General features: G+C 51.9%; 3 protein-coding genes and 1 long non-coding RNA gene across 6 annotated transcripts in view; 2 read left to right on the top strand and 2 right to left on the bottom strand.

The window, feature by feature from the left end:
• Positions 1 to 3,465: 3,465 nt before the first annotated feature.
• PPP1R13L (protein phosphatase 1 regulatory subunit 13 like) lies at positions 3,466 to 19,800 on the bottom strand. Of its 2 annotated transcripts, none has more exons than XM_033430691.2 (13): positions 19,752 to 19,800; positions 13,980 to 14,060; positions 13,719 to 13,864; positions 12,849 to 13,353; positions 12,642 to 12,740; positions 12,475 to 12,566; positions 11,730 to 12,162; positions 9,613 to 10,067; positions 7,178 to 7,309; positions 6,948 to 7,081; positions 6,693 to 6,859; positions 4,916 to 5,115; positions 3,466 to 4,066 (listed from the first exon to the last, which is right to left on the bottom strand). In XM_033430691.2, the coding sequence occupies exons 2-13, from the start codon at positions 14,032 to 14,034 to the stop codon at positions 4,028 to 4,030; spliced, it is 2,457 nt and encodes an 818-aa protein (XP_033286582.1). In that variant the 5' UTR covers positions 14,035 to 14,060; positions 19,752 to 19,800; the 3' UTR covers positions 3,466 to 4,027. The 2 variants fall into 2 exon arrangements, with proteins under 2 accessions (XP_033286582.1, XP_004271216.1); XM_004271168.4 differs by lacking the exon at positions 19,752 to 19,800 and adding an exon at positions 18,351 to 18,562.
• On the top strand, positions 19,746 to 22,576 carry POLR1G (RNA polymerase I subunit G). Of its 2 annotated transcripts, none has more exons than XM_033430700.2 (3): positions 19,746 to 19,885; positions 20,010 to 20,173; positions 20,872 to 22,576. In XM_033430700.2, exons 2-3 carry the CDS (start codon positions 20,067 to 20,069, stop codon positions 22,286 to 22,288), a joined length of 1,524 nt encoding a protein of 507 aa, XP_033286591.2. In that variant the 5' UTR covers positions 19,746 to 19,885; positions 20,010 to 20,066; the 3' UTR covers positions 22,289 to 22,576. The 2 variants fall into 2 exon arrangements, with proteins under 2 accessions (XP_033286591.2, XP_004271213.2); XM_004271165.3 differs by adding an exon at positions 20,560 to 20,701 and having other exon boundaries at positions 19,762 to 20,173.
• On the bottom strand, positions 22,407 to 37,918 carry ERCC1 (ERCC excision repair 1, endonuclease non-catalytic subunit). Its single transcript, XM_004271167.4, has 10 exons — positions 37,643 to 37,918; positions 37,054 to 37,166; positions 35,832 to 36,047; positions 32,311 to 32,414; positions 31,255 to 31,354; positions 30,189 to 30,265; positions 24,586 to 24,685; positions 23,135 to 23,206; positions 22,841 to 22,909; positions 22,407 to 22,519 (listed from the first exon to the last, which is right to left on the bottom strand). The coding sequence occupies exons 2-10, from the start codon at positions 37,144 to 37,146 to the stop codon at positions 22,466 to 22,468; spliced, it is 885 nt and encodes a 294-aa protein (XP_004271215.1). The 5' UTR covers positions 37,147 to 37,166; positions 37,643 to 37,918; the 3' UTR covers positions 22,407 to 22,465.
• Positions 37,919 to 52,507: 14,589 nt separating this feature from the next.
• Positions 52,508 to 56,246, top strand: part of LOC117201793 (uncharacterized) — a 5,024-nt gene continuing 1,285 nt past the window's right edge. Inside the window, exons 1-3 of the long non-coding RNA XR_004483911.2 lie at positions 52,508 to 55,120; positions 55,486 to 55,556; positions 56,119 to 56,246. The exon at positions 56,119 to 56,246 is cut by the window's right edge and continues 1,285 nt beyond it. This is a non-coding gene — a long non-coding RNA (uncharacterized LOC117201793). The remainder of the gene's footprint in view (positions 55,121 to 55,485; positions 55,557 to 56,118) is intronic.

Raw genomic sequence — 56,246 nt, forward strand, 5'->3', positions numbered from 1 at the left:
TGGATGGGTCCAGTGTAGCCATAGTGAAAGAGGGAGCCAGGAGGGTCAGAGTCAAGAGATAAAGCTGTGACAATGGAAGTATGAGATGGAAGTGATGCAAGAGCTGGCTTTGAAGACAGAAGGGGGCCATGAACCAGGGAATACAGCCAGCTTCTAGAAACTAGAAACAGCAAGGCAAGGGCTTCTTTCCCATTGTCTCCAGAAAGGAACTCAGCCCTGCTGACACCTGGATTTTAGTTCAGTGAGACCCATTTCAGATGTCTGACCTCCAGATGGTAAGATAATAAATTTGTATTGTTTAAGCCTCCAAGTTTGTGACAATTTGTTACAAGCAGCGAAAGGAAGCTAGTGCAGATTTTGGTACTGGAAGTGAGGTGCTGCTGTAACAAATACCTAAAAATGTGGAAGTGGATTTGGAATTGGACAATGGGCAGAGGCTGGAACAATGTTGAGAAGATGATGGGAAAAGCCTAGATAGCCTTTCAGACCATTTGTAGAAATATGGGTGTTAGCAATTCTGCTGGTGAGGACTCAGAAGGAACTCAGAGGAGTAAGGTAGAGTAAATCTCTATAATCTTAGGGAACACTAAATCATCATAAACAGACTGTTGGTAGAAATATAGGCAACCTCTAGAAATTGGAAATGGCAAGGAAACAGATTCCCCCCAGTAGAACATGGCCCTGACAACACCTTGAGTTTAGCCCACTGAGACCTGTTTCAGACTTCGGACCCCCAGAATTAAAAGACAATAAATTTGTGTTATTTAACCTACTAAGTTTGTGATAATTTGTTATAGCAGTAATGGGAAACGAACCTATCTCTGTTATGCAAAAGAGAGATCAGACTAGTGTAAACACAAAATAAAGAAGCCCAGAAGAAACAAAGATTACACAGGGAAAAAAAGAAAGCTACAAAACAAACACAAAAACACCTGTAACTAAAATACTATAAAAAATACCTAGCAAGATAATAGATGATATCACATTTATAAAATAGGAACTGGAGGCTATGAAAAATGAATAATTAAATAATAAGAAAGAGTCCTTTGGAATTCAAAATAATAGATGAAACATAAATTTTCTTTTTTTTTTTTTTTTTTTTTTTTTGTGGTACGCGGGCCTCTCACTGTTGTGGCCTCTCCCGTTGTGGAGCGCAGGCTCAGCGGCCATGGCTCACGAGCCCAGCTGCTCTGCGGCATGTGGGATCTTCCCGGACCGGGGCACGAACCCGCGTCCCCTGCATCGGCAGGCGGACTCTCAACCACTGCGCCACCAGGGAAGCCCCGATGAAACATAAATTTTAATAAAAGGATTAGAAGATAGAGTCAAGGAAATTTCCTAGAAAGTAAGGGGAAAATTAACAGAGATGGAAAATAGTGGTGAAAAGATAAGAACACTGAAAGCTCAAACCAGAAGATTCAACATCCAAATAATAAAAATTCCAGAAAAAGAGAGCAAGAAAACGAAGAAACCAACACACACACACACACAAAGAAACCAACACAAAAATATACAAGAAAATTTCCCAGAACCAAAGGCTATGAGTCTCCAGATTGAAAAGACAGACTTAGGGTCAGAATGGTTAATGAATAAAAGCTACAGTGAGGCACATCCTCATGAAATTTCAGAACCAGAGAAAGTGAGAAGATCCCAAAAGCTTCCAGAATAAAGCAAGTCAAATACAAGTTCAAAGCAGAGGGAGAATGAAAACAAATCTGAGGGGAAAAAAAAACCAAACAAACAGGTTTCCTTTGTTATCCAAACGTGCATTCCGACTTAGGAAGAAAATAGATTTGAGTGACAAGGGATACATAAATTTCCAACCTAGAATTTTATACCCAGCCAAACTATAATAAAGTTGGAGGATAAAATGAAGATCTATTAAGCCATGCAAGAACTCAAAAATCTTTACCTCTTCCTCTCCCTTTTAAGGGAACGACTGGAGCATGTGCTCCAGCAAAATGAAGAGTCAACAAAGAAAGATAGACATGGAATCGAGGAAACAATATCCAACACAGGGAAGTCCAGGATAGCTCAGTGTAGGCCTAGAAAGCATCAAGTCCACATTCAAGTAGGAGAGAGGACTTTAGGAGGGAGGAAAAAAAGGTTGAGTGAGCTGTTAGTAATACGGACGATTCCATGGAACATTTGAAAAAGATTAAGTATAGGTGCAAATAAAATTAAGCAAGTGACAAAGGTAAATTTAATTCTCAAAAATTTAGAAATTTGTGAAGAGAAAATTCTAATATACTGCATGGCTCTGCAGTGAAAACATATTTACATATCACAACATTTAAAAAACTATTGATTGATATAAAAATTATGATTTCATTGAGGAGAGGGAAAATAGAGTCAGATTAATAGACCTCAAACCTCATCTACTATACCAGGAAATCAGTAGAGAATGTCTAAAATTGAGAAATCAAGAAATAGCAATGCCAGCATATTTAGAAACATACAAGAAAATACCAGAGGAAACAGCTATAGCAGTTGAAAGTGGTGGCCTCTGGAAAGCAGATGGGAGTAGGGAGAGGTAGCAGGAGGACTGTTTTTCTTCATTACAAATATCTTAGTACCAGTACCATTTGATTTTTAAAGTGTATTCATGAAAATTAATCGGCAGTGATAGAAGCGGCTACCCCTTATGGGGAGGAGACATGCATATATTGACTGCAAAGAGGCACAATGGAACTTCTGGATGATGGAAATGTGTATCAGCTTTACTCAATAGAACTTTCTGGTATGATGAAAATGTTCTCTATCTGCACTGTCCAAAATGGTAGCCACTAGCCACATGTAGCTACTGAGCACTTGAAAAGTGGCTAGTGTGACTGAGGAATTGAATCCTTAATTTTTATTTAATTTAAATTAATTAAAAATAATTAAAATTCCCACGTGAGTTGTTTTGGACATTGCAGACAATGACAATGTTGAAGTTTTATGATTTGTAAAGAAATACAAATCAGAAGAGAGAAAGGCTTCTGATTTGTCAAAAATCTTCAAGGGGAAGTTTATGAAATAAAAAAGTGGAGAAGAAGCAAAGGAAAATCACTCTTCAGGGTCAGACCCTCAAAAAGTCCACATGGATTTCCAGTAGATAAAGCCCTGTTGAAGATGATCTCACAATGCATAATTTCAATACACATGAGGAAACAAGCCACCATGAGTGAGAGCCAGCGGACACACCAAACTACAGGAGGAGATGGTACCAAACTTCAGATGATAGAATTATCAGACATTTTATGTCTTTAAGCTTAAGGACGCTTAAAAAGAAGAATCCAAAACATGAAAAAAAGGTCAAGACACTACAAAAAAAAAAAAAAAAAGCAGGCATATTTGAAAGAGGAAGGATTGGATTCACATGAGGGAAATTCCTTCCAAAGGGGCTACTTTAAGACTGGTTTACCAAAAATGGTAACAATGAGGAGAATTATTAAGTCAGAATGGAGTTCGAAGAGACGGAAGTCAATTTCTGTGCAAACTACCTTTATTTATAATGAAAAACGTCCCCATTCTGTTATAAAACTGGCACTGTGTAAAGGCACTTGACTGGGGAGAGAGGGGGCAGGGATGCTGATAGAGACTAATATGCCTCACCTGGCCCCTGAAGGCTGTTGGTAGAGATAGTGGCGGAGGTGACTCCTGGGAAAATCCAGTGGCGGTGACCCACTCCAGGCTCCGCTGGGATGGTGGGTTGCCTTGCTTTTCGGCGGGGGTGGGGGGGGCAGTAGGAGCAGGAGGCACTTTGGACAGGATGTGACTTGGCAAATGGTGGGGGGGGTCTCTCTTGCCCCCAGTGATTCCCAGCCCCACCACAACCTCCCACAGCTAAGGCAGTTTTCTAAATTTAAGGCTGGGGTTCTCCTTCTCCCCAGGGCTTCCAGAGAAGCAGAGAGGTGTTGGCAAGGACCTCGTCCCTGCAAGGATTGGGGGCGCAGAGAGATGGCAGCAGTAAGGGAGGAGGAGTTCTGGAATGAAGGCAGCTGCTGCTTTCTCCTGTCTCCCTTCGAAAAGTCCTTCTCTCCAGCTAGACCTTATTCCTCTGCGGCTTCACCCTGGGGAAGAGCTGAGGGAAGACAGGCTCTTCAGACACCAGGAGCTCCCACCCCTTCATTCCACCCCAAACTTAATACAGTCACCTGATCCACCCCCAAACACGTGGACTGTCTCCATCCTCCCATCCCTTCCTAATGGACCCTCTCAGTATCTCCCAAACCACACCAGAGTCCCGTCACCTGCAAGCACCAGCTGGAGCCTTCCAATCGGCAGCTGGCTTGATGAAATGGCGTATTTCCGAGTCTCCCATACGGCCATAAAAAAGACGCCCGCCTCTCCCTACCACCATGGCTGCCTGGTTGGGACCCACCTCCACCTATTCCCCAATTAAAGGAATCATCTTCTCTCCCAGGAATATAATGGGATCTTCCTGGTCTCCTCCCCTAACCTAGTAGCATCTCCCTCAGTTCTACCGCGATTTTATTAATGGATTCTTCCTCACCCTGCCCAATGCAGTGTAACAAAAGCTTCCAGGCCTGTAATACACGATTCTTTAACTGCCCCCATCACCAAGATGGGATTCGTCATGACTCCCCTTGGCTAGAATACATTCTTCTTTACCTCCCCATGAATATTAGGAATAATAAAAATATTTGATTGAGCACGAACCAATCAAATCACTAGGAAGGCAGTACTGGTGAGTACCCCACGAAGTACCACCAGTAAGTGGCTCTTCCTCCCCTAACTAAAAGGGGATCTCCCTTACCTCCCCCGTTATTATGATGGGCTCATCCTCACCTCCCCACAACCGATAATGGACTCTTCTGACCTCCCCTCCTCCCCAATGTAATGCACTGTCTCGCTTGCCCTTTTTCCCGTGGGATCACCCCTTTCCTCACAATATCGCTTCTGGGCTCACCCCGAAGTAGTTACGGGGCACGTAGCCCTCCTGGCCGTGCAGCGCGGCCCACCACCAGTCCGTCTCCTCTGGCCCATCCCTCCGCAGCACGGTGACCGACTCGCCCTCGCGGAAGGACAGCTCGTCTCCAAACTCAGCGCTGTAATTCCAGAGAGCGTACACCACCCCGTTGTACATCAGCCCCATGCTCTGCTCCACGTCTGAAACATGAAACCGCAGGGATCGTCAGCGCCCGGTTCAGGGGGGCCGGGAACACTCAGGGATACGACGCGCTGGGGACAGGGACAGACCCTGAGATTCGGCGCCAGCCTCACCTCGGGGAATGAGCCGCTTGAAAAGTTGTGTACCCCTGTCTGGAGAGGGGGGCCTGAGCTGGAGTCAGCTGCCAGGACTGACAGTCTCTAAAACACTGGGGTGCATCAAGCCGGCCCACCAACCCCCGAGGCAGGGTCGGTGGTCCCCATTTCCACTTATATCTGGTTAAGTCCCTGTATCACTCCTAGAAGTACGGTCGTCTGCACCCCACCCCCCCGTAAGTGGTCCAGTCTCCATAGATGACTCAACTCCTCCTTCAGATGGTTCAGCCCTACTGCTCCCCACAAAGTGGTCCCAACTCCCCCTTTCCAGATGGTGCAGTGCACACTGCGCCCCCTCCCCAAAAGATAGTCTCAAAGAGGATGTAATAATTTTCCAGACAGTATATGCCACCCGAACCCCCCTTTAATCCCATCAAGGATTTAGCCCCCTTTCCAGATGGTACAGTCCACCATGCTCCCCCCCCTTTAATGGTTCAGTCCACCGTGTTCCAGTTTCTCCTCCTCTCCACCACCCCTCCCCCCCAACAAGTGTGCTGTTCAATCTCAACTTCATCCTCACAGAACTCTCCAAGTCCAGGCTGGTAGGAGGTACGATCTTCTTATCTCATAGGCTTCATCTACCTGTGACAAAGGTGGTCACAATCCCCCTTCCCAAAGCTTCAGTGGACGGTCTATTTCCCGCCCCAGCGGTCCTGGCCTGCCGCTGCTCACCACTAAGGCAGGTGTTACAGCCCCACGGCTCCCACCCACTTTCTGCCACAGCAAAGCAGGCTGTCGTGTAGTCCCTCCAGGCTCACCTCCCAAATACATTGGCCCACCCCCAGGTCCTACAGCCTGCCTTACCCCAACTCTCTGAGGTCCCCAACCCCGCCTTATGATAGAGTTGGCCCCTCCAGGTGAGCGCTACAGACCCTAGGCACTTCCCCAGTATACGGCCTACCTAGTTCCTCCCATCACCTATTTAAGTGATGTGCACCCCCCCCACCGGAGATATATGGTACAGCCTCCTGTCTCACTAGGAGTGGAAGAGTCCCCAAGCTCCTCCCCAGAAGCCATGGCCTGCTCACCTCTCACCTGTGTGGTGCTGTATTTCCCACAGGTAGCACAGCCCATGTGCCCAGCCCTAGGCCAGGTAGATGGTATAGTTGGAACGTCCAACTCCCCACCCCCGTGGATGAGAAAGCGGCGCAGTCTCCACACCTGCTCTTCTCCCTACAGGTGTCCAGCTTGCGTGGCACAGTTCCCCTGTCCCCCTCTCCCTCGAAGGTGGCCCATCCCGCCGGCCCCTCCTCGGTGATGCTGCCACAAGGTTGGTACACGCCCCGCGTCCTCTCTCAGGAGCCGCAGTCTGCCGCCTTCCCCCGCCCAACATCTACCAGCTGGGCGTCCCAGTCCCCGCGACGCCCTCCCCCAGAGGTGGCCCAGCCCGCCCACCGAGGCGCCCCAGCCCTGCCTCGCACCTGCCAGGTAAGTGGCGCAGTCGACGTAACCCTCGCGGTAGGGGTCGCACTTCTCGATGGCGGTGGCGCCGTCACTGAGCGTGGTGGCGAAGATTGCCGCGCCGTGCTGCACCAGCGCCATGCAGATGGCCGTGTCGTTGCAGGACGCCGCGCAGTGCAACGGTGTCCTAGGCGAGGGAGGCAGGCGTGAGAGGACGCGCTGGGGCCCGCAGCGCCTTCCCCGCCCCCCGCCGGCCGCGCGAGGTCAGGACTCACCAGCCGTGGCTGTCGGGGGAGTTGACGTTGGCACCCGCCGCGATTAGGAAGTCCACGATGGGGTAGTTGGCGCCGCAGATGGCGTTATGCAGGGCGGTGATGCCCTCCTCGTTGGGCTGGCTCGGGTCGTTCATCTGGACGAGCCGGGGGACGGAGAGGCTCAGTCCCGCGGCTGCTATCCAGCGTCTGCCACCCCCACCCCGCCCGCCCTTCTGTCCGGCAGCACTCACCTCCTTCACCGCCTGCTGCACCACGTCCAGCTCCCCGGTCAGCGCGGCGTCCAGCAGCAGCACGAGCGGGCTGAGGCGCGCGCGACGGACCTTGCGCGGGGAGCCGGCCTTCCGCAGCACCGAGCGCATCTCCTGGGGGACAGAACCGGGGCTTCAGTGGCTTGGCGGGGATTGCTAATATACCCATTCCTCAGAGCGGGGAAACAGAGGCTCAGGGACCAGGCGGCCACTCCAGGTCATCCAACTAGACAGGGCTGAGATTGGAACCCAGGAACGTACGTACACATAGCCTGAGTCCAGAGGGCCATGAGAAGGAGGGTCCCTCAGTTCTATAGCCTCAGGTTCCCTGCAACACTCAGGGAATCGGGTGATTTTGGAATCTTGGGCCCTGAGACCTGAGAGGAAGCTTGGAGACCACGAGGTTGATGACTGTGGAAGCCAGATATTCAATCCATAGTTTCATTTCTTTTATATATTAAAAAAAAAAAATGCTAGGAAGCACACCTGACAAGATGTTACCAAGTGTTAATTTCAGATGTTTGGAATTAGAATATATATTTTTAAATTATGTACTTTTATTTATAGAAATTTATTCTAAAGAGATAATTAGTAATTTAGGAAATTAGAATATTTATCATATTATTCCTTGTGCCTTCTTATTTTTGATTTTCAAGTGTCCTACAAAATTCACTTATTCTGAGCATACAGCATTTGTGATTCTGGTCTTCGATGTCAATGATTTCAAGATTCTGGAATTTGAAGATCCCACGAGCCACCCATTTAAAAATTCTCTGATGCTAAGTTTCCAATATGTGTGAGTCCAGAAATGCTAAGTTGTGCCATTTCAAATTGCTGAGGACCCAGGACGTTGCATTCCCAAGATTCTATGATTGAGAACTTGAATATTTCATGGTGAGAATTTCATTCCAAAAGATTGGAAGGAAATACTCAAAATGTTAATCGTGGTTCTCTCTGAATGCTGTTATTTGGGCCTCTTTATTCTACGTTTATCTATTTCTTCCTAGTTACTATGTTTGTGTGTTCCTTTCTAGTGGAAAATGTTCACTTAAAATAAAATTCTGTATTATAACATATTCGTGCACTCATCTATGATTTAAGATTCAAATGATGAGTCTTTAATTTTCAGTTCTGGGGACTTCAAGAATCAGTAATAACCAGGGTTTGTGTTACTAACTTCTTAATTCAAAGATCCTGTGCAAACCTTCGGTGTTCTGGAATTCTGAAATTTCACTCTTCTGAGTTTGTGATGTCAGAATTTAATTTTTGAATTCTGTGAGTGTTCAGGTTTCTCTGTGGCCAGAACTTTGTGATTCTGCAATGTGGCAACTTGACCATTTCAAGACACTGTCATTCTTCCATTCTTGATTTCAAGATCCTGAGCCTCAACATTTCTTGGCTCCACCCTCAGGAGGGCCTGGGAATACGCATGTGGGGGTCCACCTGGCCCCCACGTCTTCTCTGGGAATTGTTCTCCTCCATCTGTCTACCCACACTGAGCAATCAGGATTGTTCCATGTGACTACACCCCGCTCCCTCCAAGCCACGATGCAGAAGCCAGACCAAGATCAGCAGGAGACCAGGCCCTGGTCAAATGATAACAATAATGGTAAAGTGCCAGGCACTATTCTAAGCACATATTCATGTATTAAATCCTCACAGCAACCCTGTGCTTATTTTCATCCCCATTCTACAGATGAGGAAACTGAGGCACAGAGAGACTATGTGTCTGGCCCAAGGTTGCACAGCCGATAAGTGCTGTGGAGCTGGGATTTGAACCCAGGCAGCCTAGCTCTGCCACTGGTGCACTTAACCACGACACCCACAACCTCAGAGACCAGAGACTTGTTCTTGAAAATCTGAATGGAAGAAGCTCTGACCAGAGTCAGAGGACACCATGGACTTGAACTGAGAGGTCATGTTGAGTCAGGGCCGGGTGGGCCATTTCTAACCATGGCACAGGCCTGCTGAGGTGTAAGAGGAGAGAGCAGCTCCCCAGAGAAGGCGGACATGAGAGGCTGTGGCAACTAGGGAGAGAAATGGTGACTGCCTTGATTCAGGCAGGCTTTTCAGACCAGAATAAACCCTCTGTCATGCCAAGACAAAGTCATTTCCAGGTTGGAAGACGCTAAGATTCCTGAAGGGAAGCCCTGGGGGGACAGGTTACTGGAGAGGAGCAGAGAAAATCTCGATGTGGCCAAGACTTCTGAATGCCCCTCCATATATGTTCTCCCTTTCTTCTGAGCACAGATACACTTAGATGTAAAACTACATTTCTCAGCTTCCCTTGCAGCTGGGCTCCCGGCCAGTGGAATGCGCCAGATGCGATGCGTGCAATTTCCAGGTTCCGTCCTAAAAGGGAAGGGATGCTTCCACATGCTGAGTCACACACCCCAGTTTCCTCCTCTATTACTTACCATGCTCTGCGGCTGCTCTGGTGGGCTGCTCTGGAGAGGGGCTGGAGGTGGTATGGGAGCTGGGGGGGCTGGAGCAGGGGGCCCTGCCCTGGCCTCAGGTCCCTCAGTGATGGGACACAGCTCAGGCTCGGGCCCCCCAGGCCCACCGTGACGATGGAAGAGGCGGCTGATGATCTGCTGGTACTGCTTCTTGTGGGTGGGGGGCAGGGCTATAGTAGGGCTCTGCTCCATGGAGCCCCTGCGTTTGAGGGGCCGTGGAATTTCTGCCAGCACCCGTGCCACCTCCTCCAGCTCGGGCACTGACTGTGCCTCGGGCGGCAGTGCTGGCTGCAGCCGTGTGGGACTAAGGGGCCGAGTTACAGCGCCTTCATCTGCATCACCAGCCTCCAGCCCTGGTGTCAGCAGCCCCTCCAGCTCCGGCTCAGGCTCCAGCTCAGTGGGAGGTTTGGGGAAGCCTAGAAGGAGCAAGAGCCCCATCAAAGGAGGGGTCCCAAGAGACCCGAGAGACTCCCTCCCCACAACTTCCAGGACTTGCAGCAAATGCCTGATTTGCTGTGTGACCTCAGGGCAGTGCCTTGCTTTCTCTGGGCTACACTTTCCCTGGGTTGTGAATAATAGACAATTATGACATCCCCCATTTAACAAGCACTTAGCATGTGCCTCGTGCTTTACATGCCTATCACTGAACTCTCACCACTACCTTGTGACGTTGATATGGCTAACATCTCATTATTACAGAAAGGGAAACTGAGTCTCAGAGAAGGCAAGTCAGTTGCCTAAAGCCACACAGCTGGGATTTGAACTCAGTCCTATCTGACTCCAGAATCTCTGCTCCTACCATTATGATAAACTTGACTTTCTAAGATTGTATGAATTTCCTCTCCTAACATCTCAGGCAGAAAATTGCTGAGGACTTCCCTGGTGGCGCAGGGGTTAAGAATCTGCCTGCCAATGCAGGGGACACGGGTTCAATCCCTGGTCCGGGAAGATCTCACATGCCGTGGAGCAACTAAGCCCATGCGCCCCAACTACTGAGCCCACGCGCCACAACTACTGGAGCCCGGGCTCAGAATAAGAGAAGCCACCACAGTGAGAAGCCCGCACACCGCCCCTGCTCGCTGTCATTAGAGAAAGCCCGCGCGCTGCAAGGAAGACCCGAGGCAGCCAAAAATAAATACAGAAAGAAAGAAAATTGCTGGGACTAGAATCTTAGTACTTGTTGGTCTTTTCTCTCTGTTTCTTGCCTTTCTGTCAGAGCTTCTAAAGCACGTAGAAATATACAATTATATATATATATATATATATTTTTTTTTTTTTTTCTGTATGCGGGCCTCTCACTGCTGTGGCCTCTCCTGTTGCGGAGCACAGGCTCCGGACACGCAGACTCAGCGGCCATGGCTCACGGGCCCAGCCGCTCTGTGGCATGTGGGATCTTCCCGGACCGGGGCATGAACCCGTGTCCCCTGCATCGGCAGGCGGACTCTCAACCACTGCGCCACCAGGGAAGCTCTACAATGATCATTTTATACATGATTTCATTGACTGTCCATCGTAATCTATGAAGTAAATGTTATTAATCTCTCTTCACAGATGAGAAAATGTAAGCGCAGATGGGTTAATTAATTTATCCTCCGTCACACAGCATGTCAATGGTAGAGAGGGGATCAAAACCCACTCTGCTTAAATCCAGGCCCTGCGCTGGTCTCACACCAAAAACTATTAATAATGATTAATATGATAGCTATTGAGGGCTTTCTATACATCAGGCCCTATTTTAAGGACTTTATATGGATTAAATAATCTAGTACCATAACCCAGTAAGGTAGGTTCTATCATTATTCACCTTTTACACTTAAGGAAATTGAGGTCCAGAGAGGTTAACTGACTTGCCAAAGGTCACACAGTGTGGAGCCAGCCAGTCTGACTCCAGGGTCCATGCTTAAGCACTGTGCTATCCCTAGTTCCTGAGCAAATCCCCAAGTTCATCTGGCCTTGCTCTCTGCAGGGACAATGTCTGGAAACAGGTGTTTGGTTGTGATGGGACCCCAAGCTGGTTTGGTCCCCAGCCATCTGCCCTCCCTTCACGCATCCCTCCGGAACCCCCATTGCTGACTCACCTTCACTCACAGCGGACCAAGTCTCTTGAGGGGGTTGGGGGACGGGGGCAAGGGCTTGAAGCTGGGGCTGAGGCTGTAATTGTGGCTGGGACTGTGGAGGCAGCTGGGGCTGGGGAAGCAGCTTAGGCGGGGGAGCTCGAGAGAAGATGGGGGAGCCAGGGAGCATGGCCCTGCTGGCTCCGTGCTCCCAAAAGGCATTCTGCAGCTTGAATATCATGCTGAGGGGGATGGGGCGATGGCGGGGGGCACTTCGGGGCTGGGGGCTAGTAGGAGGCATGGGGATGCGGCTGACAGGCTGCCAGCTTCGGGGCAAAGTGCCTGATGAGCCCGTGGAGCCCAGCGATCGGCGGTAGCTGTCCATATCAGAACGCCTGTCGTTGGTCAGAAGGGAGACCTTGTAATTGCGGGGCAGAGTGGCACTGGTGAAGTTGTCCTGGGGGAGAGAGAGGGAAGGAAGGAAGATAGAAGGGGCTCAGGTGGGAGGAGATAGGCATAAGGGAATGAATGATAAGGGAGTGGAGGAAAGGAGGAGGGAGGTAAAGGCAAAAGGTGGGAAGGGAGAGAAGGAGGGGAGGGAAGACAGAGGGAGGGAAAGGAAAGACGGTCAGGGAGGGGGTGGAAATCCAGGATAAAGGAAGAGCCTGGGGAAGGGTACGGAAACTGTGGGCGCAGCCAGGAGGGGAAGACTAGCCCTGACTCCACCCTTGCCCACCAGCCCCCTCCCCAAGTTCCTCCGGCCCCTCACCTTCCCGGGGGCCCCCAGCCCATCCAGGCTGCTCTCTCTCCAGGGTAACAGCTGCAGGCCTGGTGAAGCAGGCCGCGCGAAGACATCGAGTCCTGTGAGGCGGGAATCATTAGGGTCTGGGGGAGGCCTCTCCGGGTCCCCCACTCCTTTGGCCTCGCACCACTCACGTTCATAGCTCGCTGTCTGCGAGGACTTCTTCTCGTATGCCACGTCCAGGTCAGACTCGTTCCAGGCTTTGGGGGGCCGCCGCCGAAGCGTTAGGTCGTCTGCAGGGAGGTTGCCCATGAGGATGTGGGGGGCGGGCGGGGGGGGGGCCGAAGCTGGTCCCGGACCTTGCGCCACTCCCACCCGCCAAGTTCGGCCCCCTGGTTCACCTTGCGCGCGCAGAGGTGGGGCGAAGGCGCTGACGCCAGGGCCCAGCAGGGGGCTCCCAAAGGCAGTCGGCGCATCGTAGGCTGCGGTCGGGATGCGAGGCGAGGGCCCGCGCTCAGGAAAGAAGGCCTGGGGCCCTTCGGCCAGGGGGCTGACACGGGGGGAGCGGGCACGGGCCAAGAAGTCAAAGGGCGTGGGGGAACCCTGCTGTCTGAGCGGGCCGGGGCGAGGGGAGGGCGAACGGCCGTGGGGGCTGCCTGCTCCATCGAAGGTGCGGGGCCGGGGTGAGGGCGCGCGGTCCAGGCTGCTGTAGGCATCCGGCTGCAGGTAGAACTGGGTGCGCGGTGACGACGGCCGGCCCTTAGGGGACAGCGAGCTGTAGGGGAGCAGAGCCGGGGCGCTCTCGGAGCGTCCGAACGAGATGTCTGCGCCGTCGGTGGTCGCCTTCCGGGGAGACCCGCGGCAGCCCAAGGGCTCGGGGACAGGGCTGAGGCTGTACCGGGACAGCTGTAGGGAGGTCGGGACATTGAGGGGTCAAAGGAGACAATAGTAGAGGGTTGGTAGGTCAATAGAGGTGATCGAAAATCAACCCTGGAGAGTTGGACGGAGCTAGAGATTCAGGCATAGGGAGCCCTGCAATCAGGGCTGGGGCTCGCATGTACAGTGCCTTTGTGCCGCTTAGAAAAAAACCCTTTTCTTCCGAGGGTCCTGACAGACGTCCACTTCCACTGATCCCCACTTCCACTAATCCCACAAGTAGCTTTAAATAGCCCACAGCCTGCACAGCCCCATGGTACAGGCTTGCCTGAACTCCTGGAGGAAAGAACCTGACTTTGGGGGGCTCGGGTGGGGACCAGGGCAAGCAGGCTCACCCTAGCCGGCGCTCTGGCCTGCGAGCCAAGAGACGCCGCCGGCAAGTCTGACCACAGCGACTCCAACTGCTTGGTCAGTTCGTCCACCTTGGCCGCCGCCGTGTCCAGCTCCGTATTCTTCAGGTCCATGTGCTTCGCGGCTAGAGCTGGGCGGCCGGTAGTAGCAGTGAGGCCCCGGATTTCTGGGCAGGGCCCAGGCTCCCCCCCAGCCCCGCCCCGAGGGCCCCGCCCCGCCAAGCCCCGCCCCCTACCCCAGCTCACACTGGAAGTTCAGGTCCAGAAGGTTCCGCGAGCTCTGGAACGCCTCGCTGTCCATGGTGCCGGCTGGCCGCAGCGGGGCGCCTGCGTTTGGGGAGGGGGAGCGGGGGAGAGCCTGCTCAGAGCCCGCCCACAGGGAACCTGGGGCCTTGAGGAGCGGGACGGGGCCTTTACTCTCCTACTTCCTTACACTGGAAGCGCTACGACCCACCACTTCCCCTGCTGGGAAACGCCAACTCCTGCGAAGCCCTCCAGGAAGGCTAAGGACGATTCACTCTCTTTACGTGGCTCCGACTCCATCTCTCTATCTCAGCCCTAATAAGACGTGATCATTCCTTCAACAATTATCCATTGACCACCTACTATGTGACATACATTATAGTGAACAGAGGCTGCAATAATAATAACTATCAATTACTGAATGCCTACCAGGGACCAAGAGACACTGTGCTAGATGCTGGGGATCTTTTCAAAAATAATGACGGTGCTGCCTACTATGTGCCAGGACCTTTGCTAGTTACCCGAGGGTATAATGAAATAAAACAACCATTTATTGAGAGAACACTGCCCCCTAGAATTGTGCCAAGTGCTTTACAGCTAATACCTTATCCCATGATCAAAATCTCCATGGCAGAAAAAGAAAGTGGGGCTCAGAAACATTTGTTCCAGGTCACCCTGCAAGAAGGTGGCATACTAGATTTCACACCTGTACCTAACTTGTTATTCTGGGGCATCTCCGTCAGTCTGGAGGGGCTCCAGAGGACGGGGACCACTCAGCTCTCTCTTCCCAGAGTCCCCACCCAGAGGAGACTCAGCGTGTTCACACAGACCCAGCGTCAACAGGAAGAACAGGGAGTTGGCCAGGGATGGCTGGGCCACTGTGGCCGCCAACGCAGTGGGAAGGAGCCAGGCCACCAGGAACTAGTCAGGCCAGCACCACGCCCATCTCCATGGTAGCCACCACACCCGCCAGCTCTGCCACCTCCCCACTACATCAAACGACCACTTAGCTTTGACTTGGGGTGCAGGCGTGGGCAGCAGGGCAGGCTGGGGCATGCTGATTCTGGCCTCAGTCTGGGAAGCCTCGGAACAGAACCTGTTGGGGCTGGTGGCTCATTTGGGTGTGTTAGGATTGTGTGACCTTGGGCTAAGAGTCCCCTCCACTCCTCGGGCCTCAGTTTCCCCAATTGTGAAAGGAGGAGGCAAATCAGCTATTCTGAGAGGCCTCCTCAATCTCTAAGAGGCCTAGATTCTGAAATTATAAGGGCCTTGAGGTTGTAATTAAATTTCGATAGAGGCTAAAACCCTCGACTTGAGAGTCTATTGTTTCAAAGTTCTCAGTCCCAGATTCTATCTTTGGAACATTCTAGAATTCTCCCCTTTGGCTAGCCTAGATTTCTCTGTCTTCCTGCACTGAGTTCTATCTATCCCAGGATTCCGAAGTCCTAAAAGTCTAGGTGAATGTCTGGTACAGTGGAGTTGCTGAAAGCACAATTAAGGAGGGTTCAAATCTGGTGGCACCATTGTCCCACCTGACCAGACTGCCTCAGTTTCCTGATCTGTAAAATGAGGATAAATAGCAGTCTACCTCAGAGGACAGTTGTGACGATCCAACTGGCCAGAAGGTGCAAGAGGAATCAAGGCTCTGAGAATTGAGGCCTCAACAAGTAGAGACTATAGGGGACTTCCCTGGCGGTGCAGTGGTTAAGACTCTGAGCTCTCACTGCAGGGGGCACAGAGTTCGATCCCTGGTCCAGGTAAGACCCCGCATTAGAATCTCAGAGATACACAGGAAACCGTCTGTGTTCGTTAAAATATAAAAATGAACAATCTATGCTACCTCCAGGGCCAGCATTCTGGTAGCGAATGGTTCTTTTGGGGATTTCATGATCCCCAAATTCTAAGACGCTGACATCCTCTGGGTCTAAGGAAATGCCAAGGCTAGGCGTGGGCCCGTCCCGGGTCTGAGGCAGGCGAAACGGGCGTCAGGGCCGCCAGGGGACGCTCCAGGTCACGGCCCGACCGCAGGGGGGCGGACGGACAGCTCCTGAGCTCAGAGCAGGGGAATGCGGGGCGGGCCCGGGCAGGTGCCACACCTCCCGCGGCAGGGGAGCGGGGGCCCGGCGGGGGGTCAAGGGTGGCGCAGGCCGCGCCTCTGCTCCAGGCCCCTGTCCTCCACCCCCACGTCCTCTCCGCCGGGCTCCCCTCTCCTCCGCCCTTAGGTCTCCCTCCCCGGCATCTTCTGCACCCCAGTCAGGTTCTTTGGGGTTAAAAATCAGGGGTGGGGGGTTCCTGGAGGAATCATCCTGAGTAGGAACAGGGTCAGAGCGCCAGGCTGGTTTGGGAATACCCAGATTGGAATCTCCCAGCTCTGTCCACATAGACAGACGTTGGGAGAGGCTCCACCCTGTCTGGGACTTGGTTTCCCCGCTCTGTGGACGTCTGTGCAGTGAGCTAGGGCCTTCCCCCTCTTTAAATCTCTACCTTCGGCTATTTAGCTTCTCTGTGCCTCAGTTTCCTTGTGTGTATAATGGGGGAATTAATACCTTCACCTCAAAGAAGTGTGAGGTTTGAATGACATAATTTATGTATAGAGTTTAGAACAGGGAAGGGTACAAAATAAAGTTCACACGTATAAGATTCCTAATTCCCAGGCCTGGAACAGACTGAGGGCTCAAAGCCAAAGTAATTTTTTTCCTCCAAAACAGCCCTTTCAAATCTTTCTGAGATTCTAAAAGCCCTGAGCTTTAACCCCTGGAATCTTGACTTCAGCCCTTGGATCTCAGAATGCTAAATTCTCCCCTGCTTTCCTGAGTTCTAGCCATCCCCAGTGCTGGCCCATTCCAGGGCATAGGAATCCCTGGAAGATTCCAGACAGAAGGTGGCAAAAGCCTAGGGTGTGCGTTGTGCCCGCACTCCAGCCTCAGTTTCCCCATTGGACTAGAAAGAAGTCATTCCCTGGGCTGGGCTCAGCAAACCTCAATGGAAGTGAGACCTTTGGGCAGTTGCCGGAGACTTCTGTAGACAATGGGAACCATCCATTACCTGCCAGCCCTGAGCCTGGCACGCTGTGAGCTCTGTCTTGGCAGCCACAGTTATTATTTTTTATTTCATCTCAGGCTACCACCAAATGCCCTTCAAGCCCAGACATTAGGAAGTTCTTCCCTCTCTCATCAGAACCCCCTGCCCCACCTCTTGTTTAATCCCTTCACATGACTCATGGGGTTGGAGAGAAGGGGGAGTCGGGCGGAGGGAGGTGCCAAGCCCTGCCCTCCCCCAGCTTCAAGGACAGACACACACCTCCAGAATTAGCCTCTATCCTCCCTTATCTCCCACACTACCTCAGGTCAGACAGATGGGAGTGGAGGTGACATTTTTTCACCTCAGGGTCAGGGCCAGGAGCCCTAGGAGAGAAGTGAGTCAGAAAATCCCGTGGGAGTGGATGGTATCCTGACGCCCAGAGAGTGGCTGAGGAAGGGGGAGGGCAAATCCTGACCCTCAACTCTGCTGCCAGTGTGACCCCTAAGCTTCAGTTTACCTCCGTCCTCTTTGTGTAATGGCTGTATTGTGCCATCCATGCAAGCCCCCCAGAATCCAACTCCACCTTCTGGAATTCTGCCCTGGATTCTAGAACGCCCTTTGCAAATCCCAGATATCTCCCCCCTTTATGGGACAATAGGAGGTTCCCCGCCCCCGCCAGGGGCGCCCTGGGACGGAGGTCACTCCTCTGCTTAGGCAGGTCTGACGCCCCGGTTAATGACATGTTGGGGATCGCGCAGCAGCACAAGGGAGGTTGGAGATCTGTCCCACTCCCCTCCTGCCACCTTGGCCCCGGCCCCAGAGCCAGAAAGTGGGGGGAATGGCGGGACACAGCCTCCAGAGGGACCCTGGGTGTTTGTTCTGCTTCATTTCAGGAACCCGGGTTCCACTATCCCCACCCCACCCCTTATTCTGCTCGGAGACCTAAAGGCTCGGTCGAGAAGGCAGCTGAAGGGTGGTAGGGATGGCCGCCCATTCCAGAGCCCCAGCAGTCCGAGTCTCCCATTTCTCCCCAAGAGATCTAATACCCCAGTTCTACGCAAGGACTCAGGCGTCCGAGAGCCCCCATTTCGAGGGACTGAAACGTCCCGAGGTCTCCGAACGTCTCCCCGGGACCAAAGTGTCTGAGCCCTCCATTCCAAGAACTCAGGCATCCGAGCCCCTTTTCCTTCTGCCCAGTAAATCTGGCATCCAAGTTCTAGCTTTTAACGTTCTTGGAGTCCCCCAGCTCCGCCCTGGGACCTGGCGTCCGAGTCTCCTCCCGACCCTCCCAGGGACGCCAGTGTCGGGCTCCACCGGGGCCGCTGAACCCCCTGGTGGGGGGGTGTAACTCACGGATCCGGGGCAGATCTTGGCACCAGGGGTCCTCCTCCGGCTCCGGCTCCGGCTGCGGGGAGCGGAGGACGGGGCGGGGCAGGCGCCGGGAACAGGTTAGACAACGTGACTCGGACCGGAGGGAGGCGGGTCCCGGAGGGGAGGGGGAGCCGGGGTCGCCTCGAGCACCTTGGGACTTGTAGTCCCGGAGGGGCAGGACGTAGATGGGTACGTTCCCATTTGTATTGACCCAAAGTCCATTTCACAGACAGGAAGGTCGAAAGGCCAAGGGTGACCTGGCTACGTAAATCGTAAATAGAATCCAGACTCTTACCTCGCTGTGGCTGCAGGAGATGAACTCCTGAGTCCCTGCCCCACTCCTCCAGGCTCAGTTTCCCCCTTCTTGAAAGAAGATTTGGACGCCACCAAAGAGGTAGAAGGTTATAGAGTCTGGGGAAGACTCACAAATCCCGCCCCCAAGACGAGAAGAGGGCCTCGCTAAAATCAGTATCCTCTCGGGTCTCTGAGCCTCAATCTCTCCGTCGGTAAAAAGGGTGGTTGGGATCTTTACAGAATTTCCCACCAACGGCTCCCAAAGTTGGAGGCTGGGACTACGATTCCCAGCAGCCTCCACGACCGACGTCGGGCGCCTCCCAACCTCGCGTCCTCTGGGAATTGTAGTCTCGGAGCCCGCAGGGGCAGGGCCCGGGTGTCTCGCCCACGCGCGGGAACTGTCTGGCGATCCCGGGAGGAGGCAACACGTCCTCTTCCCCTGACCCTCCTCCTCTCTGAGCAGCCGCTGGCTCGCTGAGAAGGTGGGCGCCCCAGTTCTAAAGTAGGATCCGAAATCTCGGCAGAGGGGGCGGAAATCAGCGCTGACACACCGGTCAGGAATGCAGTCGGATCACCCAGTCTAGCCACCGTCTCGCGGCTCCGCCCGTCCCCCTACGCTGTGCAGTCCCTGTGTGAAGGGGCGTGGGCGTGTCCCCCAAATCTGCGTTCACGTGCCGCTGCTTACACGCACCCCAGGACAGGGAAGGGGCGCTAGTCAGGACGTCTACTCTCTCTCCCTTCCTCAAGGCCTTTGGAAATGTCCCCCCACGCACGAGACTAAATCCTCGAGGGCATCTACCCGTCTTTTGGGCCACAGCCCCGCCCCTTAGTCGCACCGCCCCACGCGTGTCCAGCTCGGGAGTCCAGAGGCTCCGCCCTGGGATCCACAGGCTCCTCCCCCTATATTTCCCGCTCCCCTGGAGCCCAGAGCCCCGCCCCTGGCTGATAGTTAACGCCCTCGGGAGGAATTACCCCCATTCCTCCATTTTCCCACCTCTCTCACTCAAGTTCTGAATTTCTGAGGCATCTGGGCCTCCCTAGAAGGGACTGTAACACTGAAAGCACAGTCCTGCCGACCTAGACTCTTACCTGCCTCTCTAAGAATTTCAGTCCAATCGATCTTCCTGTCTCTTTAAGAGCAGGTCCTGTGAATGTGGCTGCCCCTTTAAGGCAACGTTGGAGCAAATCATGTCTGAGACTGTGGGGATACCCTCCGGGACCTGGTGAGGCTCTAACTCCCGCCAAACAGGCGAGTCGGCTGCTTTTGGGAGCAGACTTTGGGTAAAAGATGGCTTTCTCGGTAGTCTCCTGTGTACAAGTGGAAATTTCCCCCACTTGTGCTCACAGAGCGAGGGGGCTCCGAGCGACACCTCCCGCGCCCTGGTGCCACATGGACGCTCCCAGATGAGGCCCCACCCCTTTGGTTCCACGTGGTCGGCGGCGGGGCCTGAGTGGCTCTGGCTGCTAGGTCTGAGGCGTGGGTCCCGGGATGGCGGGGACCACGTCCGGCGGTGAGTTGCTTCATGGCGGGCCGACGGGGTGCAGAGAGTTGTCTGGCGGGAGGAGAAAAAGGGGTACCCTGGAGCGTTCGGACGGAAAAAGGGACATCCTCGGAGGCAGGATCAGCGGAGAGTGTATCCCCCGGGGGATGGCGGGCAGGGGGGGCGGGGAATTAGAATAGAGAGAAGATATTTTGGTGGGGGGCGGGAACAGCAGTGGAGAGAACAAGGGTTGGGTCGGCGGATATAGGTGCGCCTCTGGTGGACAGACGGGAGAGAGGAAAGTCGCGGTTAGAGGACTGGGACCCTCAGGAAGTTGGGACCAATGGACCAATACGCGCCCTGAAGGATTGGACCAGCAATTAAGTGTCAGCAGACTCCCGTTTACCCTTCTGCAGGTGCTGCTCGGTTTTCTTGTCCCCCCAACTTTACTGCGACACCCCCAGCCTCAGAGCACACTCATTTCTCTTTGGAGGCGTTGACCGGCCCAGATACAGAACTGTGGCTTATCCAGGCCCCTGTAGACTTCGCCCCAGACTGGTGAGTGGTCCCATGCCACTTAGCAGGAATACTCCTCACCCCAGTGGCTGAACCTGGGGGGAATTTAGAGGGGCTTTCCTGGGGAACCCACAAATGCTGCTTCTCAGCTGCTGCCCCGTCTCACCAAAAGAATCTGACCAAGTTTGTGCCCTCCCCCTTTCTCCCTTCAGCCTCAATGGGCGACTCGTGCCTCTCTCTGGCTCCCGTATCTTGAAGGGCAAGTTGGCAGGCAAGCGGCACCGCTACCGGGTCCTCAGCAGCAGTGGCCCTCAGGCTGGAGGAGGAGCAACCCTGCTGGCCCCGTCAGCAGAGGCGGGAGGGGGACTCACCTCTGCCCCGGCGCTACAGGGCAGCCTGAGGATTTTTGAGGGTCCCCAGGAATCCCTAACAGGGACCCTGCTGCAGCCCATTCCAGCAAATCCCCCACCACAGATCCCCCCTGGCCTGAAGCCTCGGTTCTGTGCCTTTGGAGGCAGCCCACCAGTCACAGGGCCTGGGTCAGTCTTGGCGTTGAAGTCACTGGCTTCTGGGAAGAGGAAAAAGAAGAGGCATGTGCCAGAGGCCTCAGTTCCTCAGGAGGCAGTGAATGAGCCTAGGGCCCTGGAGGTGGACACAGCGTTGGGGTCCTCAGAGGTGGACGTTGGGAAGAAGAAAAAAAAGCAGCAGCTGAAAGACCTGGAGGTGACAGAGCCACTGGCAACAGAGCCTGCCGCTGAGATGTTGGAGCCTCTGGGAGCACTGTCCCCAGCCACCACCAAGAAGAGGAAAAAGAAGCCCAAAGAGGTAGAAATGGTCAAGCCAGAAATGGGGGTGCTGGAGTCAGAAGAAAAGACAGTGGAGCTGGAACTCATGGTTAAAAGTGAGCCTCTGGAAGAGACAGTCCTATCCCCCAGCAAGAAGAGGAAGAAGCAGACGGGGACAGAAGGGATGGAGCCGGTGGAGGGGATGATAGTTGAGCCTCAGCTGCAGATGAAGATGGAGCCACAGGAGGAAGCCATCCCACTGCCGTCCTCGAAGAAGAAGAAAAAAGAAAAGGGGTACAAAGTGATGAGGGAGCCAGGGACTGAGGTTATAGAGCCAGAGATGAAACCTCTGGAGCTCCCAGGGGAGATGATAGAGCCTGAGCTGCCACATGAAGTGGAGCCACAGGCTGAGGCAGTTCTGGCATCCCCCAGAAAGAGAAGGAAGAAAGAAAAACGACAGAATGCAATGATGGAGCCAGGGACGGAGGTGGTGGAGCCACAGGAAGAGTTGATGGAGCCCGAGCCTCAGGCAGCTCTAGCATCCACCAAGAAAAAGAAGAAAGAAAGAGGGCACAAAGCGACAGAGCCAGGGACTGAGATGACTAACCCACAAGGTGAGATGATGGAGCCTGAGCTGCCACATGAGGGGCAGTCTGAGGCCGGGGCCGATCCGGCATCTACCAAGAAGAAGAAAAAGCGGGGCCGGGAAAGCTGGGTGCCAGAGACAGCATCCCAGGAGGAGATGCCAGAGCCGCTGCTGAATCCCGAGTCTGGGGAGGTGGCTCCCACGGGACAGGAGAGGGAGAGGAAGAGGAAGAAGAAGCCGCAGCAGGATCCCGTGTAAGTCTCCGCCAGCGAAACTGATGATTGCACTCAGACAAGCTGAAAGTGGCCACCTGGGCCATCAGAAGGCGAGAGCAGAGAAGACCCCCACTCCCACTGACCACACCAGCACACCAGCCTGAGCCTGGACCAGGAAAGTGCTTTATTGTTACACCAAGGGCCTCCTTGGCAGCAGAGGTCATCGGGGCACTTTCAAGAAGGGCTCGTGTAAGACATCAAACAACCTTCGAGCCTGGAGGGGAGGGAGAAAGAAAAGGAAGCGGTCATTAAATGAGCCATTTGTTTGATACATCAGAGTGGGCTTTTGGTTCTTTTCCTCCTAGCTTGGAGGGGACTCGGGGGGCTAGGAGAGAAGTAGCCTGATCTGGATTCTATCCCAGACTGGCTGTGTGAGATTGGGCTGGTCCACACCCTCTCTGGGCCTCGGTTTTCCCCATCTGTAGGAGAGGCACTGTGGGCCTTCTGAAACCTCAGAACTTTGGGGTTTGAGGTCCCTTTTATTTGGGGCTCCCTCCTGCCCCCAACCCCTCAAGCCCATTCCCAGGGCTCTTACCTTCTGGGGCCCCAGGCCTGGGCACAAGGCCAGATCTTCCCGCGATGCAGCTATGAGCTGTTCCAGAGACTGAGGAAGGTAGGAGCGAACGATCAGGGGAGGTGAACACAAAACTCTCCCCTGCCCCAGCTGATGAGGGGTGTAAAATATTCCTGGAAGGAACTGATATCCTGCAGGAGGGCAGGGGAGGCAGGAAGGATGGGGGAGAGGAGGGAGGTAGAAGGGACGCAGGGGGCTTCCTCAAAAAGCAAAGGGGGTAGAAATGCCAGTCGGCACAAGGGAATTGTTCGTTACCCCAAAAGTAGTCAGGAGGGTCTGACTGTCCGTTTTGTTGACTGACTTCACGGTGGTCAGACATTCAGTCACCTGGAAGGGAAGGAGGGGGCAGAGGTGGATTGGAAGAAAGGAGAACAAGACTGAGTCTGTGAGGGCGGCACTGGGTCGCTGCTGTATCCCCAGACTGCCCTGCATGCGGGAGGAGCTCAGTAAATGCTTTGGGGGCATGTTTTTTGATTATGTGTTCTGATGATTAAAAGGTCATCTCAGGGACTTCCCTGGTGGCACAGAGGTTAAGAATCCACCTGCCAAGGCAGGGGACATGGGTTCGAGCCCTGGTCCGGGAAGATCCCACATGCCACGGAGCAACTAAGCCCGTGCACCACAACTACTGAGCCTGTGCTCTAGAGCCTGCGAGCCACAACTACTGAAGCGTGCTCACCTAGAGCCCATGCTCTGCAATAAGAGAAGCCACTGCAATGAGAAGCCTGTGCACCACAACGAAGAGTAGCCCCCGCTCGCCACAACTAGAGAAAGCCCGTGCGTAGCAACAAAAACCCAACACAGCCAAAACTAAATAATAATTAATTAAAAAAAAAAAAGGTCATCTCAGAGTGATCCCCAACTAGCCGAGAGGGTGTTGGTCATGTGATTCGAAGATAAACGCCATTTATCTTGAGTTGGTTCTGCCCTGGGCACAGACCATAGGCTCTGAAGTTGGACCCGAGTTCAAAACCAGGCCCCGCTGCTTACTCCCTGTGACACCCTGGGCAAGGGAACTGACCTCTCTGGACCTCCGTTTGCAGGCAAATGGGGGTCCTCATAGTACCCACCTCAGGGGTGGCTGTGGACATCCTCCATTACTCTATCATTGGAGCCCAGATTCAACAGTTCGTTCAGCAAATATTCCCTGAGCACTCACTGAGTGTTCAGTGGTGCTGGGGACACAGCAGGGATCGAGATAGCCCCAGCCCTGCCCTCCTGGGGCTCCCAGTCCAGTTCGGGAGACAAATCAGTTCCAGACATGGTGACCCAGATAGGGCTGGGACTGAGGGAGCCCAGCGGGGGGCCCTTGACCTGGCCTGGGTATCCGGGAGGACTTCCTGGAGAAGGAAGCATTAGAGCTGAGATGGGGAAAGATGGGATTAGGCATCTAATCAAGGCAGAGGGAACAGGCACAGAGAAGCGACAGAATGCGGGGGCAGACAGGGCTGCCGGGGTCAAATAGGCAAGGCCTTGGAGAGCATGGTGAGGGCACTGGGGAGCCACGGGAGGGTTTTGAGCAGGAAAGGGCAGGATCAGGTTTGTGCCTAGGAAGACCCCTCTCGCTGCTGTTTGGGCAGGAGAAAGGACTGGAAGCTGAGGGTGGGGTCAGGGAGGGAGAGGTATGACTCGAGATCAGAACTGCAGCTCATACCCCCAAGGAGGAGCTAGGGGGAGGCCCAGCCAGGGAGGTGAGGTGGCCTCACCCGGGAGACGAAGTCCTGCTCCAGCTTTTCCATCAGGAGGTCCGCCGGCTTCTGCTCGTAAGCCTTGTATGTCTCCAGGTACCGCCCGGCCTCCTCAGGGCTGGGGTGAGAGACATTCGGGTCAGGGGAAGGAGGGGTCATGTTTTAGATTAATTTCATTTGCTGACTCCAAGAATTCCAGACTCTAATGTACAGAGGAATGAATGTTCTCAACCTCCCCCAAGATGCCCCCTGGCGGTAACCCTTGCTTGGTGCATCTTAACACATCTTTTCTGACTAAGGGCCAGAGGATGGGAGCCTGACCAGTTAGGTTCAGGCCCCACTTCCCACCTGAGTTACCCTGGGCCAATGGTTTTCATCTCTCTGGGCCTCGGTTTCCTCATCTGTAAAGTGGGGGACAATTGACAATTAAGCGAGTCCACGCTAAGTGCCACGCCTGGCGCTTAGAAGTCTATTTAAGAAATGTTAGCTCTTCTGGGAGGGAGGTCGGTGCAGAGTTTGGCCGGGTTCGAGAGAGAGAAAAACCAACAGTACCATTTCTTTTCCCAACCACAGGAAGACAACCTCAGGAAGCAGTCAGCTCCCACTACCAAGAAAAATGGAGCTTTGAAGGTCTCTCATGTAGCACACCTTCAAAAGGAAAGAGCTCCGGACCCTGACTGCTGAATCTTTTACCACAACTAACCCAACTTCACAATTGCCATTCATTTTCCCATTAGGCACTGGGGTTTTTTGGACACATAATTAACTGTTTCAAAGGTAGTTGAAACAACGAAATCATTAAAAGGGACTGTCTGTGTGTGGAATAAAGGAACAGGAAAAAGCTGGTCTTTTTTCTCTCTGGAACTCGAGGATAAATAAAGTATTTGTCTTGAGGCATTTTCTTAGCCTTCAGAGTCTAGCTAGTGAGCAATGTTTGTTGATTAAACGTTGATTTATATTTTTGAAAGAAACACTCAGTTTTCTAATTCTGTGTTTTTTCCATGGGCTTTGTTGCTTTCCTCTCACTGTAGCGGGGATTATTATTGTTATTGTTATTAATCATTTGTTCAGGACACACAAGTTAGCGCGCTGTATCCGCTTCCTTGCTTTCACTTTTGCTCCAAGTACAACCAGGACGTCCTTCCACATCCACAGACGGAGGTCAATCTCATTTACTTAATGGGTCCAAAACATTCCCTAGTTTGGACGTAAAGACATGGAAAATATACCCTGTGTGGGGTCCCAGCTGCATTCCAGGCACTGTCCAAAGCCCTTTATGTTCAGAAGCTCTCCTGAGAGATCCTATAAGGCATTTATTTTCAATCCATTACACGGAGGAGGAAACAGACCAGCATTGCCCAAGATCACATGGCGAGGAGGAGAGACAGCTCCTTCAGTGGGTCTGTCTCACCTGGCTGGGCTCTCTATACTCCACTGTGCTACTTCCCACAGCAAAAAGAGCAATTTTTATACTTGCTTTTGTTTTAATATACAATTAATACATAAATACATTTTTCCAAATAGTCAAACAGTGTAGAGGTAACACACCCCCAGGGAGGGCACAGAATTACAAATACGTTTACCCTTTGGCCTAAATACCCATTCCTGGGGTTCAGGGCAGTAGTGGGAGTGTTGCTGGTACCAGCAAAAGCTTGGAAATCCACCCAAGTGTCCAACATTAGGGGGCTACAGAGCTGGTCCACCTACACGGTAGAATATTATACAGCTGAAAATGAAAATACTATATAGCTGAAATAGCAAATGAATTACCAAGATATGAAAAGACATAGGAGGAACCTTAAAAGCCTATTGCTAGGACTTCCCTGCTGGCGCAGTGGTTAAGAAATCGCCTGCCAGGGCTTCCCTGGTGGCGCAGTGGTTGAGAGTCCGCCTGCCTACACAGGGGACGTGGGTTCATACCCCGGTCCTAGAAGATCCCACATGCCGTGGAGCGGCTGGGCCTGTGAGCCGTGGCCGCTGAGCCTGCACGTCCGGAGCCTGTGTTCTGCAACGGGAGAGGCCACAACAGTGAGAGGCCCGCGTACCGCATTAAAACAAACAAACAAAAAAAGAATCCGTCTGCCAATGCAGGGGACACGGGTTCGAGCCCTGGTCCGGGAAGATCCCACATGCCGCAGAGCAACTGAGCCCGTGTGCCAGACTACTGAGCCTGCGCTCTAGAGCCCGCGAGCCACAACTACTGAAGCCCGTGCTCCGCAACAAGAGAAGCCACCGCAATGAGAAGCCCACGCACCGCAACAAAGAGTAGCCCCCGCTCGCCGCAACTAGAGCAAGCCCGCGCGCAGCAACAAGGATCCAACGAAGCCAAAAAGGCACAGAGCTCCGAACCCTTGTAAATTCCTAAGTGATAAGAACGCCAGGAGCATCTTTTGTTCCTCTGAGGTGACTCTGGATGGCTCCTGGATGGGGGCTGGTAGCCAGAAAGTCCAAGCCAGGATTAGAAGCTTGGAATTTTCAGCCCCACCCCCGATCCTCCAGAGGGGAGAGGGGCTGGAAATGGAGTTAATAAGTGATCATGCCTACGTGAGAAGCCTCCATAAAATCCCAACACTAGTACCGGGGTTTGAGGAGCTTCCAGGCTGGCGAACACATCCACACCGGGAGAGTGACACACCCCAGCTCCACAGGGGCTCAGGCCCCTCCCAGACCTTGCCCTGTGTACCTCTTCATCCATGTCCTTTATCATATCCTTTAATGAACTGGTAAGCAGAAGTAAGTGTTTCCCTGAGTTCTGTGAGCTGCGCTAGCAAAATAATCAAACCTGAGGAAGGGGTCATTGGAGGTCCTGACCTATAGCCGGCTGGTCAGAGCACAGGGGATTACCTGGGCTTGCGACTGGCGCCTGCAGTGTGTGTGTGATGGGGCAGCGCTGCGAGCCCTTAACCTGTGGGATCTGACGGTATCTCCAGGTAGACAGTGTCAGAACTGAGCTAAACTGTAGGACACGCAGCTGGCAGAGAACTGCTTGGTGTGGGGAAAATCCTCCACATGTTTGGTGGCCAGCAGTGAAGGGCTTTGTGTGAGGAGTAAAGGAGACGCACAGGATGAAGTACTACTGGGCTTTCCAAACACACGAGGAGAACTGTGGATTTTTCTATTTCAGCTACATACTGTATGATTCCAACTATATGACATTGTAGAAAAGGCAAAGCTACAGAGACAGTAAAAAGGTCAGAGGTTGCCAGGGGTTGGGGGAAGAAATGGATGAAAAGGGCGAGCACAGAGGACCTTTCAGGGCAGTGAAATTATTCTGTAAAATAGTAACTACGGACACATCACACCCATAGCATGTAAACGCAAAGAGAGAACCCTAATGTAAACTGTGGACTTCAGTTAATAATAACGGTATCTCAATATTAGTTCATCAGTTGTAACAAATGTACCGCACTAATTAATACAAGATATAAATAACTGCACCAACTGTGTGCAGGGGGAGAGGGGGTATGTGGGAACTCTCTGTACTTTCCAATCAATTTTTCTACAAACTTAAAATTTCTCTAAAAAAAAGTCTATTAGTTTTTTTATGTGGACACTATATTAGAATACTACACAGCTATAAAAAATAAAAAATAATAAGGCTGCTCTCTACACTGATATAGATATAGACATAGGAATGACACGACCACACAAGGCACAGAACAGTATATATACTAGGCTTACTTCTGTCTAAGAAAGAAAATTAACATGTTTTCACACGTGTTTGCGTTTTACAGAAACGTTGGAAGGAAATAAAGAAACCAACAATAATGGTGACCTGTAAGGGTGAGGGGAGCAGAGTGGGAGGGAAGGGGCAGAAGAGAGAGACTTTTAAGGGCATATACTACCATCTATATATATACTGTATACACATATACAGTATCTGAAAGCAATATAAAAACAGTATATATATATATTATATATGTAGTTCAAAACTCAGAAGTGATTGTATATCTTAATATATATACTTATATGATATAGGTATATATTATATATACTTATAAAATATATTATATAACATATAAATGTATTATACTTATATATTACTTACGTGTATACTCATATATACTTATATACACTTATAATATTTATATACTTACATTTTATAATACTTATAGATACTTATATATACAGTATATATATAATCACCTCTGATTTTTTAACTACACGAATATGCTACCTATTCTTTAACAAAAGAAACTAACCATTTCATATTCAGAAGGAAAGAGAAGGGCAGAGGATAGAAGTCTCCCTCCCCTCGGGACCTCCCCTTGTGCCATTCCCAAGGTTCAACGCTGTTCACAGCTTGGAGCCCCTGCAGTTTGTTCACATCTGTATCTGTTCATAAACACGGCTCACTTTCCTTCCTTTTATACATAAATTAAACTATCACGCTCTTTGGTCCTGCAGCTTACTGCACGGATGGTGCCAGGAAGGCCCACGCCACTGCGGATCTGCACACCCAGGGAGGGATGATCGAAGGGGAGACATTCCGAGTGGGGGAATGTCTGCGTTGAAGAGTGTGTCTATTTCCTGTTTTAATAGCCAGTGAAGTCTCCTGCCAACCAGACATGCAGGTGCCCCTTTCATATTATCCATCTGACGTTTTCACCAAATTAATGGGTGAAAAATAACACCTCATTCTTTGAAAATTTACTTTTCCTGATAAGCTGTGTGGCTGATAGTTTTTTCATGTGTTCTTGGCAACCTGCGTTAGACTTTTAAAAATCGGGCTATTTTTTTCTTACTGAATTGTAAGAGGCTCTATATATATATATATATATATATATATATACACACACACACACACACACACACACACACATATATTTGCATATATATATACACATATATATGCAAATATATGTATATATACACGTAAATATGTAATAAATGTTTAAATACACTCCTATGAATATAAACATTTATATATATTTGAACTGTATAAATATAAAATTTATATATACATATATAAATTAGGGATCATAAGTCTTTGTTTTTTTTTTTTTTTTTTTTTAAGTCTTTGTTTTATATATATATAACAAGTATTTTCTCTTGGTTTGTCACTTGTCTTTTAACTTTGTTTACAGTATCTCTTACCATCTGGACGTTTTAAATTTTTAATTTACTCAAATTGGGTAACCTTTTCCTTTATGGTGTCTAGGTTTTGGGTCTTGTTTTGGAAGACTTTCCCTACCACAGGATCATAATAAATATATATATATATTTTATAAGATTTCTTTGAATACTTTTTCTGTAGTTTTGCTTTTTGTGTCTATAATTATCAAGATTTTGTTCCGATTATGGTGTGAGGAAGGGATGTCTTCTTTTCCCTATTGGAGAGCCAATCAAAATAGTCTTTAGAAACCTAGACTTGAAATTAATTATTCAGCCAGATTTTATGTCTAACTCATAAGTGCCTAGTATGGTCCTGGGATTTGATGTACGTCAAAGATATTAAGACCCTACTTTACAGATAAAGAAACTGAAGCCCAGAGAGGCAGTGCCTGGACCAGACTCACACAGGGAGTTCGTGGGAGGAAGAAGGGCTGGGAAGATTTGGGGGCAGAAGGGGCAGTAACTCTCAAGATAGAGCCTGACCTGGGAGGGGGCCTCCATCTCACCTCCAGGCGAGGATCAGGGTGCAGTCGGCCAGGATGCACATCTTAGCCAGTTCCTTGAGGGCCTGCTGAGGGTCTTTCTGAGCAGAGAAGAAAATTAGAATGAGGGATCTGGGAGAAAGCAAAGAATTACAGTCTTGGAAGCAGAGCGGCTTAGGGTGCCAAGAGCCTATCACTCAACTGACACTCCCTAATCTCCAACTGGGTGCCCAGCCTGTGCAGGACCCAGCAGTGACCGGGACAGCCCTGGCTGTGCCTTCCTGGGACTCACAGTGTGATGAGGGGGACAGACAGTCCCCAGTCAGTGATGATTCAAGAGTGGCCAGCGCTGGGGTGGGAGAGCCAGAGGAGCGTCTGTCCTACCTGGGGGATTAGGGAGAGCTTCCTAGAGGAGGGGATATCTGAGCTGGGACCTGAAGGAGGATGAGGAGTGAGGGCAACAGAGAGCAGAAAAGGGAATTCCAGGCATAGGGAACAGCGTGTGCAAAGGAAGGGAGGGGAAAGGCTTGAGGAAGTACAATTCACCACTATGGGATGGAGGCTGTGAAATGAAAGGGTGATCACGTGGAAGCTTAGAGATGAACCAGGAGAGCTGGGCAGGGATCGGGTGACACTGGGCCTCACGGGCCATGGAGAGCACTGGGGGATCACGGAGGGGTTGGGACATCAGATCTGTGTGCCAGAAGACCCCTCTGACTACTGCAGGGTCGAAGCTGGAGGCCACAAGACAAGAAAAGAGGCTGGGGCAGGGACCCAGGCAAGAGGGGAAAGGGCCTGGATCAGGGCCCGGCTGTGAGGATAGAATGAAACAGGTTCAAGAAGTATTGAAGTGGCAGAGGGCAGGGCCTGGTTGAAGGGGGAGTGGGGAAGCAGGAGACGGGTAATCTGACCCTCCACCTCCTGGCCAACACAGCTGTCCATCTCAGATGTGAGAAATTCCCCACTGGGGTTCCAACTTGCATTTCTCCTTAGAAGAGATTCAACAGTCTACCAGGCAACCAGGAGGCCCAAGGCTCCCCATTTCACAGATGGGGGCAGTGAGGCCAATGGAGGAGTGACCCCTGCTTACCACATCCACCTGGACGAGCAGGACCCGCAGGGCGAAGCTCTTCCCCAGGCTCTGCAGCCGCCCATGGATGTAGTCTGGGTGGAGGCTGTGGTAACGGAGGCTGGGGGGCGGGAGAGGGAGGGTTGGTAGGTCTCCAGCTAAGAGACCCCAGAAGCCCTTCTCCCCTCTTGCTGGAAGGCAGAGGGCTTGGGGAGCACAGGCAGATCTGAGGCTCAGAGAGGTTAAGTGACTTGCCCAAGGTCACCCTTCAAGAAAGGGGCATGAGGGGACTGGCAGTGAGGGATGCCTGGCTCTGACTCCCTGGAAGGGTGGACCCCCGGATTCTTCACCTAGGAAGAGAAGGACTTTAGGTTTCAGGTGGAGACCAGGAAACCCTAGAGAGTGTATACCGGGGTCAGGGGGTGGTGCTGCACAGCTGGTCTTGGGAAGCAGGGCCCATCCCCGGGACTGCCTGCTTTGACCACAGAGGGCGCTGGCACGGACGGGGTGGGGTGGCTTTGCCACCCAGGAACAAAGGGACATTTCTGCTATAGCAGCTCTCGTACACTGCAGGGAGGACAGGAACTTAGAAGTTTCACTTCCCCTGTCTGGAGAGGGGCCCCCAGGAGTGGAGGGAAACTTATTTAACTGTGGCGACGGTTACAGAAATCCTGGCTCCAGTCCTGGTGTCCAGGACATGAGTCCCCCTCCTCCCGCAGCCCCAGAGTCCAGGCGCCTGGCCCCTCCTCCCTCAGACCCAGGATCCAGACCCCCGGCCCCTCCCCCCTCAGACCCAGGATCCAGGCCCCCGGCCCCTCCCCCCTCAGCCCCAGGATCCAGAGCCCCGGCCCCTCCCCCCTCACACCCAGGATCCAGGCCCCCGGCCCCTCCTCCCTCAGACCCAGAGTCCGGGGCGCAGCTCTTGCTTCCGACACCTCTAAGCCAAGATCTCTGCCTCCCACACAGGGTCACACCTAGGCCCGGGCCGTGCCCAGAGGTCTCCCACACAATGGCCGAGAACACCCAGAGCACAGCCCTCGCAGGCCATCTTGAGGGTGGGTGGCCCCCAGAGCTCACCTGAGGAAGAGGGCACAGGTGCTCTGGCCCAGCACGTAATCGGGAAGCACATCGCCAAACTCCCAGGGCACGTTGCGCACAAACCTCAGCACGGGGTTGCCCCTCTGGGGGAGGGAGAACGGAAGCCATTAGCAGAGTGACCCTGGGCCCACCGCCACCCCAGGGCCCCTCCCCCCACCTCCTGCTTTGCACCCGGGGCTTCTCCAGCTCTGCCCTCCTCCTCTCCCCAGACTCCTCCTCCTCCGCAGCCTGGAATGTTCTTGGTACTGGGGCTCTGACCTCGGCCCCTCCTCCCTGGCCCTAGGCCTTAACTAAAGGGTCCCTGGGTCTCTCTCCGGCTCAGCCCTGTCCCCAGCCCCAGCTCGTGTGTCCTTGGTCCACTGGACACCTGTCCCCAGGGATCTACCTCACTGCACTCGGCACTGGCCTCCACACCTGCTCCCCCTCCCAGCCCCAACTCAGGGCCGGCCCCACCATCCAGAGACCCAGGCCTTGTCCTACACGCTTCCCTCTCCCCCTCATCCACCAGGTGGGACATCTACCTTCTAAGCATCCCCCATGAATTCCTCCCCTTCCACTGCCATGGCCTCCACCCCACCTCCTCCTGGTCTCCTGCCCCAGTGGTGTCCCCTCCTGGCCACCCTCCAAACAGGAGCTAGACGGCTCTTCCTGAAGCACAAAGCTGCCCCTCTCCAGCTCTAAGCCCTGCCATGGCTTCCCAGTGCCCTCAGGAGGAAGCTCCTCACCGTGGCCTGCGACCCTCCACAGGGTCAGAGCCCCGAAAGCCTGGTATCTGCCCAGCAGACTCCTCTCTCTAAACACCCCTCACAGACTTTCCTGGTGGCACGGTGGTTAAGAATCCGCCTACCAATACAGGGGACACGCGCTGGATCCCTGGTCCGGGAAGATCCCACAAGCCGCGGTGCAACTAAGCCCGCGAGCCACGACTACTGAGCCCATGTGCCACAACTACTGAAGCCCATGCGCCTAGAGCCCGTGCTCTGCAACAAGAGATGTCACTGCAATGAGAAGCCCGCGCACCGTGACGAAGAGTAGCCCCCGCTCGCCGCAACTAGAGAAAGCCCACGCGCAGCAATGAAGACCCAACGCAGCCAAAAGAAATAAATAAACCCCCGCCTCATGCTCTACCCTGTAGCCCAAGACCAAAATACTTTGAGCAGGTCAAGCTCTAATCTATTCAGGTATCTGAGTGCCTACTGTGTGTCTAAGTGCTGGGGATACAGCCGTGACCAAGAGGACATAGATCCCTGCCCTCGTGGGGGACACAGACATTAAACAAAAGCATCTCAGGGACGAACATGTAATTACCAAGTGAGGTGGAATTCAGCTCTAATAAGGGTGTGGTATCTGCTCTCGGGGTGGACTGTGGAGTGGTCAGAGCAGCTGGGGTGGGAAGGGTCTGCAGGGGTCCCAAGTCCCACAGGCTCTGGGCCATCTGAACCTGAGCCACTGGGAGCCATGGAAGGGCTTTGGGCAAAGGAGGGGCGGAATCCAATTTTTTTTTTTTTTTAAATTGAAGCACAGTTAATTTACAATGTCATGTTAATTTCTGCTGTACAGCAAAGTGATTCAGTTATACATATATATATATATTTTTTTAAATATTCTTTTCCATCACAGTTTATCATAGGATATTGTATATAATTTTCTGTGCTATACAGTAGGACCTTGTTGTTTATCCCAATTTTAATTTTTAAAGAAGTATTTTGTCCACTTCACACCCATTAGAATGACTGAAATCTAAAAGACAGACAATGACAAGTGGTGACGATATGGTGAGAATGGAACCTTCATCCACTGCTGGTGGGAATGTAAAATGACGCAGCCTTTTAGAAGACAGTTGGGGGTACCCGAGAAAGTTAAACATACAGTTACCATACGACCCAGCAAATCCACTCCTAGATAAATACCCAAGAGAACTGGAAACATATGTTAACAGCAGTACACAAATGTTCACAGCAGCATTTTCATAATAATTGAGAGATATGAACAACCCGAACGCCCGTCAATGGATGAATGGACAAACAAAGTGGCATGTCCATGCAATGGAATACTATTTAGCAACAAAAAGGAATGAAGTACTAATTCGTGCTACAACATGGGTGAACCTTGAGAGCATTATGCTAAGTGAAAACAACTAGTCATCATTTGCTAGACATTTGGGTTGTTTCCACTTTTTGGCTATTGTGAATAATGCTGTTGTGAACATGTGTGTACTAGATTTTGTGTGGACGTAAGACAGTGGTCCCTCAGTATCCACAGGGGATTGGTCCCAGGACCCCCTGGATATCAAAATCCACAGATGACGTAGTACAGTTGGCCCTCTGTGTCTGCGGGTTTTGTATCCATGGTTGCAGAAGGTTGACCGTATTTTCATTTCTCTTGCATATATACCTAGAGATGGAACTGCACGGTCATAGGATAACTCTATGTTTAAATGTCTGAGGAACTGCCAGGCGGTTTTCCAAAGTGACTGCACCATTTTACATCCCCACCAGCAGTGTATGAGGGCTCCAACTCCTCCAACACTCTCCCCACCCTTGTTATTGTCTATCCTTTTGATTCTAGGGTATGACGTGGTATCTCATTGTGGTTTTGGTTTGCGTTTCCCTGATGGCTAAAAATTTTGGGCATATTTCATGTTCTTGAGTCCCATTATTATCTCTGTACACTGCTGCTCTCTCCTTCCAGAATGCCAGCCCCGTCAATGGCAGAGACTTTATCTGCAATCTCCAGAGCTTAGAACTGCACCAGGTAACCTCTGAAGATATTTATGGATTGTAAGTGGGTGAACCCCCATTTTAAAGGCTCAGAGGGGTTAAGTCACCCAAGATGATGCCCAAGATGACACAGCTACTGTGTGGCAGAGTGGGATTCAAACTTGGGCCTGTGTTCAACTGTTTTTGAATAAATGGACAAACCTGGGAACAGGAAATGTAGCTTCATGAACACCATCACGCCCCCAACCGTAAGAGTTGGGGTGCTATGGACTGCGTCTCCCCAAAATTCATAGGTTGAAATACTACCCCCCCAATGTGATGATATTAGGAGGTGAAGGGAGGTGATTAGGTCATGAAGGTGCAGCCCTCATGAATGGGACTAGCACTCTTATAAAAGAGACCCCAGAGAGCTCCCTCACCCTCTCCTACGCTGTGAGGACACAGTGAGAAGATGGCTGTCTATGAACCAGGAAGTGGGTCCTCACTAGACACCGAATCTGCCAGCGCCTTGATCTTGGACTTCTCAGCCTCCAGAACTGTGAGAAATAAATGTTCGGTGTTCAGACCACCAGTCTATGGTATTTTTGTTACAGAAGCCTGAACAGACTAAGACATGGGGCATACTCAACCCACACACGCTAGTTGAATGGCTGAATGGTGCTGTTGAGAGCATAATGGCTAGAACTCAGAACTCCTTCCTTGTCCACTAGAAAGCCCTCCCCTATAACCACGTTTCCCACCAGAAACCCCAAAGCCCCACTTCTCCAGCCCCCTCCTCACCTGCCGGGGGCTCACAATGATGCTGTTGGATTTTGCTCCTGGTTTGGGGGCCTGGTTGGGGGTCTCTCCTGCCAGGGGTTCTGGCCCTATGGGGCGTGTGGCTCCAGGCCCTCCTGGAGGTCCTGAGATGGCGTACTCGGCGTAGGTCTGAGGAGCCGGCTGGGGGGAGGTCTCCACAGTGGGCAGGCTCCGTGTGGATTTGAATAAGGGCTTGGCCTGTGGGGAGAGGGGTGAGAGGGCATACAAAATCTGAATCTAGCCACTTCTCCCCACCTCCTCGGCCTCTACCCTGGTCCCAACCACCATCTTCTCTCCCTTGGGCCACTGCAGTCACCTCCGCACCAGTTACCTGCCTCTGCCCTTACCTCCCACAGTCTGCTCCCCACACTGAGTCATATCATGTTCCTCTTCTGCTCAGAGCCCTTAGGTGGTTCCTACTCAGAGTAAAAGCCAAAGCTGTCACTTCAGTCCTCAAGCCTCGTAAAGATCTGCCACTGCACCCTTGCCTCAAGGACCTCACCTTCTACGTCTTCCCCTGGCTTTCTCTACCCCAGCCCCGCTGGCCTTCCTGCCGCCCTAAAACTTATCAGATTCTCTCTGACCTCAGGGCCTTTGCACTGGCTGTTCCCTTCCCCCCTGATGTTGCATAGCTCGCTCACTCACTTCTCTCACATTTTGGCAAAGGCATCATCTCCTCCAAGAGGCCGTCCCTTGACTGTTCTATCTAAGGTAGCTCTTCTCCCCCATCACACCCTCTATCCTTAGCCTACTTTCTTTTTCTTCCTAGCACACAGGTGGCAGCCACTACTTATCACCAGGTAATTGTGTTCCTGTAGGATTGAGATCTCTGTGTTGCCAGATGCTTTATTTACCAAAAGATGTCAAAAGTGCAGATTCCTTTAAAATTGCCAAACCTTCCAAATTCTCAACTATCAGCAACAAATTCACTCCTTGCAGAACCAGGGTTCTGGCCACGTAAAACGTATCTCAGGACTACTTCCTGGCTGCCAGTTTGCAGCCGCTGCCTTAGCCCTCCTGACCATGACATTTTACTTTTTACAGGAAACTGATACTTGCAGAAGGCAAAAAGACTGTCTTCTCAACGTGACCCAGGCCCCAACATTTCCTAACCCACACTGTGGTCCCACAGGCCCCTTCCTGTCCCCCTTCCTCCCAACCACCCCCCAAGCCTCCCAGCAGTCCCCCCATCTCCTAGTCCTACCCCGGGAGGAGGGACCTCATCCTCGTCCACTGGAATGAGGAATTTCTTCCTTGTGGGTGGGCCAGCGGGCTTCTCCACTCTCTCTTCGTCCATCGCAAGGTCCTTCTAGGGGCCTGAAAATAAAGCCGTGGCGTCGGGAGCGAGCGAAGCATCGACATTCCCCAGAAGGAACCCCCAGACCCAGCCGTACCCCCCGAAAAATTCCAGGGGCTCCATCGCGTCCAGGTCCAGACACCCAGGGCCCCAGGTTCTATAAGGCCCCGCCCCATCGAGCCTCCACCTGCGGCTCGCCCCGCCCCTTACCGGGACACACTTTCTTTTCGCCACACCCTTCAGGGTCCCACCTTTCTATTCTCCCCGCCTTCACTGTTCCCCGCCTTCCGTTTGCCAGGCTAGACCACTGTCCCCAACCCTCTGTCCACCTCGCCCCCAAGGCTCGCACCAGGATACCTTTCCCTCGCTCCACCTTCTCAAACTCTCAGACATTGTAACGATTGATTGGCTTCTGCATCTGCCAATCGCCAGCGGCGGTCTCAACCCCACGCCCCTCTCAACCCAGCCCCGCGGTCTCAGCGTCCCGAGAACTCACCTCCTCGACCCCGGGCCGCGAAGGAAAGACAGGAGAGAGATCAAGGCGTCCCACCGCCGGCGCGGCCAGCGTAGCCCCAGGCTAGTCGCACTTCCGGCCTCTCTAGCCCTCCAGCCCGCTCCTGACGTTCCCCAAAGGCGTAGAGCATCGAGAGAGGCGGTTCCTCGCGCAGCTCTCTATGGTTCTGGAGGACTGCGGAGGTTTGGGTTTGGAGAGAGCTGTCCGCCTCTGGCCCTCAGCGTCTCCCGTTGCCGAGCAGTTTGATTTCAGTGCTCTTATTGAGCTCCTCTTGTGTGCCTGGGCTCTGGGCAGGGCTTAGTGGAGAAGGGATGGCGGGTAATCAAATTAGGTTCCTTCTCTCAGTACAGACTTGGGTTTGAATTCCAGCTCTGTCATTGACTTAACCTCAGTTTCCCCATTCACTCATTCTCTTATTCCACATACATTGCCCCAGATAACGATAGCCCCGCTCCGCCCTTCTGGAGCTCACAACGCATTGGGAGAGACAAACCCTTTCCCAAACAGTGACGATCCAGAGTGGACAGGGCTGGCTAGGAGACCCCAGAGGGCCCGGGAGGGGGGTGGGGCAGGGAACACCTAATCCAGCCCGAGGGCCAGGAAAGAGCTTCTTAGAGAAAGGGACATCTGAGCAGAGACCTGGTTGATGAGTAAATATTAGTCATTTCCTGAAAGGATAGTATCACACTGTTCTAACTTGCAACTCTCTGATTACTAAGGAGAGAACATCTTTCTGTGAGTTTATTGGTCTTTAATAGTTTGTTTTCTGTGGGTTGCTTGCGCATATCCTTTGACCATTTTTTCAATGGTTGTATGCCTTTTTTATTACTGTTAATGTGTCAGAGTACTTTATGGATTCCAATTCTAATTGTTAGTCAGTTACACATATTCCAAATATTTCCTGCTAGTTTGCACTTTATATTTTAACTTTATTTATTTATTTTTCTCACACAGAAGTTCTTAGTGTTTATTCACACCTATTTATCAATCTATCCTGACTTTTGGTGTGTTTAAGAGGCTTGCCATACCACAAGGTCATATAGTTTATCATTTCTTTTAATACTTTTCCTAGTTTTGATTTTGTTTCTTTCAACCATATGAGACTTATTTTTGAAAATGTACTAAGGTAGGAATTTATGGTAGATATAGCTAATTGTCCAGATACCATTTATTTTAAAAGCCAGTCCTGGGAATTCCCTGGATGTCCAGTGGTTAGAACTCAGTGTTTTCACTGCTGGGGCCGGGGTTCCATCCCTGATCAGGGAAATAAGACCCCTCAAGTCATGCAGCTGGGGAAAAAAAAAAAAAAAAGCCAGTCCTTTCCCTGGTTTTGATATTCCACCTTTATCATGTGCCAAATTCCCATGTATACACAGGTCTATCTCTGACATTTCTATTATGTTTCATTGATCTCTGTATCTGTCCCTTGCCTCCATGCCAGTTTAATTATTTCATTTAGATATGTTCTGATATCACATGAGGCAAGTCCCCCACCTCTGTTCAGTTTCAAATCTGTCTTTACCATTCTTGTCCATTTTCTCTTCTAGATGGATTTTAGCAGCTGCTTTTCTAGTTCCCTGAAAAATCCTATTGCGATTGAGATTGGAATTGCACTGAATTGATGGATTAATTACAAGAAGATTGACATCTTTTTCATACCCATGAACATATTGTCTCTGTCTCTCCATTGATTTTGCCTTTTGTTAGGGACCTACTGTAAAAGATTTTTTTCTAATTAATTTTTATTTATATAATTGGTTCATGGTATTAGTTTCCTAGGGCTGCTGTAAAGAAGTACCAAAAATTGAGTGGCTTAAACCACAGAAAGTTATTCTCACAGTTCTGGAGGCTAGAAGTCCAAAATCAAGGTATTGAGAGAGCAATGCGCCCTCTGAACGCACTAGGGAAGGATCTGTTCCAGCCCCCTCTCTTAGCTTCTGGTAGCCTCAGGCATTCCGTGGCTTGTGGATGGCCATCTTCTCCCTGTGTGTCTTCACACTGTCTTTCCTCTGTGCATGTCCGTCTCTGTGTCCAAATTTCCCCATTTTACAAGGACGCCAGTCATATGGGATTAGGGACCACCATAATGACCTCATTTTAACTTGTCTCTGTAAAGACCTTATTTCAAAATAAAGTCACATTCTGAAGTAATGGGGGTTAGGACTCAACATATCTTTTGGGGGGACACGAGTCAACCCTTAACAATTTTCTGTTACTTCTTATAAACTTCTTCCTTCTGAATTCATTTTTACTTCTTGCTAGAGTACATTCTCTTCTAACTTTTTCAGAGAACATTCTGGATAGAACATTTCTGAGTCTTGCTCATCTGAAAATGTCTTTATTTGACCCCCACAAGTGGAATCTCAAATTCTGGGTTCCTAGTTATCTTTCTTGCAAAGTTAGAAGACACTGGTGCTCCACCTGGGACACTAATGGGAAGTCTACCATCTCCCTGAGTCTCCTTCCTTCATCAGCAGTCTCATCGCTGCGTGTAATTTTTCCCCAGGATCACTTACTAGCAGTGTGACCTGGTACCAGCAACTCAGTTTCTCCGTGTGCGTCAGTTTGCTCATCTCTAAAATGGGGATAACAATAGCATCACTATTAGGAAGATGAAATGAGTTACGTGTCAAGTCCCTACATCTTTACTTGGCATGCAGTAGGTGAAATATTCAGGTTTGTCATAAAAATAAAATAGTCCTTGACTAAGTCCTGGGCAAGCAGAGGCTGAAGCTGTTGTGGCCACCGCTGTAGCACAGTGCCCAGAAACAAGAAGGGGCTACGGAACCATATGTTGTATGAATGAACAAAGAACAGAAGCAGAATCCGGCAGCAAGCGACTTCACCACTGGGAGCCTCAGTTTTCCCATCTGTAACTGCTTAGCTTGTGAGAATTCCATAAGACCATGGAGCCCCGTCTTGAAATCCATGGTTCACTCATTCCTTGAATAACTACATATTGAGCACCTACGGTGTGGCAGGCACTGGGGACACAGCTGGCAGCAAATTGGACCAGGTCCCTGCCCTGTGGTGCTGATAGTCTCATGGGAGGCAGACCATAAGAAAGAAACCCACAAATAAGAGTTCCAGACAGTCATACACGCTCTGGAGACGATAAAAAACAGTGACGTGAAGTAGATTATGGGGGAGGGGGCCACACGGTCACAGGAAGAGGGGCTCTATAAATAAAAAATACATATATTACCATCAACTATATACCCATCAAAGCAGATAGATAGCTTACTATGAGCTAAATCCTCACAGTAACCCTCCCCTTAGGTATCAATAGTTCATTTGACAGATGAAGGAACTGAGGCCCCAGTGACATAGAGAAGGACTATGAAACTGTGTCTCTGAATCCAAGGGCAGAGAGAGCTTCTAGAAGGAAGCCAGTCTGGGTGGGACTCAGTTTCTCCCGTTGGGGAATGGGAATTACCAAATAAACCTGCAAAGCGTGCCTTTTCCGCCAGGGGGCGATGGCGCCCCACAAGAGGATTTGGGGTGTAGAGGCGCCGGGGACCGCTGCGCCAGAACCCACCCCGGGGCAAGACCCGTGAGAAGGCGGCGGGCTGCCCTTTCGTTTCTCCCGACTCGTTTCACTATCGCAGAAATGCGGCAAAGGGCCCGCTGAGCGCGGTTCAGGTAACTCTGAGCCTATTTACGTTAGTTAAGGGGGAGAAAAGTTGTCCTCGGCTCTGTAATATATTATATTTCCAAGTTTGATTCCTACACTCTTCCCAAATTTAACTTTCAGATTCCGGATTCGCATCTTTCCGGCTCCCAGAGTTGCGAGTTCGAGTCTAACAGCTGTCCGTACTCTTATTTCCCCGTCCTTCTTCCAAACGCTCCAAGTTCAAATTCCAGTCCCAACCGAAGCTCCCGGGCGACTCCTCGAGTTCAGACCTTGCTCCACTCCCAAACCTTCCCCTAATCCCAACTTCGAGTTTCCTCTGCGCCTCCGAAGGATTGGGGTGGGGATGGAGAATATGGGCACACTTCGCCCCTAATTCCACCCGAGTGACTCTGGGCGGGGGGCATATTGCCGCCGGACCGAAGGCTCTGTTAGCGGGGGCGCGGCCGAGGGGCGCAGTGACCCGGCCGACGTCCGCACCCGCCTCTAAACTTAGCCGCGGTGACGCGCGGCCCGGAGATCGCGGCGGGTCCAGGGGACGCAGGGGCGCCCGAGCGGAGGGGGAACGGCTCTGCTCCGCGAGCCTCTATTTATAGCGCCTGGAGCCCGAAATAGCGCGAAGCCTAGCGGCCGGGATGACGCGGGAGCCGCAGGGGGCTGACTCACCCGGCCCCAAGCAGCGGCCCCCGGATGGGGGACAGTGGAGGCGCTGGACCCGACCCCGCCCCATCCCGGGCACCTCTTATGCTGGGACGTCCCAAGTTTCCACGGGGCACTGTGGATGGATATGCAGCAAAAGGAGAGACTGAGGTTAGATCAGAGGTGGGACGTCCCTAAAAAGAGCCCAGAATTGAGGAACTAACTTTACACAAGAAGAGGGCTTGGGGGACTTCCCTGGTGGTCCAGTGGCTAAGACTCTGCGCTCCCAATGCAGGGGTCCCGGGTTTGATCCCTGGTCAGGGAACTAGATCCCACATGCCGCAACTAAGAGTTCTCATGCTGCAAAGAAGATTCCAGCGTGTCGCAACTAAGACCCGGTGCAGCCAAATAAACAAATATTAAAAAGATGAACCAGATATACACACGTATTTCTCACCAGCAACAGGACTGAGGCATCTTGGGGGCAGAGAAATGGACACAACCGGCCAACCATCAGGCCACAGCTGTCCCCCTCTCCACTTGCCATGGCTCCTTGCATGCTGTTCCCACTCCCTAGAATGCCTTTCCCTGCCTCCCCAGTCTTAAGAACTCATGCTCCTCAGGGACCTGGTGCTAAAGGCAATGCCTCACAAATGAAAACTCTGTGACCCATTGGACTGGGTACCCCATGAGGGCAGGGCCAGGCCCTTCTCATTCATCACCATGTCCCCAGCACTGCCCAGCACAAGATAGGGCTCTGGAGAAGTTAACTGCATGAATAAGAAGTGTTGGTAATAAAATAAAATGACGTTTCCCAAACTATAATAGCAAATGTTTATTGTATGCTACATGCCAGGTGTGAGTCAGGGAGTTATTTCCTATGGGTCTCACTACAACCTTAGGAGGGAGGTACTTTTATTATTTTCATCATCACCAACCCCATGTTAGAGATGACGAAACTGAGACTCAGAGAATACCTTGCTTGTAGTCAGAGCTGTCTCTCGAACCAGGTCCCATGGCCCCAGAGGTGTTCAGTTCCCCAGATACTGTCTCTAGGCCCTATAGAACCCAAAGGTAAGGAGTGATTCTTAAAGTGCAGTCCACAGAACCTTGGGGGGTTCCCCAGCACTCTTTCAAGAGGTCCCCAAGGTCAAAAGGATTATCATAATAATACTAAGACACCTCCCTTTTTTCACTCTCACTCTCTCCTGAGTGTTCAATGCAACCTGCAACATATCACAACAGACTGAGCACCCAAGCAGAGGTGAAGACCCAGTTATCTTCTGTTGAACCAAACATGAAAGTGGGGGACTTCCCTGGTGGCACAGTGGTTAAGAATCCGCTTGCCAATGCAGGGGACATGGGTTCGTTCGAGCCCTGGTCCGGGAAGATCCCACATGCCAGGCAGCAACTAAGCCCATGTAGCACAACTACTGAGCCCACGTGCCACAACTACTGAAGCCCGCGCACCTAGAGCCTGTGCTCCGCCCAAGAGAAGCCACTGCAATGAGAAGCCCGCGCACCACAACAAAGAGTAGCCCCCACTCACTGCAACTAGAGAAAGCTTGCGCACAGCAACAAAGACCCAACGCAGGCAAAAAATAAATTAATTTTTAAAAAAACCTATAATGAGATACTACTTCACATCCATTAGGATGGCTAAAGTTTAAAAAAATGAATTAAATAAAATCTTTTCTAAAAGTAAATAATAAAAATAAAATAAAATATTCTGTTGAGGGACTTTCCTGGCAGTCCAGTGGTTAGGACTCTGCACTTCCACTGCAGGGGGCATGGGTTCGATCCCTGGTCAGGGAACTAAGATCCCACATGCCGGGCAGCGTGGCCAAAAACATACAAAAAGTTTGTCGATTCTCTTAGTTTTCCTTTGAAATGATCCAAATGTTAGTTTTATGTCTTGCCTTCCCATCTTTACATCTCATTTTTCTTGTCTTATAGCATTTGCAAAGACTTTCAGGACAACGTCAAATGGCAAAGTTGATCAATTCTCACATACTCCATATCACAGCCTTCTGAGATCTTATTTTGTTATCCCTATTTTATAGAAGGAGAAACTAAACAAGGTTAGTCTCTTGACCAAGGCCACAAAGCAAGGAAGCAAACAAACCAGGACTCCAACAAAAGCTTGTGTTTTCAACCACTGCCTTAAGAGAAAATTCAATAGTCACCCTGTATTTCTTTAACAGGCAAAATACCCTGTGAGTTTCCACAGTGACCCCTGGATCTGGAATGAGGTTCTGGAGACCTGAGTTCTGGTTCTGGCTCTGCCTTCTTTCTGAGCCTGTTTCCTGCTGTGAGACAGAAGCTGAAAGCCACAGAAACTCTGTCTTCAGGGTGGAAGGAGACGGGCCCCTAAACAGACTGTATTTGTTTCCTGTGGCTGCCTAACAAATGACCACAAACTCCGTGGTTTAAAACAAGAGAAATTTATTCCCTCACAGCTCTGGAGGCCAGAAATCCTAAAGCAAGGTATCAGCAGGGCCACACTCCCTCTGAATTTTCTCGGGGAAGATTCTTCCTTGCCTTTTCCAGCCTCTGGTGGCCCCAGGTGTTCCTGGGTAGCCCCATCACTCTCATCTCTCCCTCCAACTTCACATGGCCATCTCTTCTCCTATCTGTGTCCAATCTCCCTCTGCCTTTCTCTTGTAAGGACACTTGCCATTGGGTTTAGGGCCCACTTGGATAATCCAGGGTGATATCATCTCGAGATCCTAACCTTAATTATATCCGCAGAGACTCTGTTTCCAAATAAGTTCCCACTGACAGGTCTCAGGTGGACTTATCTTGGGTGGGGGGAAGGGCACACCATTCAACCCACTACACAAATCAAAACAGAAAAATGAGAACAGGACAATACGTGGCAGAGTTTAGACTGGGAGGTGTCCAAAGCTTTGTGATTGCACACACCCGTTCCAGTGGAGAATGTTGAAGCATTTGCCCTTGAGAGCCCAGAGTGGTCTGTGCGCCCTACCTGTGGCGGTTAGAAGTCCCGTGTGTCCCCCATGTTCTGGACATCTTCCACAAGGATGGGAAGGATTTTTTTTTTTTTTTTTTTCCGGTACGCGAGCCTCTCACCACTGTGGCCTCTCCCGTTGCGGAGCACAGGCTCCGGACGCGCAGGCTCAGCGGCCATGGCTCAGGGGCCCAGCCGCTCCGCAGCACGTGGGATCTTCCCGGACTGGGGCACGAACCCGTGTCCCCTGCATCGTCAGGCGGACTCTCAACCACTGCACCACCAGGGAAGCCCAGGATGGGAGGTCTTTAAGGGAGTTTTTCATTCTTCAACTGTTAATGTGGAGTCGAGAGATTTTCTCTTTCACAAAATGCCAAATAATAAGAAAAACCAACACCCATACAGCACTTAATATGTGCCCTGTTCTAAGTGTTTAAATATCTATTAACTCGGGCTTCCCTGGTGGCGCAGTGGTTGAGAGTCCGCTTGCCGATGCAGGGGACACGGGTTCGTGCCCTGGTCCGGGGAGATCCCACATGCCGCGGAGCAGCTGGGCCCCTGAGCCATGGCCACTGAGCCTGCGCGTCCGGAGCCTGTGCTCCGCAATGGGAGAGGCCACAACAGTGAGAGGCCCGCGTACCGCAAAAAAAAAAAAAAAATCTATTAACTCCTTTAATCCTCACAAAAAACCCTCTGATGTCTTGCTGGTGATTCTCCTTTCATAGCGGAATAAACTGAGGTGCAGAGAGGCTGGAGTGGCAGTTTGGAAGTTCCAGAGCTTGAACCCCACAGTCTGGCTTCACAGTCTAGGATCTTGACCTTAAGCCATGCTGTCACCTGGAGGTACACTGTCCCATGTTAAAGCTGGACTTTGAGGAAGCCATACTCCCAGATCCGTGGCCAGGCACCGTCTACTGCTGTGATGTCCAATATGGCAGCCACTTGGCTACACGTGGCTTTTAAGCACTTGAAACATGGCTGGTCCAAAATGAGATGTGTCATGAGTGTAAAATCCACACCAGATTTCATAGACTTAGCGTGATTAAAAAGAATGTAACTATCGCATTTAAAAAACTGCTGAGGGACTTCCCTGGTGGAGCAGTGGTTAAGAATCTGCCTGCCAACGCAGGGGACATGGGTTCGAGCCCTGGTCCGGGAAGATCCCACATGCCGCGGAGTAACTAAGCCCGTGCGCCACAACTACTGAGCCTGCACTCTACAGCCCACGAGCCACAACTACGGAAGCCCACGTGCCGAAAGCCCATGCTCCGCAACAAGAGAAGCCACCGCAATAAGAAGCCCGCGCACCACAACAAAGACCCAACGCAGCCATAAATAAATAAATTTATAAAGAAAAAAAACGGCTGACATTGAGTACGTATGAAATAATATCTTGCATCTATAAATAAATAAATTTATAAAGAAAAAAACTGCTGACATTGAGTACGTATGAAATAATATTTTGCATCTATCTGGTTAAATAAAATACAGGAACAAATTATTTTCACCTGTTTCTTTTGGCTTTTTTTTTAGTGTGGCTACTAGGGCATTTAAGCTTGAATATGTGGCTAGTGTCCTATTTCTTGTGGACAGTGCTGGCCCATGGAATTTGCTGTCTCTCCATCTGGGAGGACATCAGATGCTGGAGCGCCATGTGTTCCGGGGCCGCTGAGCCTCGGGATTTCTTGGGATGTTCTGGAACAATCCATGTCAGAAGCATATTCAAACAGAGCAACTGACGCTCATGTCAAAAATGTGGCCTTGGGCTTCCCTAGTGGTGCAGTGGTTGATAGTCCGTCTGCCAATGCAGGGGACACGGGTTCGTGTCCCGGTCCGGGAGGATCCCACATGCCACGGAGCGGCTGGGCCTGTGAGCCATGGCCGCTGTGCCTGCGCGTCCGGAGCCTGTGCTCCGCAACGGGAGAGGTCACAACAGTGAGAGGCCCGTGTACCGAAAAAAAAAAAAAAAAATGTGGCCTTAACACTCTAAAATCCCTGCCTCCACCAGACCCAGGTGAAGAAGCTACTTAACCAAGAGAGACCACGGTGCCAGGCAGTGCTTTGTGGCCACTTGGTATATGGAGTATATTTTTTATTCATAAATTATATACATGTGTGCCTCTACTGAGAGTGTTATAAAATAAAAACTTCCAAAACAGAGATAAAGTACTCATGGGTGAGCCAGGCTGCGTGAGATCACAAATTCAAATCCTGACTCTGTCCCCTCCCTAGCTGTGATTCCTTCCAGGAGTCCCAGTTTCTTCATCCAGAAACTGGAAGTGTTTGTCCCTGTGCCCTGAGGGCTGTTGGGGGAACTCAGTGAGACCCTGCGTGCAAAGGGCCCGACATGTGGTCAGGCAGAGAATGAGCTACAACAGTGACCAGGTTTCTTGAGAGGCGGGGGCCCTGCTTAGGTCGGAGGGAGTCACGCCAGGTTTCTCAGCGGAGGGGATAGCTATGTTGTACCTCAAAGCATGGAAAAACAGTCACTAGGTGGAGAAGGATGGGAAAGGTATTTGGGCAGAGGGAGCCGAATGTTCATGTCGGGAGGCATGAACAATGCATTTGGGGAAAGGCAAGCTGTTTGAGTATTGTTAGAGGGCAGAGTGAATGTGTGCTGGGGAAAGGGGTGGGGGGCAAGAGATGGGGTTGAAGAAAGCAACAGGCCACGGAAGGCCTCGTAGGTCACAGGACTAGAGCACTGGGGAATCGTAGCAGGCTCTGAGCAGGGGAGAGACCTGACAGGTGTAGGTTTGTGGTTTAGCAAAATCCTTCTAGATGGGAAGGGGCAGAACTGGGGCAGGAAACCAGGGATGAGTATAGACATGAAGGATGAAGTGGGGAAAAGGGACCAAATAGACAACTGGACCAGCGTAAGGAGGGGGAGGAAGGAGAATATATAAAATCTTTAAAAGATAGAATGGAGATGAGTGATGGGTTATGGGAGGTAAGGGGAGGAAGGTACCAGGAGGAGGCCTAGAACTCTGGCCCAGGAGACAGGGTCTATGTGGGACTACGCCTGAGCTGGGGACCTGGGAGAAGGAGGCACAGGTGTAGGAGGAAGCTGTTGAGGTCAGGGTGAAAGTCTGTGGGACAACCGGAGGAAGGCATTCAAGAGGCTTCTAGACACATGGGACTGGAGCACAGGAGAGATGGTGAAGCAGAGGCTGAGAGGCCGACAGAGCTCAGACAGGGCTGAAATCCTGACAGTGGGAGAAAGTGGAAGGTGCAGTAGGGTAACTTCACCATCAGCCAGTGATGACAGCAGAAAGTGGTCCTGCCCGGGACAGTAGCCTTGGTATCAGGTTCTCATCCTGGTCTGTCTGTACCTGGGGACAGGAAGATGAGCAGACCCAAAGTCCCCACAGGAGTGCCTGCCCAGTGGGGGGTAGAGGGCACAGATGTATACAAGCAGTACATGCCTCCCTGGGGGCAGTGTGTAATGAATGGGTACTTCAGGGGGTACAGTGATCCATTCCCAAGGACTAGGGGCAGTGGAAAGTGTCAGGACCAGTTCCTGGTGGGGGGGGGCATAGAGAGGGAAAGTGAATTAACTGGGAGTCTCTCAGTTTCAAATGCAAACTAGTTTAAGGAAATGTATTGGTTCACATGATCAGAAGGTTGAGTACCCCAGCTTCAGTTACAGCTTGATCCAGGAGCTCAAATGATGATACATAGTCACTGTCCCATCTCTGGGTTTCATATTTCTCTGAGTTTTTTCCTCAGAAAGACTTTCCTTGAGGTAGCAAAGATAGCCCTAGCAGCTTTAGGCTAACATCTCATCCTCTTAGCTACCCCAAAGGGAAGAAAGTGCTCCTAGCCAATGGTCCCATCATTCGTTGTCCTAAATGGGTCACATGCTCACCTCTGAACCAATCACTGTCGTCAACGGACAGCCCAACTGGAATACTGTGATTGGCTGGGCCTAGGACACGTGCCATTCCCTGGAAACGGAGGATGGGGTGAGCCCCAAGACAGCCAGGTGAACTGAAATTGAGAAAGCGGTGGTTTCCCAAAGAACAAGAAGAAGGCCGGCAAAACTGTAGATGCCCATGTGGCTGGGAGGAAAGGAAGGTTGGAAAACAGATTTTCTCATACGTTAATGGGGAGTGGGAATAGTACCTCACCTCTAAGGATTAGGGTGAGGATTCCATGAATTAACGCAGGTGAGACATTTAGTAGACTGCTAGGTAAACAGCAGGTGCTGGATAAAAGGTAGCTATTATTTAAAAACTAGTAATCAGTATTACTACTACTGATGATGAGTGTCTATGCTGGAAGAAATGAGCTCCCAGGCTCAGGAGGAGACCAAACTGGAACTGAACAATTTACGCAGTGAAAGCTCATGTAATCTACACTGTACAAGCTCAGTCCTCAACCGGTTCTTCTCCAGGTTCTTCTTCAACCTTCTGTCTCCAGGTCTATGAAATGGGATGAGTGAGGGGACTGCATGAAACCAGAAGGCCATTTTAGAATGTCACCTCCTCAGAAAAAGGCCTTCCCTGACTACTCTTACCAAAGTATGCCCTTTATTATAATCTATTCTCCCATTTAATTTCCCTTACAGTGCTTACCCACAATCTGAAATCACCTTATTTATTTACTGTTTGTCTCCCCCATTAGAACGTCAGCCTCACGAGGGCAAGGATCTCTCTTCTGCCTTGTTCACTGCTGTGTTCCCAGCACCCAGCAAGCCCTTGATAAATACTTGTTGAATGACTAGATAAATACTGCTTATAAAAACAGAGTGCCTAGTTTTCTGATAGGTACTGGGTTCTCCATTAAGGGAAGTGTCCAAGCTGAAACTGAAAGAGCGTACCTTGCAATTCATGATGCAATCCGGTTCCTCTCCAGGCCTCAGTTTCCTCATTTATAAAATGGGTGTGTGGCGGAGGTTGGGGGTCTGGGGGTGTGTGAAGTCTTGGCCCAGCCCCTGCCTGCTATCCCCGCAGGAGCCACCAGAGGGCGCAGCGCCTCTGCCCAAAAGTCGGCGCTCAGCCGCTTGAGCGCGGCTGGATGCAGCCCGGTTGGATGCGTCCCGATAGTCCTGGAATATTCTGAGCCGCGCTGGCTTCCCGGCGTCCAGGAACCCAAGAGTTCGTGCGGATGGGGGCGGGGGGCTGTCCGCGCTCCTCGAAGTGGGGCGGTTGGGCGGGAGGTGACTCAGGCGCGCGGCCCCGGCCCCCAGTTCTCGCGAGGGAGCGCGCACGGCCTCTGGAACTCGCGCGGCGCCGCGTCCATTTTTACCCGAGCGCCGCTAAAAATAGTCCTCGCGCTAGGAGCTGAGCCCGAAATAGCGGCCTCCAGATAAGGCAGTGCGACTCAGCGCTTCCGGGGAGCGGAAGGGGGAGGCAGCGTGGGGCGGGGGGGTGGGGGTGGGCCTGGGCTCGACTGGGCCTCGCCGCGCAGCCCCGGCCGGACGATCGGCCCCCGCCGTCGCCGCATTGACCCCCAACCTGTCACCAGCCTCGAATCAGCACCCCCAATCCTCCATCCCCCCGATCCCCTGTCTCCTGGTACCCCGCATCCTCTGCTTCCCCTCCATTCTTCATCCCTGACCATTATCTACCTCCCCCTTCCCTATCCTAATCTTCACTCCTAGCCCTGCCGCCCCCTCCCCGAGTCCTCAACCTACTCTTCCCGAAGTCCTGTCCCTATTCTCCCTCCCCAGCCACAGCACGAATCTTGCGCCTCTCTGAATCCGCCCCCCCTTCCAGTTCTCAGCTCCACTTCTATGGGGGGGGGGAGGATGGGGAGGTCACAGGAAGTCACACCAGACCAGCAAGCAGAGGGCTGGGGATGAGGCTCTGACTTCTTGCTTAGTTTCTACAGTGGATTGAGTGGGCTTAGTTCTGGGTCTTAGCCAGTTTCAGGGCTCATACTGTGCCCAGGATCAGGGATTCAGGCCTGGGCCAGGGTTGGGGCTCAGACTGGGGTCACGCAGGTCTATCACCAAGGTTGGGGTCACCAGAGTCAGGGCTCAGCCTGGCACCCACTGTTTAGTTCAACAAACCCAATTCTACTATGATTCTTCCCTCTCTTGCAAGTCAGTGATGGGACACGTCAGCTCCAGGCAGTGGGAACAGCCAGGAACCCTGCTCCCTCTGGGCCTGCTCCCTCTTGCACTTGGATCTTCTGGGCACCTTCCCACTCTGATATCCTGTGACTCTTTCAGTGTCCACTCCAAGTATCAGCCTCAAGGGTCTTATACCGCATTTACCTGAGATTCAAAGTCTGCATCCTTCTAGTCTCTGAAATATCACAGGACAGAAACTGCCCTGACCTGTGTGAACCCAGGGAGCACAGTGTAGTAGACAGATGTTGCTTCGGTGAAAATTCAGGCAGAACTCTTTGGCTGTGGATGGAAGGCAGCCTCAAGTGGTGTCCCTGTCCCTAGTGGACACCAAGCTTTAGCCAGGTGTCCAACTGTTATGTTGTCTGGATGGGACTCGACTGCCAGGCAAAGGGACTGAGCTGGAGGATCCTTTAAGGCAAGAAGAATCATGTAGTTGGATGAAGGAATTAGGAGGCTGGAAAAGTCAACAAGGACCAGACAGAAATGGGCCCCATGGGCCATGGTGAGGAGCCTGGGCCATGGTGAGGAGCCTGGACACACAGTGAGGAGCTCCCCCAAGGGCACTGGGGAGCCATGGCAGGTTCTGAGCAGGGGAGGGACAGAGGAAGGTTTAAAGACCTTTCTGACTGCTTCCTTGAGGTGGACTGAGGAAGGGAGGGGGAAAGGAGGGGCCTGGACCTAGGTAGGAGTGGGAGGAGGGGAAAGAGGAGGAGAGAACAGATTTGAAAGTCGGTGAAGGGCTCCCCTGGTGGTGCAGTGGTTAAGAATCCGCCTGCCAATGCAGGGGACAGGGGTTCGAGCCCTGATCTGGGAAGATCCCACGCTTTGCAGAGCAAGTAATCTCTTGTGCTACAACTACTGAAGCCTGTGCACCTAGAGCCTGTGCTCCCCAACAAGAGAAGCCAGTGCAATGAGAAGCCAGTGCAATGAGAAGCCCGTGCACTGGAACGGGGAGTAGCCCCTGCTCATCTCAAGTAGAGAGAGCTGGTGTGCAGCAATGAAGACCCAAGGCAGCCAAAAATTAATTAATTAAATGTTGTAAAAATTGGGGGAACATGTATTGGCAAATACAAGAGTATACCTTGACAAAGTAAATTCTCTTCCTTCCTCTGATCCCCACTTCTCACTGTTAACTATTTCTTGTGTACCTTGGCCAGTAGGATTCATTGAGCTCTCACGATGTCCCCAGCCTGTGCTAAGCCTGTCACAGAAATGACCTTGCTCAAATCACTCACCACCCAGTGTGTTGGCCAGGCACCATTGCTATACCCATTTTAGAGAAGTGAAGCCTGAGGCTTAGAGAAATGCAGGGATGTGTCCTATCAAGGGCCTGGCTTTGAAGGTTTTTTCAAAATTGAAGGCATGGGAGCAGGTGAGATCAGAGAGGAAAAGTCCAAAGGGCCAGAGCCCAGGGAACTGGAGGGGACTGGCAGGGAGTTCAAGGGGGCTGCCTGGAGGAGGAGTGAGGAAAGCTAGGAAGGTACCTTCCAGAGCCTTCTGATGAAGGGCTTAGGTGGAAGTAAGTCACTCCGTTTGGGAGGCTGAGGTACCCCTGGCAGCAGGGCAGAACCCTCTCCTCAGGCCCCAGAGGTGTTCATAGGAAGAGACTGAGGCTGCTTGATGACATCTCAGGGACACGGTGATAGCACAGCCGGCTGTTATGACGTCTGAGTGATTCGCCACCTGCCTGTTATGACCAGCATCTCTAGTCATGCCCCATGGGGGGGATGAGGATGGGAGGAAGTGACAGGCCACAGGGGGTGGGGGTGACAGGGATGCAGTCATTTAGAGACCAGGGACTCAGCAGCTGAGAGATGTGTTCTGCCCCCTGCACTAGGGAAAGTTGGGTGAGAGGATCCACGTTTTGGTGTTCTGTTTAGTGAAGAAGGTCTAGTTTCAACAACGTTTGGCTGGGATGGAGTAGGTCTGGGCTCAGAATCAGGGGTCAGCCCAGAGGCTGCTGAGATCAGGGACATCTGTTTTGTTTGCTGCTGGGTCCCCATCACCTAGGACATAACTGGCACACAGTAGGGGCTCAATAAATCTTTGTTGAATGACTGAATCAAATGAAAGGGGTCAGCACTCTCTGGGACTCAGTTTACCTTTTTGCCTAACAGCCCTGGCCATCAGGCCACCTCAGCCAATGGCGTTGCTAGGGATACCCCTCCCCACCTAGGGTCTCAGATCTCAGTCCTCGCTCCCGAGTGGGGTGGGGGTGAGCAAAAAAAGGAGTTAGTGCCTCTGATGGACTCCGCCCAAGTGTGATGTCACAAGCCGCTCTGGGATCCCGACCCGTGTCCCTCCCTTGGGATGGGGCGTGGAGAGGAACCCGGGAGTCCTAACTTCCGCCGCTCCCCGGGGCCTGGCACTGTTACATAACCCCCGACGTCGCGTCCCCAGGGATGTCGCCGGACGTCCTGGCCAGGCTGGGGACAATAGGCGGGGAGAGGCCCTCCCGCCAGGAGCCTGGAAGTGGCAAGGGCACCCTCTCCTCTGATTCACCCTTGTTTCCGGCCCGTTTAAGCCTCCTCCTTCTCCTCAAGAATCCCTATCTCCCCCAAACTCTCTACCCTCACATCTTGTCCTCCCTAAATTTCACGTCTTTCCCCGAGCCTGGAAATATGTCCTCTACCCAAACTCCCTGCCCTCACACCAGTGCCCTGTGATTTCTGAATCCCCTAAACGTCCAGTTTCCCACGCCCTCCTTCACTCACCCATCCGCGGGCCCCTCTCCCGGGTCCCTCAAACTAGCCCCCACTTCCTACCCCGCCCCCGCCTTCCCAATCTCCTCCCTTGGCTCCCCCAAACTTCCCCCATCATCTGTCTCCCCCAAACCCCTTCCCACCTCCCTCAAACTGACCCCGAATACTCTTTCTCGTCCCTAATGCCAGCCGTCTCTTGTTTCCCCGAAACTGCCCCAGTATCTCTACTTCATTCCCGCCAAATCGGGTCCCCCATACCCTCCCGGCTCCAGACAGCCGCCGGGTCCCCCGGCCCCAGGCCCCCGGCCGCCCGCGCCCTTCGCCGGCCCGCTCCCAGGCCCGGCTCCGGTTCCCAGGCCGCCCTCCCGCGGTGGCCTAGAGACCCAGTTTGCAGCGGCAAAACATTGGTCTCCGGGCAACAGGCCCCGCCCGCCCCAGGGCGGCCCGCTGCGAGCCCAGCCGCGCCGAGGCCGAGACTGCGCGCGGAGGCGGGGCGGGCTCACAGGGCAGGGGCCTTCGCCTCCGGAGGCCCGCAGGGCGCAGAAACCCGGGGAGACGGCAACGCGGAAGTAGAGATTCAGGGCCCCGGAGCCAGAAAACCTCGAGAAATTCGTGGAGGCTGAAGCCACAGGGAGCTGTCTGGGGCGCAGTGATAAAGAGACCGCGCGACAAAGCAAACAAGGACCGGGCCCCGAAATAAACTCGGGGATGGCGAGACTAAACACAGACACCCCACGGGTCCGCAGGGACGCCCCTGAAGGCAGGATAATCTGCCTCAGATCGTCTGGGCCATTGCGCTTCTGTCTCAGGGGCCTCCCTCTCTGACCCTCAGTTTCCGTATTTGTAAAATGGGTAGCGCCCAGCACAGAGGGCTGTCGTGACAATAGGGCTGTCGTAAGGATTCAGGGAATTCACCGACCTGGAGCTCGTGGCACACTCCTGGCACATCCCATCCGTCATTCATTCGTTCAACAGATATTTATCGAGCACCCATTATGTGCCCTGCACTGTGGTAAGTGCTGGGAATTCAACAGAGAGCAAAACAAAGATCCCTGTCTTCGTGGGAGCTTCCACTTTGGGAGTGGGGAAGGAGGTGATGGACGGTATAGAAGCACAAATTAGCACATTATGTAACACGCTGGGAAGTGGTCATTGCTGGGGAGGTGGAGAGGGAGGGAGGGTTGGGGCAGCCGTTTTAAATAGGGTGGTCAGAGAAGGCCGACCTGAGAAGGTGATGCTTGAGCAAAGACTGGAAGTTGGTGAGAGAGGAGCCTGCAGATATCCCGGCCAAGAACATGCCCGTCAGAGGGAGAAGCGGGTGCAAAGTCCTTAAGGTGGGAACATGCCTGGTGTGTTGGATTAACAGCCGGAGGCCCATGTGGTTGGAGCAGAGAAAGCAAGGAGAGAGGGAGTGGCAGAGACACGGGGCCTGTGGGCCATGGTGAGCGCTTTGGTTTTTATTCTGAGTGAGTTAGGAGCCATGGGAAGGTTTTGAGCAAAAGAGGGACATGGACTGATTTTTATTTAAATAGCATCCCTCTGGCTGTATGTGGGGAATAGACTTTGGGAGGCCAGAGTGGAGGCAGGGAGACCAGTGAGGATCCCCAGGCAATCGTCCAGGCAAGAGGTGACGGTGACTTGGAAGGTGCAGCAGGGATCAGATTCTGGAGGTGTTTGAACATAGAGCTGTAGAATTTGCTGACAGGCACATTCATGGCAAGCCCTCAGTAGATGGCATTAGCTACCATGATGTTAGGGGGTGCTCACAAAATCTTCATAGAAGTCCTTATCATCCCCATTTTACAGATGCAGAAACTGAGGCCCCAGGAGGTCACTCAACTTGCCCAAGGACTCAGCTCAGTCTGGCTCCAAAGATGGTACCCCTCTATTAGGTTGGCTATTCCCAAATCCAAAACACCCTCAGAGTCTGGAACTATACCTAAACTTATCCATGTGGGCCCCAGGACCCCTGGAGCTATATCCTCATCAACCACACCCAGTGGGCGTAGAAAGTGGTGGCCTGATGGAGAATGCTGCCTGACTGGTGTTCCGGTTGTCAGGTAGTCACCCATGCTGGCCCGGAACACTTGCTTAAAGGCAGGCATGTACATGTAGAGAGGGTACACCCAGAATCTCCCAGCCCAGCATCCGCTTCCCGCACTCAGTCCCAGCACTGGACCCAGGCACACCCCAGTGCTGCCTGCAGTGACCTGTTTAATACAGTCACACACTCACAGGCAGATAGGTACGTGGCCCTCCCCCGTGGAGGTACCTTTTCAGGTGATGTGCAGCAAACGCAATTTCTGCCTTTATCTCTTTGTGTTTCCATATCTCTCGGTCTCTCTCTCTCTCTCTCTCTCTCTTTCTGTCTTGCTATCTTTGTCTCTCTCTGTCCCCACCCTGACCCCCAGATCTGTCTCTCTGACTCCTCACACTCAGGACCCTCTACCTGCAGGGGAAATCACTCTTCTCCCTGGCCACGTGTCTCCGCAGAACCTCACCTATTATGTGACATCAGAACCTGGCATCAGCCAACAAGGACCTACAGTATAGCAGAGAAAACTATA

The sequence above is a fragment of the Orcinus orca genome, chromosome 20 (genome assembly GCF_937001465.1).
Source record: "Orcinus orca chromosome 20, mOrcOrc1.1, whole genome shotgun sequence".
Lineage (NCBI taxonomy): Eukaryota > Metazoa > Chordata > Mammalia > Artiodactyla > Delphinidae > Orcinus > Orcinus orca.

Bases quoted from the DNA above. Each gene is read 5' to 3' on its own strand.
- PPP1R13L (XM_033430691.2), bottom strand. From the start codon at position 14,034: ATGGACAGCGAGGCGTTCCAGAGCTCGCGGAACCTTCTGGACCTGAAC. The intron at 12,741-12,848 runs GTGAACCAGGGG...ACCTCCCTGCAG, and splicing joins CCCACCTCTGCGCGCGCAAG to ACGACCTAACGCTTCGGCGG. The intron at 6,860-6,947 runs GTGAGTCCTGAC...TCCCTCGCCTAG, and splicing joins TCCCCCGACAGCCACGGCTG to GACACCGTTGCACTGCGCGG.
- POLR1G (XM_004271165.3), top strand. From the start codon at position 20,152: ATGGCGGGGACCACGTCCGGCG. The intron at 20,174-20,559 runs GTGAGTTGCTTC...ACCCTTCTGCAG, and splicing joins GGCGGGGACCACGTCCGGCG to GTGCTGCTCGGTTTTCTTGT. The intron at 20,702-20,871 runs GTGAGTGGTCCC...TTCTCCCTTCAG, and splicing joins GTAGACTTCGCCCCAGACTG to CCTCAATGGGCGACTCGTGC.
- ERCC1 (XM_004271167.4), bottom strand. From the start codon at position 37,146: ATGGACGAAGAGAGAGTGGAGAAGCCCGCTGGCCCACCCACAAGGAAG. The intron at 31,355-32,310 runs GTGAGCTCTGGG...CCCGCCCCCCAG, and splicing joins ACCTGTGCCCTCTTCCTCAG to CCTCCGTTACCACAGCCTCC. The intron at 30,266-31,254 runs GTAAGCAGGGGT...TTCTCTGCTCAG, and splicing joins TGCTCGTCCAGGTGGATGTG to AAAGACCCTCAGCAGGCCCT.